Genomic DNA, 72089 nt, shown 5'->3' on the forward strand with positions numbered 1-72089 from the left:
CAAGGTTGGAAGCCAGAAGCTTGGGGATAGCTTCACTTAACTTTGAACCGGGAATGGCCTGGGGTATGGGACGGCCATAGGCAAGTCGGTGTCACCAGAATTAAAGAGGGAACAGCGTGCCAGTGCACTACATCACAACAATTGTTGGCACTGCCTGACGGTTACAGCTTGCTAAATATTTTGAAACATATTTCAAAACATATTTTTCCTTATACAAATATACACTGCCCATTTGTTTCCGCCTCCGCCGGGGATCTAACCAGGACCCTTAGGACTACGAACCCCGAGCGCTGTCCACTCAGCCGTCAGGCCCCATGATAACGTCACTCACTTTCACAGTCGTGCTGGTCCGCGTGTACGTCATCCCGCCCTCCGTACACACCTCCGCCCAATAAGTCCCAAACGTTTCCAGAGATAGAGAGACTGGGTCAACCCAGGCACCTCTGAGTATCCCATCCAGTACACCTATATATAAAGTGTATTGGTTTCAACTCTACTCACAAACATGTCATCTGAACAAATACAAACAATGAATTAGAGAAAAGTTTCCAGACAGAATAAACACTAAAGAAAAGTATAAATACAGTCACAATGATCCAGATTTATTTTTTTAATCCAATTTTTTTGGTGTTCGAAATGAGATCAGAATACATACAAGGGGCCCACAGGCAAACTGGTGTAACTTGCTTAGGAGGCAAGGAAACCCTGTTAGCCTCCAGGATAGGAAAAGTTAAAGTGACAGATCTAGTTATCGAATTTGGGCATCTTTACAACTACACGAGAGCGGTGTTTATCACTGGATATGGCCTTACCTGGAAGTCCATAGGTCATTGGTGCATCAGAGGAACGTCACTGTTGACCTCTAGGTCAAGGGATTCATGCATCACTGAGGTGATATATCCCGTGACCCCTTGATATAACATACCCCTGAAGATATGTTAGAGGCTATTAAAACTCCCCAGGTCAAAATATACAGAGCAAGAAGTGGGAGAGGAAAATATCTGTGGTAGTCTACCATCTACCAGAGCCAGAAGAAAACACATGGCACATGAGAATACAAAAATTAAATAATATAAATTCTACAAAAATTATCAGGCCAGAGATGCAACAGTGGAAATGGAACATTTCTGCAGGCTAGGTAGATTTTAAAATGAAGAAACCGACGAGTGAAATATTTTTATGAACATTAAGCCAGGTAAATATATACTGGCAGAAAAGAAATATTTGAGGGATGAGGAAAAGTATCATGCAGCGTTTATGATATATGTTTACGACCATTTACAGAATGATGAGTGTTTTATATATGTTAATATCTCGTGAAAATGGCAAAAAATGAGGAAGTTTGTTTTGTTACTGTTCCAAAATAAACGTCAGGAGTTTTGTTCAGCCCGTCCTCCTAAGGTGGACGAAGCCGGACCGGGGGAGCCGGTCGGCCGAGCGGACAGCACACTGGACTTGTGATCCTTATGCAGGCCTTGTGATCCTTGTGGTCCCGGGTTCGATCCCGGGCGCCGGCGAGAAACAACGGGCAGAGTTTCTTTCACCCTATGCCCCTGTTACCTAGCAGTAAAATAGGTACCTGGGTGTTAGTCAGCTGTCACGGGCTGCTTCCTGGGGGTGGAGGCCTGGTCGAGGACCGGGCCGCGGGGACACTAAAAAGCCAAGAAATCATCTCAAGATAACCTCAAGAAGGTTCCCAACGTCAAGAAAACGGTCAATTTAAAGTGTCCTCTCCTAACCTACCAGAGGACCCTAAACAGAAAACGAGACAGTACGTCACTTTCGCGAGCCGTTTTCATTTTCTAGTACGACAATTGTTGGCCCTTATGTAACGCATACGAACGAAAAGCGACGTTCTTTGTAGGAGGACAGGTTGTTTTGTTAGTCTCTGATATATGGACGTCGGGTTTTCAGTAACTGGTCGACTGAACGGGACAAATGTTAACTTTCACTGCAGCTGTGTACCGGGACACGACCCCAGAACACGGACCAAGTTTGGATCACGGACAACAAAGGAGGTTTACCCGCGGGTTTGGAAAAGTTGGAATATTGCGGAGGACAAGAAACTAATAAAGACTTCCCTGTTGACTGACGCGAGCGAACTCAACCACAAGTAATGTAATGACCGGTGTTTGGAAACCCACGCGTAGCTGCCCGAGTCGTTGGCGACCATTACGTTACCAGTGGTACTTACCCAGTAGTTCTGTACCCTGGGTGACACTTACCCAGTAGTTCTGTACCCTGGGTGACACTTACCCAGTAGTTCTGTACCCTCGGTGACACTTACCCAGTAGTTCTGTACCCTCGGTGACACTTGCCCAGTAGTTCTGTACCCTGGGTGACACTTACCCAGTAGTTCTGTACCCTCGGTGACACTTGCCCAGTAGTTCTGTACCCTCGGTGACACTTGCCCAGTAGTTCTGTACCCTCGGTGACACTTGCCCAGTAGTTCTGTACCCTCGGTGACACTTGCCCAGTAGTTCTGTACCCTCAGTGACACCCAGTAGTTCTGTACCCTCAGTGACACCCAGTAGTTCTGTACCCTTGGTGACACTTACCCAGTAGTTCTGTACCCCGGTAACACTCACCCAGTAGTTCTGTACCCCAGTAACACTCACCCAGTAGTTCTGTACCCCAGTAACACTCACCCAGTAGTTCTGTGCCCCAGTAACACTCACCCAGTAGTTCTGTACCCCAGTAACACTCACCCAGTAGTTCTGTGCCCCAGTAACACTCACCCAGTAGTTCTGTACCCCGGTAACGTTGCACACCAGCCGCACCCTGGCACCTTCCTGCACTGTGACCTCCGTCTTGAGTAAAGTGACCTGACCTTCGTTGGCTGTCAGCGAGGGCAGCACGTCGCCTCCTGCACCACCTCTCGCGGGCGCCTGCGACACCATCACCTTCCCCTTAGTCTCCTTCATCGTCCTGTTGGCGTCAGTGCTTCCTGAAGCCATCGTCGTCCTGTTGGCGTCAGTGCTTCCTGAAGTCTCCGTCGTCCTGTTGGCGTCAGTGCTTCCTGAAGTCTCCTTCATCGTCCTGTTGGCGTCAGTGCTTCCTGAAGTCTCCTTCATCGTCCTGTTGGCGTCAGTGCTTCCTGAAGTCTCCTTCATCGTCCTGTTGGCGTCAGTGCTTCCTGAAGTCTCCTTCATCGCCCTGTTGGCGTCAGTGCTTCCTGAAGTCTCCTTCATCGTCCTGTTGGCGTCAGTGCTTCCTGAAGTCTCCTTCATCGCCCTGTTGGCGTCAGTGCTTCCTGAAGTCTCCGTCGTCCTGTTGGCGTCAGTGCTTCCTGAAGTCTCCATCGTCCTGTTGGCGTCAGTGCTTCCTGTAGCCTCCGATGAGAAGATCTTGACTGCTTCGTTGTATTTTCGTTCTGGCACCACTGGTCCAAGAGTCTCATTCGCTACTGGTCCAAGAGTCTCATTCGCTACTGGTCCAAGAGTCTCATTCGCTACTGGTCCAAGAGTCTCATTCGCTACTGGTCCAAGAGTCTCATTCGCTACTGGTCCAAGAGTCTCATTCGCCACTGGTCCAAGAGTCTCATTCGCCACTGGTGCAAGAGTCTCATTCACCACTGGTCCAAGAGTCTCATTCACCACTGGTCCAAGAGTCTCATTCACCACTGGTCCAAGAGTCTCATTCGCTACTGGTCCAAGAGTCTCATTCACCACTGGTCCAAGAGTCTCATTCACCACTGGACCAAGAGATTCATTCGCCACTGGTCCAAGAGTTTTATTCACCACTGGTCCAAGAGTCTCTCTCACTAGCTGGCCGTGCCTCGGAGCGTGCCTGTGGCCGCTCACAGCCACGGGTCTGAGCGCACTGTTCTTCACCGCATACACTCTCATGCGCAGGTCCTCGGGGTCAGACTCCCGGTGGTGCCCGACGCCGTGTTCCAGTATGCTGCCGTAGACCTCCGTCAGTTCGGCGGTGTCCTCGGCGGGGTTCGCGCCTTCAAGTGAGTGGCTCGTGGAACACTCTTCGTAGTTTAGCAGCCAATCATCGACGTCGTCCGTGAGGGTGGGCGAGTCGTTTGGCTTGGCATCAGCATCAACGACCAGTTGAGTGATTTCCGAGGCTTCGCTATCGCTACGTTGAGGCCTATGGCCTGTAACACCTGTACTGACGACGGGTTGAAGCACATTATCGAGGAAATCGTCAGTGTTGACCGATTTCGTTTCGTCAGTGTGTACTGACGAGGGGTTCTCATTCCACACATCCGCACTGGCCGTGTCATTGGTGGATTGTAATGGTTCGGGAGCCCTCACATCGGTAATAATGAGGTAATTTTGGGTGGAAGTGGGCATGAGGGCCCCCTGGAGCCCGCGGAGGTGCAGCAGGAGAGTGAGGGCCCAGTATTTGGTGAGACATGTAAAGCGAGCCATTGGTGTCTTCTCCTCTGAACATTAGCACGCCGACTAACCTACTGACGCCTCTACACCTCTGCTCAACACTTCTGAGGCTTGCTGTCACTTATCCTCGAGGGGGGGAAGAGGGGGTGCTGTTACTTATCCTGGTGGGAGGGAGAGGGGGGTGCTGTCACTTATCCTCGGGGGGGAGGATACTGTCACTTATTCTTGGGATGGGGGGGGGGGTAAGAACATAAGAATAAAGCTAACTGCAGAAGGCCTATTGGCCCATACCAGGCAGCTCCTATTTATAAACACCCAAAACCCATAGGAGGGGGTGGGTATTGTCACTTATCTTTGGGAGGGGGGCGGAGTACTGTCACTTATCCTTGGGAGGGGGGGATGGTGTTATAGGCGTGATAATCACGGGTCACGGAAAATACACTCCTGCCTTAATTAGGACTTAATGAAACAGCCCGAGAAACCAGAAACACTTGCCCGAAACGCTATGCGTACTAATGGCTTTAGGTATTGTATGTACTAGATCCATCTATAAATCCAACATTATGTTTGTAAATCAACTATGTATGTACTTTCCTGAATAAAATTTACTTTACTTACTTACAGGAGTGTAAACTCGCCAGTCTAATCTGACATATAGGAACACGCCCCGAAACTCTGGGGGTACTGAGCAAGGATACAGGTTACTTCTGCCTTACTTCAGCCACGTAATAAAACGGCCAATAAGCCTACTAGAAAAAAAACAGTTATAGATTTGCACAAGTAAATTCATTAATTCGCTTAACACACTCATTAAACTTAATGTATGCTTATTCGTTTTGTTTCTTTGTTTTAATATACTTTAAACATAAATTAGTAATGTTCCCCAGATAAGCTCACACCATGTCCTAACAGTCACAATCTTTATCTTAACTGCTAACAGCCCTTGCGTTGTCTTTCAACGTCCGTTGTTGTTGTTGTTATAGATTCAGCTACTCGGAACAAGTTCCTAGTAGCACGGGCTATGGTGAGCCCGTAACTTACCTGGCACAGGATCGGTGCTAGTTTTCAGCGTGCACAATCCTCTAATTATAAATCTAGTGGGCATCTCGCCTCCACCACACCTGCATTACATAATCAACAGCACGTCTCTTTATCCACATGATACATATCTGACCAAAATATTACCACCAAGATTGTAAATAATTTATTAAATACAGGCATCGTCTTAAATACTCCAAACTAGTCAATAAACACTTGTAACAAAAGTAATATTATCCATTCCATTGTTAATATGGAAGGATATTGTGAGCGTCGGGCAGCAAGTGATTCCTTCCCAGCCTCCAGAACGGGTACTAGGCTAGCCTACACCCAACATGTACATGCATACCTTTCCTCACCATAATCAAAACGTTGTACTTTTATAAATATAAAAAAAGCATCTTGCTGGCAATATATACAATATTGTAATTAAAATACTTATACAGCATCATGATAATTCTATAATATACTAAACTTCAACATGAACGTGTCAATACATGGGTAATAAACACAATATTTCAAGTCTGAAAACCGTGAAGCTGTAGGGGGGGGGGGGAATTTATATAATACTACATAGTTATGATCTAGTGATATCACTGGGTCATAAGAGAGAGATTGGTGTCTGTTATCCTCGGAAGGGGGGGGGGTGTCTGTTATCCTCAGAAGGGGGGGGGGTGTCTGTTATCCTCAGGAGGGGGGGGGGGATTTATGCGAGGATGGGAAGCCTCGCATCACCCAAGGTTCATGAAGACCAATATAGGCAGGGAAGAGTGCTGACTCAGGGAGCTGGCTATTTATATATGATGTGCACAATACTGCAACCTTTCCTAGGCCAAGTACACTAAATATATTTATTAAATTAGACTTAAATTTAGTATAATAAGCCTAGGATTCCTTATTTACGCCTATAATATAGTGAGGTTGTTGTAGTTTTTGTTATACCCTTTAGTATACAAATTGAACAAAACTGTTCTCATTGTTAATGTTAATTCAGTTAACTTGTGTGTCGTCTCTGGCACATGGCTTGACCTGCACTCTGGATGGGTTTTGGATCATAATCACAAAGAAATTACGGTACTCTAATTATTACAAATAGGTTGCATTTGTAACAAATTGATCTTTTCCGTTATAAATGAAACCTATTCGGTGAGGGTACAGATTGAAGGATACCGGTTACAGTGTTGTCAAGGTAGATGACGAACTGTGAGGGCGGGCTGGGGCCGGACTGGGGCCGGACTGGGGGCAGGCTGGGGCCGGACTGGGGCCGGACTGGGGGGCGGGCTGGGGCCGGACTGGGGGGCGGGCTGGGGCTGCACAAAGGGATGGGCAGGATTGGCGACGGAGACCCGGGAAGCCAACACACACACGCCGCCTTTGAGGTCTTTCACTCCCTCTGCTTGTCACCCACCACTTCCAGTCCCGTCGTCTGGTTATTGGCATTGGCCAATAACATGATAATTATACTAAATCATTGCCAAGTCTATTCTGATGGCAGTGTCGGTCTAATAACACTGTGTTCATTTATTATACTGCCTTGCATATTTCCGCCCCAGCCTGTGATATGCGCTGAGATTCCGAACACTCTGAAAGGGGTAAATAAGCTAAATAACATAATGTTAATAATGTCGTAATGATTAGCCAATCACTATAACAGATGTTTTAAGAATTAAGTGCTGGCACAACAGTTTTTAAGCTGATTTTCCCACAGTAAGGAAAATAAGCTTTTCGGCTTATTGTCCTACAGTACCCATATTCCTTGATTATTGGTATAAGATGTGTTCCATAGATATACCACATGACTTTCAAGTTTTCTCCGTGAGCCCTAAACCCAGTATAGTTACTTTAATTCTAGACTCAACCTTCGGGGCAGGTCTTTAATGATGATGGTATCGCTGAGGTCACCTTGAGCCATTAGTGTTTTTCAGGCAGCCTTTTAAGTGTAAATTATCTCGCACAGGTCATTTTTATATCTTAGGTAAGTTACATCTCTTAATGTAAAGTACATATTATAGACAAACTAGACTCGGCGAGGTGCACCACGACATACCTGCGTCTCCTGCATACAGTCACGCCGTAAGTAAATATGGGAGATACGGAAGATTACTGAAGTGGGTGAGCTTCGTACTCTCTGCCCAGGAGGCGAGAGCCTGAGCCCTGGCAGCGGAGGACCCCCTTCACCCTAAGGCTGGCCTTCGCCTTCATAGAGAGGCATTAATTCACAGTGTGTGTAGGCGGCAAACTCTCTTACGTTAACTCATTATTTTTTCTCCGTTCAGGGTTTACACGAGGTTTTTGAGGAGGCGTCGAACATCCCCTGTGCTCCCCTTCCCACAAGCGCCGCGTCCTGTGTTTGTAAATATAAAACACGTGTTACGCATCAGGAAAATTTGCAAGTATAATCGAGTCGTGTTTTGTTGCAAGGCTAATTATGTCTTGTTTGCAACACCAATATCTGTTGATGAAGCTGTAGTGTAAGTCTTATTGTCTTAGTCTTTTCAAGTTTTTCAGCTCCTTAAAGTCAGCCAAGGGAGAAGAAGATCCTCTGAAGCATTTAACACATTCTTGATGTTCTGAGAATTTTCATCAAGAAAATTAATGTTTAGTTAAAAAACAGCTTAAGTAAATAATCAACATGAAAATATTTTGCTAACATAAGGTTCATTGTATGAATATTTTCACAAATTATTTAACAGGTTTTACACATTAATATAATATAATATATATACTGTATATATATATATATATGCGCTAAGTACTGGATACGCTAAGGTGCATGGAGCCCTGGCTGTCTGGGTTCGAATCCTTCAGGAGTGAGGAGTTTTCAGATATATATACATAGCAGAGAGAGCCCCGTAATCTATTGAACCGTAACTCTGGTATCTTTGCCAGCCGACCAGATGGAATCACACTGCGCCCTTGGAAGGGTGGCAGACAGTTGGCGTGGGACTATACTTGCTGGTCCACCCTGGCAACCACATATATCAACCTCTTTGCCGGCCAAGCAGGAGCCGCGGCGACACACAGAAAGAGACAAGTCAACCAAGTACATAGAAATATATCACCGGTACAACTTCGTTCCAATAGGATTTGAGACCGTAGGTCCATGGAGAGAGAGCCCAGAAAGTTTCTTAAAGATCTTGGTTCCAGGCTCATTGACTCTACAAGATACCCTAAAGCGGCAAGTTTTCTCTCCAACCTCTTCAGTGTAGCTATCCAGAGGAGGAATGCCCGCTGCATCCTCAATTCCTGAACGGCGTCGGAGGAGTTCAAAGAAATCTACAGCCTCTAGGAAACAAACTTCCCCTTATTTCCTCTTAATGTTTTCTTTTTGTAAACAATCAGATATGTAAGTGTATAAAAAGGGGGGGGAGTAGGAAAAGTGAACACTCATATTTATTCTGAGTTAAATAGCAAGTTTAAGAACGCTATCACCGTAGGCCAGAATGTGGGCGGGTCGACTGTAAAATCCTGGTTGGGCTCCAGTTCGAGGCCTCCAGAACCTTACAGTGAATTCAGTAGAGTTCCGGGTTGGTCGGCTTTTGTACCATCGTACAAAGACGAGACAGCACTTACCATTGATCTATTTCAGCTAGACAACACTTACGTTAACAACCATTGATCTATTACAGCTACACACAAACTTTCCCACTATAGGTCTGTGGCACTTGTCACCCGTAAAAGTGTCGTGCAGAGCTCTCACAGACCACTGGTCTTGAAGCCCAACACCAGCACAAGTGCAGCAGCCACACTCACTCCCAGCTAAGCTCAAACCCGTGTACCACAATTACATCCGGAGCACAACACTTGTTATGACTTTCGCTGGAAGCCTTACCCCTGCGCCTTGATACGACTTTATATTTTTAACATGCTTAGGGACACGCAGCAATGTCTCCACATATGACTTTTTACAGTCTCGGTGGTGTAGTGGTAAAACACTCGCCTGGCGTTCCGCGAGCGCTATGTCATGGATTCGTATCCTGGCCGGGGAGGATTTACTGGGCGCAATTCCTTAACTGTAGCCTCTGTTTAACGCAACAGTAAAATGAGTACTTGGATGAAAAAACGATTCTTCGCGGCGGGGATCGTATTCCAGGGACCTGCCCGAAACGCTACGCGTACTAGTGGCTGTACAAGAATGTAACAACTCTTGTATATATCTCAAAAAAAAAAAAATATGAGCATTGTGTTTGGCGTGGGATGTAAGTTAGAGGTCCGCATGAACACTGTGCACACCACGATACGGACAGTTATGACCCCTTGTGTGAGGGGGTTTAATATCTAAGAACCCGTTGATGGTTTTCCTTTAATGTTGAATCATTTTAGGTGACGGAAAAATTTGGAGAGTGGAAGAGCCTCTTTGTGTTCATTGGTGTGTGTAACGTCAATGGTTGGCTGAGGTGCAAGATTATTTGGTGTGTGTGTGTGTGTATTCACCTAGTTGTGCTTGCGTGGGTTGAGCTCTGGTACCTATTTACTGCTAGGTAACAGGGGCATCAGGGTGAAAGAAACTTTGCCGGGGATCGATCCCCGGTTCTTAGGATTACGAGTACCAAGCGTTGTCCTCTTAGCCACAGGCCCCGTGTATGTGTGTTATCCACAAAGTTGCTCTTGTGGTACTCGTTGCATATGCATGAACAGAATGTTGCAGGGGTGGCAAGCGAGTTCTGGGGAATGAATAACAGGCCATCAGACCCATGCATGGTTGTCATATATTCCTTCATCCTTGTACACTTATCCTCCAGAATATGTAATGCTGTTCTGTGCAGGCCAAAACTGCCGCTTAAATACGACCAAACTGTGAAACGAACTTTAACCAAATTTTCTGGCGTCAAGCAGTGCACACCCACAAAAAAAAAATCATGCAAAAATATCGTTCTGTTAAAGTGTGTCTGTTTCACGGGCGCAGTTGCAGGTAATGAACTCCAGTCAGAATTTCCCCTTTCATATACATCATCATCATCCTGCTGCTTCATTTTTGCCTTTATCGCCACTTAATCTAAAAGACGCTAATGCCAGTAAGGATTTTGCCGCCCCTGGTGGGAGTTCTTTCTGCAGGATGTCCCTCTGGCTTCCTGTCCTCGTCGAGACCACTAATTAATAAGACCGCTCGTCAGGTAAATTCGGGTAAAATTCTACCACCTCTGACAAAGCACTGTTTCATTAACCCATCGGAATTCTTACGAACTTGACGCAGATTCTGTCTATTTCTTGTCAAACACTCATTCATACAAACAATGGTTTATCTAGACACAGCAGCTCTGGTAACATCAATTCAACGGTCTGACCAGCCTTATGGTCTTGGATTGGATTAGCGCGTCCACGGAACCCATCCCCAGATTTTCAGCATCAGCTGTTGATACATATAATGGCTCCAAAGAGCATCCATTTATAGGCTCACCATAGCCCGTGCTACTTGGAACTTTTCGTTCCGAGTAGCTGAATCTGCACCAACAACAGCTCTGGTAAGGTCTGATTTTTCGCGAATTGTAGCGAGTATATTATTGGGATAATCTACTCGCTACACACTGTTAGTCTATCATTTGAGAAAGACAGAAGCAGATCAAAGGCTAGAAACACATCTAACGATGACACACACAAATGAAGATAACCGAAACAAAACTCAAAGAACCAAGAGGGAAGGAGGCGAGCTAAAAATAAAAAAATGAGTAAAGAGGGCAAATGGGGGACCATTCAAGCCCAAAGGGAGATCTTTGACAAGCCGCCGGCTTCCTCTTCTCGTCGAGAGCACCAGAGTGTTAGTGCCCTTCGGGTAAATTCAGATAAATTCAGGTCAAGGATGGCGAATATATTTGTGACAACAATAAAAAACGTTTTAGGAACCGGAGAACAAGAGAAAACGTGGCAGACAGTGAAACTATGGTAAGCTTAAGAAAAATTTTCGTAATGCATACTTGGTCCATTTTGATGCCATGCTCCTGGCTCGCATTTAAAACTAATACTAACAATAATAATATTAATATTAATTGAACCCCTGGACACTGGTTCTATCCCGTCGTCACGTTCCAAAGATCATCTCTTGGCAATATCATGTTATTGTGATTTCTTTGTGTATATTTTCTATATATTTTCCTGGCGGCCACAATCTCTAGTGGCAACGACAGGGCAGGAAGCCAACGGCTTGTTAAAGATCCGTACACTATTCCTGAGGATTTTTTTCCAGCTGAATTATTGTCTTGACATTCACAGTTTCGGCAGGTAAGCGATTTCACAGGTTTATTATCCTATAGATGAAAAAGCATCTGCTGTTTTCTGTCCTATGGCTTATTGAGCTTAACGATGTTGCCCCTTGTCGGAGATATATTGAACCTTTTATTTTTAAGAAATGGTCTCGATTAATATAGTGCTCGTTCTGCCTTGGCAGCACTATATTATTCATTCATCTACTCATATCTCACCTACGGTGGTTGTCTGTGTTGATCTACCTACCTTGAACAAATCCACAAGGGCCGTGACGAGGATTCGAACCTGCGTCCGAGAGCATCCCAGACGCAGCCTTAATCGACTGAGGTTACCGTGGGGCGGTATAGGTATTTGATGCATCACGCAATTGTGATTTCTGTGTGTAATCTACCTACCTTGTGCTAGGTCGAAGGCCAACATGTGATGGAATCCATATGAAATGGACTGTTACCATCATTACTAATTTTGTTGTAATTTGTGTTTTGCTTCAGACAAGAGCATGTTACAATTGTGTCTTTAAAGAGTTGAGCGTAATTAAGTACGATAAAAAATCACTTGCAATTAATTTATTAAATTTGGAAATTGGTAATATCTGATTGGGAATATGGCAAATAATTCAGTATGAAGGGTAGAGGCCCAATTGTTTATTTATTTATTCATACACAAAAATTTTTAATGGGTTATTAAAGTACATATGTTGGTTGGTGAATATTACACTATTGCAAAGCCACTAACACGCATAGCAAGAAAGCCATCACCTACTGTCAGGACAACTGCACTTCCAGCTGCACCCGTGGGGCGGTGTAGGAACCATCAGTGTATGTAGTCTGAGAGAGAATGTTCTGTGGACAGAGCATCAATATGGCTTAAGGCTTTAAGCTTTGCCCCAAGACTAAGCTTGGGCTGATCTTAAATTTGCTTCTTGGGTGGAAAGGGAGGGATTAAAATTGGAAAGGGTGTAATCTCCACGGTGCAGGAAGGCGCCGCTATTAACTCTCTTAGTACAAATTGTAATTCTGATAAATTCTGAGTTTAGTTCCAGTCTTAGTAATCCATTCTAAACAATGTTCACCCTCAATAAAGAAATTCTGGGGGGCTTCTGCGCAAAGGTTAGAATGAGATAGCTTAAGCATTTTTATGCCAATCAGACAATTAAATTCAATTAACATGATCAGTGACGCTCGGAATATTAAGTTCCTCTCTCATATTATCTTATGGTAGGGGAGGCATCCAAGGATAATCCTCTAGGCTTCGTTCTGCAATTTTTCGAGCCCTGCAAGTTTTCTCTTAAGCACTAAACAATGTCAGAAGTGAAGCATAACCCACTAAAGTTGTGATTCATGCAAGGTACACCATTTTAGCCAATCTGACAGTGACACCATAATTTGGCTTTTACCCTTACGACTAGTCAGTGAGACGAGAGGAAAAAACATAAGAGTGGTTAGGTTTACAGCTAAATATTATCCTTCTAATGAAGAGCATTATTCATACCACGAGTTTAAACATGATTAGCTTTTTATTGTTTCCTCTAACGGCGGCTAATTTATTGCATCTCTTACTCGTCCTGTGAGTCCTAGCCAGAAAAAGGGGTACAGAGGGCATAAAATCAGGCCTCGGTGGATGTTTAATATTAGCTTCTACACTGATAATATAAAATATTATTCAATATTAAAATATTATCCAAAATTAAAGTATTATCCAATATTAAAATATTATCAATATTAAAATATTATCCAATATTAAAATATCCGATAAAATATGATAATTAAAATCCAGCTTTTAAGAAAATCATCTGGACAAATGTGAGGAGGGGGTCCTTTGACAAGCCGCCGGTGTCCTACCCCTATCGAGGCCACTAGAGTGTTAGTGCCCCCTCAGGTAAATTCAGGTAAACAGGAAAAATATAGAAGGTCGAAGAACTGACACAGAATTCGAGGGAATCCGGCTGACGAACGCCAGGCGGGAGTTCACGGTGGAAGTCGAGGGTCGGCGCGGGCAGCTCCAGGTGACACACAAACATGGAAGAAATAGGGATAACTGTCGCCACTGAAAAGGTTCGGCTTTTTCTGGTATTCTCGATTGAAACTGGGTGGTGGTGTGTGGCGGTGATGGCGTGGCGGCCCCGTGTGCTCTCGGCACAGGGCTCTGGGAGGTATTTTTGGTGTGTAGAAGTGAGAAACGGAGGTGAAATACTGGTGCTGGAAACTCAGTCATCCTCATTCAGGAGTTTGGGAATGGTTTGTTTCTCAAAGATGTGTCTGTGGTGACTGAGATAGATGTAATTTCGATTGTTCGTCTACACCATCTACGTAACAAACGTGTTTACGAGGGAATTTTGTGTCTCGTGCATTTATTAAATTAAGATCAAGATAGGCAAGATAAGATTGTCTGGTTAGGTTTAGTGACCACTTGAACTGGGTACAAATACACAAAACACTATCAACGGATTTTATAACTTGGCTAACCTTGCCTAACTTAACCTTGCCCATCCTAAACTTGTTATACATATACCTGTATAATAATAGAGTAAGGGATCTCGGTATTAGTTAGGTTTGTTTTCGACTCACAATCGGGAGGTGTGACAGGACAGAAATTGTTAGGCCAGTTTCCTGTCACCTAGCAGTGAACAGAGGCATTAGGTAAACAACAACAATCATTCTAGAGTTAAATCAACTCGCATACCAGGAACAGTTGAGGTCCACTGGGCTAACTACTACCAACCAGACATGACATGACATTGAGACTTAAAATATTGACAAATTTGGAGGATGTCGATCCAGACAATTTCTTCAAAAGGTCAGATGTAACACAAACAAGGAGCAAAAGTTTCAAACTCAATAAGCCACAATGTAAGACTGAAAACAGTTGCTTTTCACCCCACATAAATCCATGGAGCCACCTACTCGGTAAAGTCGTAAATGTTATAACTGTTAAATTTTAAAATCTAACTGGAAAAGATCATCAAAGCAAATGGGAGACTTTTGACAAGCTGCTGATTCCTGTCCTCGTCGAGGCCACTAGAGTGCTAGTTTCCTCGATAGATGCCACTAGCACTCCCTCTAGTTTACCTCGGGTAAACTTGGTAAATAAATACCTGGGAGTACTGCTGTGCGGTTACATCCTCAAGAAGGTCTTCTTCGTGATACGTGCTGAGTGGTGATGTTGATGCTGTACTCACAGTGGTGCATCAGTGTTCATAATTTGGCAGAGATTGGAAGTTATCGATGTCTTCTGAATGTGTACTGTAGGATAATGAAAAAATAAACATATGAGTGGAAATGGACTCAGGATGGCAAAGATGGAGTTGTGTTAATGGTGGTATCAAAGTGTTGCTGTTTTTCGAAAAGTCAGAGGTTAGGCAAGAGACTGTGAGTCAAAGTACGTTTGGGAGTTGTCACAATTCAGATAGGTTAGGATAGATTATGGTAGAGTAAGGTAGAGTACATTTAGTAACCATGGGATGGGGAGCGGATGCCTCAATATAAGCCTAACATATACATGCACAGGGTACCAGTTCCCTAACATAACGAATAATAATTATTATAACCTTTTGGTACCCAGATCATCCCAAGCACCGGGTCAACCTGAACTCCCAAAACCTGAAGGTCGCAACTTTTTGGAGTCGCTCTGACTCCACCGGGTGACCTATGTAGTATAAACTAAATTAACCATTCTGCCTGAAAATGGGAAAAGGGTGGTTTTGATAGTATTGCCTCACAGATGAGTTGTCTATCTGCTTTAGGAGTGATTTTAAAAACTACTGATGGATGAAGCATTTATCCCTAGGATTACCACCTTAGTTACTATGTAATCAATCTTATGTTTTAAAATTTATCTCTTATAAATTGTAGTTATATTTTTTTAGTTCTATATTTCTTGATTTGGTTGATGAGGAATCATTCCATCTCGGATTTCTCAGATTTTCATGAAATTTGGTAGGATGTTAGAGTACATCAAGCAAAATACATTAGCACAATTTTAACCCTTGATATTCATACAGCAAGGTTGACAATGTGAACCAAAAAATTAATTTTTGCTTACATTTAAAAAAAAAAGGACAACTAATTGAAGTCAACTAATTGAAAAATTATAACATAAAAATCTAATTGAAGTAGAACCTCCATGCTGAGCTTGTTTTGAAGCAACAGGATCATTTTCATTAAAAATAGTTTTACATTATTGAATTTTTTTATTTCAAGATAACATAGTGTGACCTTGATATATTAAGAAATTGACTTTTACTGACTGGGAACTGCACACCACAGCACTGACTGGGGGGAACTTTGAGTTCCTCCCCGGTCAGTGCCGTGGGGTATGGTACAGTCTTTTATGTACAGTACTCTATACCGTAAATTCTAATGCATATCTATAGTCTAGTATTTTTAACAAATAAGACTACTTTAGTTCCTCATTTAAACCTCAATTTGTTTAAATTGATGGCTATGGAAAGTAAGTGGCAAGTGTGATATTAAAATATTTAAAGAATTTCCCTCTAGTAATTCTGCATTTGGCTAATTCTAGCCATCCTACCCTCATACTGTCTTGCATAATTCAAATAAACAAAGGTTTACTATAGTACTGTATAATGGAGAAAAAAACTATTTTAGCTTTTAGGCCTAACTACCACCTCCAATTTTACATATTTGAATAATTTTTAACTTAATGATAAATGTCTATACAAATCCTAATTACAGAATTTTTTAGCAAATAATTTCTTAACATTTCAAATGCCTAACAGTTTTAAAAACATACCATTTTTTCAAGTTTAGTACATGTCTAGCATATAAGCAATACATTCGCTTTAAAAAAAGAGAAAAGCGAGATGAAAATTGCAAAATACCTGCATTGTAATCTTTCATTGCTCTTTAAAGGTGGAGGAAACGGTTGATGTGAAAGGCCCCGTAGTCGGTGGATTTACGGTTGTGAATGAGGAATCCACCCGAGATGATTACAACACATACAAGCGTCTTTTACAGAACTTAGAGTACCTCCGTGTTCAGGAAGACTACATTAAAGATGAACTACATAATCTGAAGAAGGAATACAGACATGCTCAAGAAGAGGTGGGTTGTGCTCTGATTTGTTTTGTTCTAAATTTTTGTTTAACTTGATTCTCTATTTTTGCTGATCACATTAGACTCTTCTTGGGGAGGCCACCAGTGGTTCCCAGAAACTATATTGCCAAGACTATACTAAAAGTCACACCAGTCATGTAAGTTCTGTTTGGCCTACTTGAAACCAAGAGTCAGAACCTGGCCCCCCCCCCCCTCCAAACACACACAGGTGCAGGGAGCACAGAGACAACACTCGGCCACCCCACCAGGTAAGTATCCAGACATTCAGCAAAGCCTTACAGACAACTAGAGGGTTTACAAAAAATGAAGCCTCGAAACCACTAAACAACTCTGCAAACGATTTACACACACGAGATCCACACAAACCAAGGTTCCAGACGGACCTAAATGTTTTCGTCTCTTCATTTTCTGGTGTGTGTGGTTTAATCTTCATATCTTAAGCCACGTTATTGTGACTCAACGTCTGCAAAAACTGTTTACTCTTGAAGCTAACTGTGCACAATACCAGATATTCTGATGGTATTATTGTTTCAGTTGGTGGGAGCTTTTCTATCTTCCTTCTAAGGTCTTTGCCCTTGTGTGATTTGGAAGCAGGCCCTTCCTGTTCTTTAGTCAAGGATGCAAGATCTCTGACCCTTTGGACTTATAAGTAAGAAGTGCAAAGGGCTTCTTACTTATAGTAGGGGATGGATACTTTTGCACTGCCCTCTTACTCAAGTTTTAATGAATGCGCATTTATGCCTCTTTTTTTTTTTAATCTTCATTATGGTGGCACAGAGCTGCTGCTGGGATGTTATTCATGATGCCAGTTTGCTGTGGTCTGGTAAACCATCTTCAATGTGTGGAGGAGACTATGTTGTACAATGAGTGAAATTAATGTTGTATTTTTTTAATCAGTTATTTAATGCTTAATATAGTTATGAAATGCATAATTTGGTTAAATGTTTGAGTGTGGTACTATAATATTTCTAAATATTATTTTCAGAATATCTCTGAACTAACAAGTATTTTCTTTTTCAGGTTAAGAGAATTCAGAGTGTACCATTAGTGATTGGACAATTTCTAGAGGCAGTTGATCAAAACACCGGTATTGTTGGTTCAACCACAGGTTCCAATTATTATGTACGAATCTTATCAACAATTGATAGAGAATTACTAAAGCCATCAGCATCTGTAGCATTGCACAAGCACAGTAATGCTCTTGTTGATGTTTTACCCCCAGAAGCAGACTCCTCTATATCCATGCTACAAGCAGATGAGAAACCAGATGTTGCTTACTCAGACATTGGAGGTTTGGATATGCAGAAGCAGGAGATCAAAGAAGCTGTAGAGCTCCCCCTCACTCATTTTGATTTGTATAAACAAATTGGTATTGACCCTCCCAGGGGTGTATTGATGTTTGGGCCTCCTGGATGTGGTAAGACCATGCTTGCCAAAGCTGTTGCACACCACACTACAGCATCATTCATTCGTGTGGTAGGGTCAGAATTTGTTCAGAAATATTTGGGTGAAGGACCACGAATGGTGAGGGATGTATTCAGATTGGCTCGAGAAAATGCTCCAGCAATTATCTTCATTGATGAAATTGATGCTATTGCTACAAAGAGATTTGATGCACAAACGGGCGCTGATCGTGAAGTACAGCGAATCTTGCTCGAGTTACTCAACCAGATGGATGGTTTTGATCAGACTACCAATGTCAAGGTAAGATCTTCTAAATTTCAGTTAATTACTTTCATACTACCCCATCCATGATTTATTCAGAACTACATAATAAAATTCTTATTTAATACTTTTGTTATACTGTCAGATGGAAGGATAGACGATAGATGAATGAATAGATCAATGTGTGTAGTGTGATAACAATAAAAATAGTATGTTTTATCATTCAAAGAATATGAATGCTGCAATTGACAGCCCAGTGAGTCATTACTCTTGAAAAAAACTAAGAAAACCATTAAAACTATATTAAAACAATATATAAAATGTGCACGGGAAACACAGCCCTCTTTTTCCCTCTGGGAATGAACCAACTGAGAGTCTGCATTGTCAATGCTTAAGATTTTATGACATTAGGATTTCATCGCTTCACTACATCCAAAGTTCTTGACTTGTGGCTTTTTTAAGTAATATGAAAATATAAAATGTTGTATTCAATCACTTGGGGCTGCAGTGGTGCAGCCTTAGTGATGATAATTATCCTCCTCAGTAGTACTGTTCCTGTGTGTCTGATAATACAAAGTGGCTTTCTTTCTGTAACTGATTGGTGATTAGCATTATTTTCTCTACCTCCATGTTACCCCTTGGTAAATCCTGCATTATTATTCTTTTATGTTTACTTTGTACTTATTTTTTTAATGATTCTGAGGTTGCCTTTTTTCCACCTATTCATGTTTCTCAAAAACTAATTACTGTACTTGCATAACCAAACCAACAGATGTTACTTTAACACTAAAAGGCAGATGAAATGTTACCTATCTAAAAGGATAGCACCTTGGGTGATCAAAAATATATTGTATACCTTATAAAGAATCTTGTCAACACCATAGATAACTATTTCTCTCATTTTGTGATTTTTAATGGTGAAAAAGTGTTTACCTTTTATTATATAGGAAAAATTTTGAGAATTGCAAATATTGTCAGACAAATTGGAAAACAATTAAGATGAATAAACCATATTTGCTTTTCAGGTGATTATGGCAACCAACCGTGCAGATACGTTGGATCCTGCTCTGTTACGTCCTGGTCGGCTAGATCGAAAGATTGAATTTCCATTACCAGATCGACGACAAAAGCGTTTAATTTTCACAACCATTACTGGAAGAATGAATTTAAGTGATGACCTTGATCTAGAAGACTATGTGGCTCGTCCTGATCGTATATCAGGAGCTGATATCAACGCCATTTGTCAAGAGGCTGGTATGCATGCTGTCCGAGAGAACAGATATATTGTCTTGGCAAAAGACTTCGAGAAGGCCTACAAGAACAATGTGAAGAAAGATGAGTCTGATCACGAGTTTTACAAGTAAAATTTATACTGGTAGGCTGTTATATAATAAAAAGTGACAAAACTAGTGGTTCAAATGCAGTGTAATGGTTTCATTAAACTTGTCCCAGTTAAGGAATGGAATGCAAATATTATTTAATTTTTGAAGTCATAACTAGGTGTCGTCACTTAATACTTTATTGGTCAGTGGATAGATTAAACATGTATGGTGATGAAACTCATTATACTGCCATTTTTTAATAAAGCTAAATGTAACTTCTCCTAATCTCTGTCTCGCTGTCATCAGATGTGTACCGTATGTAGAATTACTGGTTTGCAGTTTATAATAAAGTATATAATTTATCAAGGCTGTTTTCTTTTATCCATTTAAATATTTCCATATAGATTAATAATTGTTTAATGTTACCTCTTAAAAAAGAGGTAAGTTAAGTTAACTTAAATTTCAAATTTTTTGGGGGGTCCAGCACTGCATATTGGTACTTTCAATCAAGTAGTTAATATAAGTACTGTACTATCATTTTAGGAGGATGGACTGTAAGAAAGATACTTAGTAGTTTGTGTATGAAAGAAGTAAAACCAAGACGGTAGAATCCTTAAAAGATGAGACCAACAAAGTTATAATTGATGATATAAAGGCAGCCAACACTGAATGCATACTTACATCAATATTCACTAGAAAGATTAGACAACATCCTAATAGCCATGCAAATGTTTGAAACAGGTGAAGAGAATGAATTAAGAGCTACAGTATTCCCATAAAGCGAATCAATCGGGGAAGAGCATGACAAGTTAAGAATCTAAAGCCCCAGGTGTGAATGGAATTCAATCAAAATCATACAAGAACTAACCGATGAACTGTATCTACCACTGAGACTTCTATTCGGAACATCCCTGGACCATGGGAAAGTTTCCTAGGTTGGAAATGTCACCTTCAAAAGGTGACATTTCACCTTCTTCATTTTGTTTATTAAGCTTTGTTATACACAGCAATATCCTGCTATTCTATTCTATATGAAAGATTACACAATGTAGATAAAAAACTAGCTATAAGTTCATCTAATATCCCCATCTCACAGGATGCTTAGTCATAAATGGAATCATGAGAGAACATGAAATGTAAGACTGATCTATTAGCCCCCATTAGCAAAATCTGAGTACAGTTCAAGAATATCTTCCAATATTCCTGAGTGTATGAAGTACTTACAGAGCTGAAAGTACCTCATACCATGTTGTCTGCAGTCACTTATAACAGGGCAATCACAGTTACAGGGTATAGTGTTGGAGGGTATGTCCCAGCTCTTGTTCACATAGTTACAATTGGAATGTTCACCACTGGGGGATTCATTACCTGCAGCCACATAGGTATCAATATCCCAGCCTAATTCTGGCAATTACAATGTCACAGTCTAGTGGATATTTTATGCTGCCTGCCCATATAATTCTCAGTTCTAAACATGTCATAGCTTTTTATACAAGTGCTTTCTGGCCTTTGAGTGTCAGTAACTGCTATTCTGTCATCCCTAATTTCCTGAAATATTGCGGCTTTTACAGCATAGATTAGAATGCCCATATCCAACCCAATTTGAGACTTAACACATGCAGCTTTAGCTGATTTGTCTGTGTCATCATGCTGGGCAACACCTATATGAGATGGTACCCATACAAATGAGACTGAGACTATTGCTTTGTACATTAATAATGTTGTTTATGAAGAATGTTACTACATTCCTAGTATCTATTTTACATGTTGGGTTTTTGAGGGCCTGAAGAGCTGATTTTGAATCCCAGAAAATTACTCCTCAACTGTTCTTCAGTGTATTAGTGGTACGTTGTAGTGCAGCAAATTCTGTGAGGAGCTAAGCCAGTTATTCAGTCTCACACTTGTGGTCTATGTACATATGTTTTCCTTGTACATATTCTACAGGCTGCTGCAGTGCGACCTATTGACATATGAACAGGCCCATCAAAGAGTTTTGATCCACCATCCATTGAAAGTTGGACAACAAGTGCAGGAGCTGCAGTAAAAACAAATGGCTAACCACACTAGAAATAATCAAACGACCTTTCAGGAAAAAAAAGAGGTTATTCAACTATTAATTTTTCTGGTGTATCCCTACCTGGACTACTGTTTCTAAGCATGGAAACCCACTTTAGGTAAAAAAAAAAAAAAAAAGTTTGTTTTAGAGGAAAGTACCTGTTTCAGAGACAATACAACACCAAGAAAAATCATCCCAAGGAACGGTCGAGGGCCACAGGACTAACAATACTGCAAACCAGACATGACCGATGATTTCACCAAGACCTTTAAAATATGGAACAAGTGCTGAGGATATTAATCTAGACTACTTCTGTAAAAGATTAAACACAACACATATATGGGGCAACAGCTTAATGCTCAGCAAGCTGAAATGTTGAGCAGAAAACAGGAGATGTTCTTTCATCCAGAGATGCTCTTTCATCAGGCCGTAAAGGTCAAGACATTACTTTAGATCAAAATCAAGTTGAAAAAATCCCTAGAAACAATAGGGAAGACCTTTGGCATGTTGCCGGCTTCCTGTCCCCATTGAGGCCAATAGAGATAGATGGTGGCCCTCAGGTAAATATAATTTAAGAATAGTAATATGTGGTCTTTGTCTTATGCAGCAGTAGTTTTTTTTTATTAACAAGCTTAGGTATACACAGCAATGTGCAGCCACCCTATTCTGTATCAAAGATTAGTGTAGATCAAAACTAGCTATAAGTTCATCTAATATCCCTGTCTCAGAAGATGGTTAGTCATACATGGAATCAGGCATTAGTTTAGTTAATTTATCATGCACCCCATACCCATCCTGTAGGGCGGTAGTGGAAAGGGTTACAGAAGCACATAATGGGCTCGGGGGAGTGAACCCCACATTTAATTTAATTAGAACATGAAATGCGAGGCTGATCTATTAGCCTGCACTACCAAAATCTGGGTAAATCACTTTTTTTTATTTAGCAAAATTAGGTATATACAGTACAGCAATGTGCTGCTACCCTATTCTATATGAGATATTAAACAGTGTAGATCAAGAACTAGCTATAGGTTCAACTATTATTCCCATCTCACAGGATGGTTAGTCATACAAGGAATTAGGGGAAGATAATACCTACCTTAATACAAAAAAACAGTTCTGACTAAACAGTTGGCTATAAGTTCATCCAATATTTCCATCTCATAGGATAGATTACAAGAATATCTTTCAATATCTAACAACAAGCATGTAAAACTTCAATGCTGTGTACAGTACTCTCATAAACCCAATGTTCCTTCTTGTAAATAAATAAATAAATAAATAAATAAATAAATATTCGTGAGTGTTGTTGTGTTTACTAGTTGTGTTTTTGTGTTTACTAGTTGTGTTTACTAGTTGTGTTTTTGCGGGGGTTGAGCTTTGCTCTTTCGGCCCGCCTCTCAACTGTCAATCAACTGTTTACTAACTACTTTTTTTTTTTTTTCTTTTTTTTTCCCCACACCACACACACACCCCCCAGGAAGCAGCCCGTGACAGCTGACTAACTCCCAGGTACCTATTTTCTGCTAGGTAACAGGGGCACGACGATCGTGGGATCGGATGCGCCCATATTCGTGAGTGTATGAAGTAGAGGTCAGAGTACCTGGTATAGTAGCAGCACATTGCTGTGTATACCTAAAAAAAAAAAAAAAATAGGAGTCGATCTCGAACCCATTGATGATGTGACGACTTATACTGAATTTTGTAACTAGCTCATCAAGATTTTAACTTGCTTAGCTAAATGAATTGTGGAATTCAGTCCCTGAGCCCATTATGTGCCTCTGTAAAGCACATGTTTTTTTACGAAAGTAAAAAAACTATCTAAAAAAAAAAAGTGTAGCTGATATATATTTACATAATTGTTTACAATGAACTGCCTGAATTATAATTGTATATTTTTCTAAGGTCTTTACCAATTGCTAAAACTTTTATAGATTTGCAGAGTAAATTATTTCTATTCTATAGCGAGCATCTTTAGTGAGGGACCATCAAAATAAACACTCGTCACTGGGCTGGCGGGCCCTGCGGTGCTTCTCTTTGCTCATCGTTGTGAGGTAGTAAATTGGCCTTGTTGTGTCTAATAGTCGAAAAAACCTAACATGGCGTTGGTAATAGCTAAATTTGTACTTCAAATATAAAACAAGGTGGACTATATATACTGAATTGCTAAACCAGGTACCGATCACTGATCGACTTGGTCCAGGGCTGGGGGCCTATACACCACCTTGATTAGTACCTTTTCGTTACCCTCTGCCACCTGTCTTTTGCTTAGTGATGCATTTCACGTCCTCATTCACAAATATCTTCACTCTACTTGATTTCCCATTGATAGAGGATTCCAATTAGGCATTTCGAAGTGGTCCCCCCCCCCCACCCTCTCCATAGGCATATACTGTACTGACCTAATAGCTCACTTGTTATTCAGGTTTTCACAATATTTTTGTTTTCAGATTAAACAATAATGGCATCTTCAAGTACGGGTGAAGGCAGCAGCACCAGCATGTGCCAGTCCCAGATTGCTCAACGCACATGGGAAATGGCCAACAATATGGAGTCTGTTAATGCTGCTGATGAAATATACCAGTATGATCGCAAACAACAACAGGACATTCTCCAAGCTAAACCCTGGGAAAAAGAGTATGTAGATTTTTCATGGTAGTATTGTTGATATAAAAAAGGTTAACATATACTGTATTTGGTAAGATTTGGCTGCGAGAAATCAGCCATATGTGCCACAACTAATGTCTAGGGGAAGTGTGTTAAAAAGTCTTGGGCCTTTGATTTTGATTCGAGTACTCTCTCAGCGTGATTGTTGCACCTCTGCTTTACAGCAGGGCTGTTTTGCACATCTTGCCATACCTTTTTGGTCTCGTGTATTTATATGTGTAGATTTGGAACCAGTCCTAATATTTTTCAGTTGTAAATAATTATGTAACCCTCCCACCTGCACTCGGGGAATACAGATTTAAATGTTTTAGGAGGTCCCAAGAATTTGGATGTTTTATTGAGTCGAATGTAGTAGTAAAAGATCTTTACATGCTCTCCAGGTCAGCAGTTCTGCAGCTTTGAATGGGGCTGTTAGTGTGCAACAGTATTCCACTCTTTTGGGCACTATTGTCTTAAAAAAAGTATCATCATTGGCATGGCATCTTTTATCCAACCTGTCATTTTTCTTGTAGTTGTGATAGCAACTTTGTTGTGTTCTCTAAAAGTAAGAACTTTCGACATGATTATTCTTAAATCTTTTATACGGCTTTCTCTTTCACTAGTGTGGTTTGACTGTGTTTTATATGGGGGTTTCTGCTTTGATATTTTTGTTTTTCCATAGTGTGGTAACTGGAATTTATCCCTATTAAACATCATGTTATTTTCTGTGGCCCATTGAGCGACTAGATTAACATTGGATTGGAGGTTTCCTGTGTCCTCTGTAGTGTCTACTCTCATGAAAATTGTTGTGTTGTCAGGCAAAAGATGATACAGTACTATAGTTTGTATCCTTGTCTGTCTTATATGAGGATGAAAAAAGTACTGGAGTACGTACGGTACCTTGAGGAACTGAGCTTTTCACGGTGGAATGATTCAGATTTTACTTTGTTGACTATTACACTCTGGGTTCTGTTTGTTAGGAAGTTAAAGATCCATCTCCATACCTTGCCAGTAATTCCTTTTGTGTGTATTTTGTGTTCAATAACACCATGGTCACATTTGTCAGAGCCTTTGCAAAATCTGTGTATAATTCATCAGCATTCTGTTTGTCTTCCATGGCATCTAAGGCCTTGTCATAGTGGTCTAGCAATTGCAAGAGGCAGAAGCACTCTGTTCTGATCCTATGTTCCTCAATGTGTTTTGTGATCTTACTTCTTAGCACTTTTTTGAAAGATTTTTATGATGTGTGATGTTAGAACTTATTGGTCTGTAATTTTTTGCATCAGCTTTGCTACCTCCTTTGTGAAGGGGTGATCTCTGCTGTTTTAAGTATGTCGGGGATAATGACAGTATCAAGAATCCATCTCCAAAAGATGTTTAGGGCGTGTGGTAGTAGATTTTTGCAATTCTTGATGAATGTAGAATTCCAGGCATCTGGGCTAGGTGCAGAGTGCATGGGCATGCTGTTTATAACTACTTCAAAATAGGTAACATCTGATATACGGTTTGGTGGTGGTGTTACATTCATAAAGAATTTGTTTGGATCATTAATCTGCAATGTCTTCAAGGAACAGTATGGTTCCATTTTCACTGAAAATGGAACCATACTGTAGCCTCAATCTTTCACTCATTTCTTTGCTGTCATCTGTGAAGGTTCCATCACTTATGCAAGGGCCTAATGCAGGATGTAATTTTTGTTCTAGATATTAGCATAGAAGATAAAGTATTTCGAATTCCTCTCTATTTCACTTATGGCCTTTTGCCCTCTCTCTGCCTTTCTTGGATTTTATATGATTCTTGCAACCTTAGCTCGATTGTTGTTCTTGGGATAGAATTGGGTGTTTGAGATATTCTGCAATTTGTTTTCATTGCCTAAAGAGTAAACACCATTCTCGTTCCAGTTTGCACCTTTTTCTCTTTCTCCTTAGTGGTATTTGACTTGCACATATTTCTAGTGCTACTGTGCCTATTTTCTCCAGACATTGGTTTAAGTTAGCATTATCTAGCTGTCTTTCCAAGCCTATTTCTGTGAGGGCTTGGTTTATTTATTCCCAGTTAATGTTTGTTATTGAAATTGAATTTGGTGAATTTCTCCTCCTCATGGATTTAAAACTAGAAACACAGGTCTATTGCCCATGCATGTCTGCACTTCAGTTAGGTTGTGATCTGAGTAACAAGTATTTGTAATCATTATGTCCCTAATCTGTTATCATTGTAAAAATAATATCTAAGGTGCTTTCTTTCCTAGTTGGTTCTGCTACCATGATATACATGTACATTTTAGTCTACAGTTTAAACCTATTGCCTTGTGTATGATCCTCTGTCCTGTGTGACAGTGAATGCCAGCATCATCCTCACTCTACTAAGACCTAATTGAATTACTCAGATTAGGCAAAATTTTAATTAATTTTGTCAATAAAGATGTTACAAATAATGACTTGTAAATGAACACTTAATGACTGCATGCTGGGCTTGATAAAGTATTCTTCAGTGTCTCCTTAGCACCACTATGAGCCCAATGTAGACAGTTTGTAAAGTTTCCCGCGGCTTCACTGTATTATTGACGCTGTAAGTGCGGGAGATCCTAACTAAGAATCGGTAGAATCTTGCCTCAGGAAGCAACCGAGTGTATTGATCAGAAAAATGATGTTCACATTTTCTCGAAGTTGGAATGTTATCATTTAATCTTAATATAGTTCATTTGCCTTTCATATTTGTCATCAGAAAACAGTTACGTATTTACTTAATATATTTCAAAAATTAATTATTTTTCAGCCCACATTTCTTCAAGCAGATCAAGATTTCTGCTTTGGCTTTGTTGAAGATGGTGATGCATGCTCGATCAGGAGGCACTCTTGAGGTTTGTCATTACTGTATTGTAGTTTATATGTTATTAAAAACTCTTCTGATGCATATACAGTATAGCCAGACACACACAAAATACTAAAGAATGAATAATATTCCTTACAAGTTTCTTATTGAAATGTGTGTGTGGGAATACTGTAGCTGTTTTGTTGTATATTTAAATTTTTGTATTTTATTTCTGTTCTTGTTTTTCCATTGGGCTTCTGGTTTCCTGATGGTAATATTCCTGGAAACTTGACATTTATGCATGGTTGTGTTGCCAAAATGAATAAGAATTATTTTGCAAATATTCACATGTATATACTTCCAAGAAACTTATTTTGTCAATATCCTCAGTTGAAGTCACATACCTAGGATGTATTTATTTATATAAAAATTCCAGTAATTTTAGGTATTATGGTACTGTATTTTTCTTTGAGGCAATACTATGTGTGTGTTTCTTTGCATTGCCTTGTAACACACAGAAAATGCATTAACACGACTTTAGAAGATATCTTAAATGGGTTGGGAAGGAATTGGAGGGTTGAGACTCTGCAAACTTTGAACTTTAAAAATACCCTAGCTGAAGAAAAGTCGACCCTCCAAGTTGTAATGTCAAGCTTAATGATGCTGATAATTAGGGCTATTCAGTTACTCTAGAATGTGAGTGTTGTACTGTACTAGGCTGTAGACGATTAGGGGCAAGGAAGTGGGATCATCCTCTTCCATTAAACAGGGACACTGGGAAAGGTTTAAAGGGAGGGAAGTTGAAAGGAGATAAAGGATGGGGGAACAGAGGAGGTGGTCTCTAGGGGAAGCTGACCCCACCCAAGATTTATAGACTCCTTTGAAAGTATTTCAAAATGGTTACACTATTAACCCCATTAAGGAGAACACCTGTCTCGATCAATATCATCAACAGCAAGAGGTAAGATTATTCTATTCAGTAATCTGTGGTATGATCAGTCAGTCCTTCCAACTGACATCAAATTAATTGTATCATTAATATTAGGCTATATTAATAACTAAACAATAGTTCATTTATAATAATAAATCAAAGTTTTTATTACTCGTATGGTCGCTTCAGTAAGATTTTGAAACAGGATGCTATTAACCAAAAATTAATTAATAAATATATTTCCTCCAATAAGTTTTTTGTAAATGGCTGTAGATAATGTTACTTAACACCTTAACTTTTGTTTTCCAATTGCAGGTGATGGGTCTGATGTTAGGCAAGGTAGATGGCCCAACTATGATTGTAATGGATTCCTTTGCCCTGCCTGTGGAAGGCACTGAGACAAGAGTCAATGCTCAGGCACAAGCTTATGAGTATATGACAGCTTATGTGGAAGCTGCTAAGCAGGTTTGTTGTCTTTCATTTATCATACTACATTATTAATTTTATATTAAGATTGGAGCCAAAGCAGTTTATTGCTTCTTCAGCATTAGGCTGTGAGGGTTGGTTAAGGTAAGGATATGTTCGAAGATGGCTTACTGAGATTATATATAAGGTATACAGGTATATATATTAAATGCATCACTGTAATGTGAATTATAAATATATTGGCATGAAATATGATATTCTTGTGTTTGTGCCATGTTCCACTTGTTTCTTCAGGTTGGTCGTCAGGAAAATGTGATTGGTTGGTACCACAGCCATCCAGGCTATGGCTGCTGGTTATCCGGCATTGATGTATCCACCCAAATGCTGAATCAGAATTATCAAGAGCCATTTGTAGCTATTGTTATTGATCCAATTCGAACCATCAGCTCTGGTAAAGTCAATATTGGAGCTTTCAGGACTTACCCTAAGGTGAGATATTTTTGTGTGTTTGTACCCTTACGAAAATTCTCAGTTGCTGTTTCCGTATGTACACTCAGATTACATGCTTCTTACAACAATAATTGCTTTAGCTATAGGTTAAACATTTCCAAATGATTGCTTTTATTCTGTTGTATGAATGTTTTATTTAAAGTTTTTCCAATTAAAACAAATAAATTAATCTAAAGTTTTAGACTTAGTGTACATTAGTTTTGAAAAGTTTTTAGTAGACTCAGTGTTTTCTTTAATCTGAAAATATGCAGTATACAGTTGTTAATATGATATGCAATTTATAATTACTGTATAAATATAGTGTACTTCACATTCAAGAATTGCATCTGAAGTACTGATTAAGAATATGGATACAATGTAACAGCATAACTGTTCATAGTTATGTATTCTAAATAGATTAGATTGTATAGACGTATCTGCACACCTGTTCAGTAGTTTGCTGTGAGAGTGAATTCTTGGCCTGGCTTTGACATAACACTTCATTGCTAGGGAAGAGATTAAATATGTTGTCACAAGTACTTTCGTATGTAGAATTTTATCTTATGGTTGCCCTTATAATGAATGAATTCTGGGTTCTCCTTAATTGTATCTTGAAGAAAAGAGTAGAGAGTTTTATAGAATCATGCATGTTGCCATTTGGTGAAGTTGTACATAATGGCGCATGACAGTGTGAGCCGGCAACACCTTGACCTCAGGTTAGGTCGCAAGCATGGCTGAACTGATTGAGATGCGGGTTCCTTTACCTCTTCCCTCCAGTTCAGTTGTTGCTCCAGGTGCTATTCAGATTAGAGACATTCAGACAGGGTTGAGATGAGCTGGGCTGGCCACAAAGGAGCCAGAAACTATCTTGGTGGCCAAGTTCAGACTTGGTTTGCAGCTCTTTTGACCTGGTGTTTGAATCCTGTAATTTTTCTGCAGCTCCTCTTCTAGCAGATCAGTAATGAGGCATTCCTTGCTGGTTTGACATTCTCCTCCAAGTCTTTGCGTCTGGAGTTTTTGATGTGGGTCTATCACCATTTATATGGTTTGGAGGTAGCTGCATTGTTGGTATCCCACCTATGTGTTTGGTTGTTGGCGTCTGTATATTCATTGTTAAAAGTCTTGAAGATTTTGTGAATTCCCTTCAATTCTAAATGTTGTTGTCATTTGTGGTCTATTTTATGTGAGACGAATGAATCCCTGGGGACTAGTTCGCAGAACAGGTAAGGTTCCTTATTTGTTTTTTCAATTATTTCCTGCTTTTCTTCTATAGATCTTTGTCATGAAGATTCTCGACTAAGGATGTATATACCAGAGTGAGTTCACCGTAGAAGTAATGCTTTGAGTGTTGATGGAAAGCTTCTTTCTGAGAAAGTTACTTGGTCATTCCCATTCTCTCCTTTTGTCAGAATTATCCTGTGCTTCTGAAATTCTAGTTTGGATGAAAGTAATGTCAGAGTTTCTCGAGCTGGTGTATAGTTTTGGCATCTTGTGGTGAGTTAGAATAGTAGTCAGGTGACCAACTAGCAGTATATCTTAGTGGTCTATTTGAAGTAAAGTATTGCTTGGAGAATGCGTATTGTTTGTTGAAGAATGAGTCTTCTAGCAGGCATTCTATGCTCCATTGAGCAACATTATTCAATGTCTCCCTAGCCTCATTACAGGCTTGGCATTGACAAATTGAAAAGACCCCCATTGCATAGTAGATGAGAAGGTTCAGCAATCTTGGTTGGTACTTTGCCATATCCCTGATAAAGCATGCCTATTGCCTAGGGAAGTGACCAAGTGGCTTGCTCAGAAAGATACATTTCATTCACATTCATTCAGTAAGCCATTCTGTTAAGGATACATCCTGTCATCCCACTGTCATTCTGTTAAGGATACATCCTGTCATCCCATTTCTAAAACATGACAGCTAAGGTTGACATGAGCCTGGAAGACTATATGTAGACTCGGATGAACTAGCGGACTTGCCACGTGGCATGGTGGAGGTGTGGTCTCTTGATTATTTCAAGCGTAGGTTGGACATGTATATGAATGGGATTGGGAGGTTATAAATAGGAGCTGCCTCGTATAGGGCCAATAGGTCTTCTGCAGTTTCTTTTATTCTTATGTTATGTTCATTCAAAGCTTTATTTATGTTTGACTTTTTCTTCTGAGATTACACATAGGACCGAGCAGACTAGGTGCACAATATATATAGTCTTCCTAAAAAGCTGATCAAAATTATATGATCATAAAAATTGATTACTATATGAGCAAAATTACTTATGCATTTCCTCAGGGTTACAAGCCACCAGATGAGGGACCTTCTGAGTACCAAACTATTCCCTTAAATAAGATTGAGGACTTTGGTGTCCATTGTAAGCAGTATTACTCTCTAGACATTTCGTACTTCAAGTCATCCCTCGACAAGAAACTTCTAGATTCACTGTGGAATAAGTACTGGGTTAATACTCTCAGCTCATCATCACTTATTACAGTAAGTATATGTTCTGCCTCTGTTCACTGTACAGTATTTAAATTATTCTAACTTCTTTCTTGTTTTGTAGAATAAATTCTTAAAAGAATTGTAAATTGGGTTCTTTTTATGCAGTATATATTAAGTACGTGCTCAGTTATCTTACACTAGTATTTTGAATGCTCTAGTAACTGGCATTTATTTTATCTCCAAATACAAATACGTATTGTATTTGGCATCTATATATTTCCATGTGATTGTATGTTCTTACCACATCTTTCCTGCTTTTGGTCAACTTGCCACATGCTATCTTGAGGTTATCTTGAGATGATTTCGGGGCCTTTTAGTGTCCCCGCGGCCCGGTCCTCGACCAGGCCTCCACCCCCAGGAAGCAGCCCATGACAGCTGACTAACACCCAGGTACCTATTTTACTGCTAGGTAACAGGGGCATAGGGTGAAAGAAACTCTGCCCAATGTTTCTCGCCGGCGCCTGGGATCGAACCCAGGACCACAAGTCCAGCGTGCTGTCCGCTCGGCCGACCGGCTCCCACTGTCAGTGCTACTGACACTGTTCAGTTCACAAGAGCTTGTGGTGTGATTATATCCATTCCCAGGTGGTCTTTTTCTGTTTCTTGTAGTTGTCTAGTTTTATGGTGTAGTTTCCTGCTGGTCTTCTTTCTCCCTGTGTGTGTGTGTGGCTAGAGGGTTAGGGGAAGGGGGGGCCTATTTAACCTTACCCATCACCTGTCACTTCTGATTTCTGCAGACTAAACCCCAGTAAGGGGAAAAGAATTGGTTTATTTTCTGTTCCTTTTCCAGTTCAGTGCCTCATTTTTTTCTACAAGGTGATAGTGATTGGGAGGCATATGAAATGGTATCTAAAAACAAACAAAATAGTAAAGGGGGGGCGGAAGTAAAGTACAATGGGAGAGGGAACATGTTCATGAAAATTGTATATACCTGTACTAACATGGATGGAGCGAGATAAAAAACATTAGAGCCAAACGAAGATGCCAGTTATTGTTGCACTAAGAGAGATAAAACTTGAAGATAATGTTATAAATGAGGTCATATTGCCAAGGGGGTACTCAATTTGGAGACATGCCAGAAAAAATTGAAAAGGTGGAGGATTTGCCATGCTGGTGAAAGATCACTTATAGGTAAGAGAATTTATATTTACCTCTGCACGAGAAGTTGACATAATAACTCTGCAGGTTTGGAAATAAAGGTGCTGGAAAGTATTAGAAAAATCTCTTGAAAACAGAGTGGTAGACAGTTGGAATAACAATTAAGTGAGGTAGTGGTGGAGGCCAAAACTGTCATATGATCAAAGAGTACTGGGAAGACAGGACACTAAGTGCGTAGCTCTTGTAACTACATTTAGATAATTACACATCGGTTGCTAACGCATACACACAAGCTTGTGAACACAAACCGACTCGCAAGCACGTATGCATGCCAGCAAAGTTCAACAACACCTACCTAAGCAGGTGCCCACTAGGATACACCCACATGGTCATGCACACACCAGGTCACCTCCACAATCGTTCCACTAATTGATGAGTTGATGTGAAAGTTAAGGATTGCCATGCTCAGGCATAATCCAGTGACATGACACTCGATTAAATTTTAGACGAAAATTGTATTGCAGCTTAACTAGTTGGTTCACATTGCAATTTATGGTATTTGCAGAGGGAGGACAACTTTTTCTAGCTTTCTTTGGCATAATCTATTTTAATTACTGAGGTTGAATAATAAATAGTGTTTTCTATTTTGTGTTTAAGATTGCCCAAACTACATATCATGTTTTGCATTAATTTCTCATCCACAACTTGCATGGACATATGCACTGCTGGAATAAGTTAATTAGTAATAATTATAATATTACTAGTATTACTACTATGTACCTCTGGGGGGGTGGGGAACAAGATTCTGTTTCTGGTTTCCGGTAGGCCAAACAAAACTCCGTTACTGATGTGAGCTAGTACAGTACAGTAGTTGGGAACGATCTCAACGAGATAATTTCAGGGAGCCACTGGGGCTCATCCAGAAGAGCCGTTTCATGGCATTCATCACTGTTTTTTCTTTGTGCCTTCTACAAAATTAAGAGTAGAAAATGTGAATATTGTTAGTTGCAACAGCCCATTTCTATATATACAACTAAATAGTTGCTATAGGTACTATCATTTTAGGAGGATGGGTTGAAATATTAACTTTGTACAAAAACACAATGCTAGATTCATATGGGGCATAACTGACTTAAAACAAATTCCTATTTTAAGAAAGGTTAAGTGCATAAATTGTTAAAGTATTGGCAGTATCAGCTGATACTTTATTGATGCCAATACTGCAAAAATAAACTGATGCTATTGATACTGATACATTGGTAAATCTTTTCTTTACCACTATTTGAGAGTTGTGCATGTACACTTTTATACATCAGTGTCAATGGTGAATAATATTGTTATTAACAATTAGAAATGTTAAAATTGCCCAAAGGCTGTTTTGGTCTTTGAATGACTACTTCTATTGTTCTATTATTGTGTTCTATCAACAGAATGCAGAATATATGACTCGTCAGATCTTTGATTTAAGTGACAAATTGGAAAATTCTGAAACTGCCCTTGGGCGTGCTGGACTGTTTGGATTAGACCCTCAGGAAAAGAAAACCGAAGACAAATTGAGTCGAGTGACACGAGACTCTTGCAAAACTACCATGGAAGCTCTACATGGTCTTATGGCTCAAGTTGTGAAAGATCGACTATTTAACCAAATACCACAGACACAATCTCAGGCTCAAGAATCTGCTCAGTCATCTGCACAGGCTTAGGAAATATCTGTTCTAATTCTTTCATTAGGACTGCTGGATTATGATAATACTATAACAATGTAATTAGACATATGTGTGGCATTTTCATATATATATATGTGTAATAAAAATGTTCAACCTTTCTTAATTGTATTTATTAATTAAACTTCACTTGTCACTTTATTATTTTTATTTGTAATATGTCAATTTTGTTTTAAGGAATAAACTTTACCAGAAAATGTGTTCTAATACCTTTTGTTGAGTGAAAAAAAGTGTTATGAGCTACAAATAATATTAAATACAATATCTGGTGCTCATTAAAAATCTATTGTTATAGTACTATTAGTGCTCTGCTAGCACTGTAAATTTTTGGCTCATTTAAGTTTCTGAATGTGTAAGGTCCTGAGTGGATCATTCATGGCAGGTTAACACCACAAATCCAAAAGCTACTTGCTTTTAATGTGTATGGATTTCTTCCTTATAGAAGTGTCCAACTCAGCTTTGTAGCTTACATTAACCACAACCTTACCGAATAGCTGATTTTTGACACAACTCCCATGGAATGCAGCTCTACACGTTTGAATGTGTTATGCAGACTAATAACTAAGGCCCAGTATACTGACTCAAGCTGATGAGGTTGTCGTCTGCTATTCAGTTATCTAGTCCAAAGTTTGCACTTTCCTTGAGGGTGCACTTGGTGTGTGTAGTGATTGTTGTTATCCAGGACTGTTTGTGCTTTTCCCATTGAGTGGTTCCAGTTAGGGTTCAGGGTTTGTTCAGCCAAGATGCTTCCCTACGCTTGGCAAAGTACTTAGGCCAACTAGTAGAGCTGCGATAAAATTTTAATCTAAAATTTAATCAACTGCCATATCACTGGATAATGCTTAGGATAACACTTCCTAACTTTTTAAGTTAAAATTCATCATGTGGTGTGTTGGTGTGAGTGGACTGGTAATTAATTACCTAAATGTAGTTACAGGATGAGAGCTATGCTTACAATGTTCAGTCATCCCTGTATACTTTGTCATACAGCACTTCGAAACTACTGACAGTTTTAGCCTCTACTCCCTTGTCACTTAGCTTCTTCCAACCATCTGGCACCGAGTTTCCAAAAGAACTTTTTATATTTTCTAGTACTGTATCTTTGTTTCGTTAACTTGAATCTATGACTCCTTATTCTTGAAGTTGCTGGTTTCAAGAATTCCTTGGTCAATTTTGTTGATTCCTATTGCTATTTTGTATGTAGTAATCATATTGCCTCACTTCTGTCTTCTGGCTTTGGTATATTTAACACCTCTTGCCTCTCCTCGTAGCTCATGTTTTCGATTCCGGAAATTACTTCGTAGCATGTCTTTCCACCTTTTCCAGTTTACTGATGTGCTGCTTAAGATCTGGTCACTATACAAATCTTGCATATTCCTATTTTAGTGCCAGAAAAGTTACGAACAGTTTTTTAATATTTCATCACTCGTGTATTTAAAAGCAATTCTGAAACTGGAAAGAGTAGCATATTACAATGCATGAGTACTGTAATATGAATAACATTGTAAGAGTACAATGCTCTTAAAATGCCTTAGCATATAGATGTGTCTTAAGGGGGTTACTATTCAGATGTGTGGGCTGGTGTAATTACCTAAGTATAGTTACAAGACGAGAGCCACACTCGTGGTGTCCCAGCACTGTCATATAATGCTTTGAAACTAATGACAGTTTTAGCCTCCACTACTATCTTACTTGACTTGTTCCAACCATCTAACACTGCAAAATTTGTGTGCAGGTGGGTGGGTTGGTGTGTGTGTATGCATCCCATACCCATCCCATCCACAGGATGGGTATAGGGTGCATGATAAATGATACAATATAACAAAAAGGAAATACAAATCTAGATCCATAAATTCATCAGGACAAGTGGAGGATCTATCACAAGCTGCTGGCTTTATGTCCTTGTCGAGGCCACTATAGGTGGTGGCTCAGGTAAATACTTGTATATATTGAAGATTATTGACTAGATGTGGTTGCTCGAGCATCGATTAACTCGTTTGTTCTGTGTACAGGGCAAGGGTGTGATGTTTGGCCAATCTTATCGCCTTTCATTCTTTTGATATCACGGGCAGGAAAAGGCCAGGGCAAATGGTAGGGGCCTGATAGCCTGGTGGATAGCACGCAGGACTCATAATTCTGTGGCGCGAGTTCGATTCCCGCACCAGGCAGAAACAAATGGGCAAAGTTTATTTCACCCCTGAATGCCCGTTACCTAGCAGTAAATAGGTACCTGAGAGTTAGTCAACTGACACGGGCTGCTTCCTGGGGTGTGTGTGTGTGTGTGGTGTGAAAAAAAAATAGTTAGTAAACAGTTGAGAGGCGGGCCGAAAGAGCAAAGCTCAACCCCCACAAAACACAACTAGGTGAACACAAAAATATAGAAGACAGGCCTTACAGATAAATAAAAAAAGAAAACGAAATGAGAGGGGGAACTCGTGAGGAATTTAATTTGCAATGTGAAGCAAAGAATCGAGAAGCATAAGGCATAAAGTACTGAAACTGACTGAGATGTAAGCGATCACTGATACTCAAAGGGTAGAAATCACTACTGTTAAGAGTTATGATAAGTTTAGAAGCGAGAACTTATGGTGACCTGAGAACCCTGGTGATGCTCTATTACTCTCATCTATCCTTATCTCAACTGGTATTTGTGCTTGGGGTTCTACTACCCAAAATCATTTACGTCCTCTAATTACTCAACACAAAGCTGCTATTAGAACAATATCTAACTCTGGACCCAGACAGCACTTGGTACCCTTGCTCAAATCTGTGAATATGTTAAATATTAAGTCACTGCACATCCTCTCATGTGTACTCTATATATATAAAACTCCTAAACTGTATTGTCAATCCTGACCTTAAATGCTTCCTAGAAAGTTGTAACAGAACCCATGGGCACCACACCAGAAACAAATACCTATTTAATATTCCAAGAGTGCGCCATAACCAAACTAGAAATGCTCTACAAATCAAGGGACCCATAATGTGGAATGACCTTCCCAATCATGTCAAAGGCATGATTTGACCTCTCTTAACCAGTTTAAGAGAAAAACTAAATACTACCTAATAAACTCCATGTAACCTACCTTACCCCTAAATGTCAACCCATGTCTTGTTATTTTCAAACAATACTGTTTGTTGACCAAGTTGTATAATTGCTGATTTCTGCCATGTTTCCCCTCCCCCTCTTTTTTTTCCGTTTTCAACAATTTATATTTTAATCTCAATTAGTATTAAGCTTTAGTCTAAGTGTTCATCGTCATAGCCCGTGTTACTTGGAACTTCTGTTCCAAGTAGCTAAATCTATAACAACAATTGAAATCGTTGCTCCTTGTTTGTGTTACATCTAACCTTTTGAAGAAATTTTCCGGATCAACATCCTCCAAATTGCTCAGTATTTTAAAAGTTTCAATGAGATCCGCCGGTATACCCCGGTTCTCGGTATATAGTGTGGAGTGCTCACAACTCTCGTAATGGCAGCAGTCTCAGAACTAGCTAGAAATTTATCTTCCCACGCTTATAATTTCTGCAAGGGCTCCTGTACACAATACTGACCTTAACAAATGAGGCCGCCTCCAGAGATTAATCGTCGGCAGTGGTGACAATTATGCAATTTAATTTTGTTTGTCATATTTCCTGCTATGTGATACACGACGTTGGAAAGTTCAACTACAGTTGCTACTTTAAATTTAATACAAAAAAATTATTTTATTGATTTTTATTTTCAGAAGTTTAGATTTAAAATTGTAATTATTTGGTTAAAAGCCTAATGTAAAATATAGAACTCACTTGGGTCATGTTACAGCTTTTCTGATCCACTCGGGGGACCTGGAAACGTGAAGTAATGAAGAGGATTTTGTTGCGTGGATGCCAGGTATATTTACGTGTCAGTGTGTTTGTCTTAGGCTGTGATTTACTGGAGCTGCGAAACACTGGTCTGTGTCTGCTGTGTCAGCCAACATGTTCATCCTCACAGTCATCTGTCCACATCCATACCATTGATGCCTGGCGTCATGTCCATACCTTTGCCGCCTGGGATCATATCTTCGCCTTTGTTGACTAGGCCTCATATCTATGCCTCTGTTGCCTGGCCTTATATCCGCACCTTTGTTGCCTGGCCTGATATCTTCATTTTTGTTGCCTGGCCTCATATCTTCGATTTTTGTTGCTTGGCCTCGTGTCTCTGCCTTTGTTACCTGGCCTCATATCCATCCCTTTGTTGTCTGGCGTCATCTGTACGCCTCTGTTACCTGGACTCACACACACCAATGTTGCCTTGACTCGTATCCACGTCTTTGCTGCCTGGCGTCAAATGCATGGTATTGCTCCATTAGCGAAGTCTTTGAACATTATAAATATCAAGTCTGTTCGTACTCTGAACTGCTGTGCCAATCCTGACCTGAAGAGCTTCTTAGAAGGCATGAATAGAACTCATGGTCACCACACGAAAAACAAATATCTCTGATATTCCTTGAATGAGACAACCAAAGTAGAAATGCCATGCAAATCAAGGGTACCAGGTTGTGGAATCACCTCCCAAATGTAATTAAAAGCTGTACGTCTCCCAACCAGTTTAAAAGAGAGACTAAGAAATAGTTACGTATTATCATGTAACTAATTTCACTCACATTTCCTCTAGTAATAAGATATTTTTGTGTTACTATTACCTTAAATTTTATTTAAAATGTATGTTCTTTCTTTATTAGTAGTCATCTAATTATTGTATCTACGTTTGTAAAATTGTCTACTGATCAAGTCCTAGTTGATCTTTTTTTTTTTTTAGTGTTAACCCCATTAAACCATTAAATTGTACTAATTTACTCTATCTTCTATGTTCTAGTAGCTTTAGTAAATTACACCATAGTATTTTCTTTCTGTTAATAATGTTCAAAAACTACTGTACTATTGCTAGAACTACAGACTCCATCATGTAATATGTCACACGTGACCCTACAATTGTCCCTTAATTCCTCTTAGGTTCTGCGTACACATATTCTTATGATTACAAATTGTTATTTATTTATTTGTTGCCTGGCCTCATATCCTCACCTTTCCGTGTTTATTCTCCGTCTAGTCATCGACTCTTGAAGTAAAAGAGAGACTCACCGTGTTAACGGTGTTTCTGATGAATGGATTTGATTGTCGAGTACAAGATACTCCCTGTATGATGTACGAACAACTTGTAGTTGATTTTTTTTTAATATACAAGAGTTCATACATTCTTGTAAAACCACTAGCACACATAGCGTTTTGGGCAGGTCCTTTATCCTAATTTTCCCTGAAATACGACCTGCTAAATAGTTTTAACAGGTACCCATTCACTGCTGGGTGAACAGAGGCTACATATTATCTTGACTGATTGATATCAATCTTGATTGATTGGCATATTATCGATTGATGCCTGGTCAATCCTCCCCGGCCAGGATACGAACCCAGGCCAAAGCTCTCGCAAAGCGCCTGACGAGTATCTTACCACTGCGTCACGGGGACTGCCCGATAATAAAACATTTCTAAGCGGATGAATAGTTTATTATCAAACAATGTTATCAGCTCATCAGCCCTGCTGTGTTAGAACACGGTATGCGCCACTTGTCTCCTCCTGTCCATACTCCTATGTATTATATTACTCTAATTTCGCAATGTCTCGACCGGCCTCACACGCGAGCCGCCGCCGTCTCCTCATATACACGTTCACCTATTTTTCTTTAAGTTTACTACATTTTTAGCCTCTGTAATGCTAATTACAGAGGCTGCCCGAAACGCTTTGCGTAATAGTGGCTTTAGGCATTATATGTACTAGCTCTATCTATAAAGCCAACAAACTTTGTAAAATCTTTTTATGTATGTACCTTTGCCTAAATAAAAATTATTATTATTATTATAATTGGTAACTTAAGAGTTCGACCTGGGTTGATAATTTCGAGAGGTGTTTACTGTAAGTGTCTCTTATCAACTAGCAGACCTGAGCATTATGTGCCCCTAGTCCTACGTTGCAAGACAATGAAAATTTAGTTCTCCGAGTTGAGATAGTTCACCCTCCTGTTGAGATAGTACTTAGTGTAACGACGTGGGCCATCATACATATATTAACGTAATGGACAACATAGAAAGTAGCAAAACTATTGAATTTCGACAAACCGGAACAGGTTTTGTATTTGTTGCTATTAAATCTTACCTGGCCTAATCATCCCTAGGCCTAATATAAGCTATCTGAGGCCTAAAATAGTGCATACATGTGCCCTAGGAATATTTAAGTTTTTTTTTTAGCAGTATTTTTCCGATCTCTATAACATGAATACTCAACCCGTCCTCTTACAAATAACGTTGCTTTTCGCTCGTATGCGCGCTACGGTAAAAAATTGCCGTACTAGAAAATGAAATCGGCTCGCGAAAGTGACGTACTGCCCCATTTTCTGTTTTGGGTCCTCTGGCTTAGTCTGTTAGGCTAGGAAAGGACAGTTCAAATTACCAATTTTCAAGACGTTTTGAAACCTTAGGAGAACTTGCTTCCTCTACTAACCTAACAGAGGACCCTAAACTTGCTGTTTTGGGCCATTTCATTTGGGAAATAAATTTCCATTTTGGATTACGGCAATTTTTTGGCCGTAGCGCATACGAGCGAAAAGCGACGTTATTTGTAAGAGGACAGGTTGATACACCAAATTATGTATGTACGATAGTCCACATAGTTAAAAAAAATACTTTTTAAACAGGAGGATAGGTTGAATATTTTGATCAGAACTGATCAGCTTAACCCGTGTTTATTAATTTATTTATTTATTTATTTATTTATTTATTTATTTATTTATTTATTTATTTATTTATTTATTTATACACAAGAAGGTATTTTGGGTTTATGAGAGTACATAGCATTGATGTTTTTACTTTGATCAGACCACACACTAGAAGGTGAAGGGACGACGATGTTTCGGTCGGCTTGAGAATGGTCCAGGACGGACCGAAACGTCGTCGTCCCTTCACCTTCTAGTGTGTGGTCTGGTCAACATACTTTAGCCACGTTATTGTAACTCATCGCCTGCACATTGATGTTTTTACATTCTTGTAAAGTCACTAACACGCATAGTGTTCGTATGCATGTGCAGGTCTTACTGGTGCAGAGTATTCGTTTGCCGGATACTCGATTGACGGATAACACAACGAAACACGATTTTTGTTCCTGGCCAGTGAACGTTATTTCCTAATTACTTAGGCATAAAAATGATCGAAATTGGCTATTATTCCCCTCTTAAACTTTGATTTTATGACCAGTACAGTAATATTTTGTGACCAGGACAGTAATATTTTGTGACCAGGACAGTAATATTTTGTGACCAGGACAGTAATATTTTGTGACCAGTACAGTAATATTTTGTGACCAGGACAGTAATATTTTGTGACCAGGACAGTAATATTTTGTGACCAGGACAGTAATATTTTGTGACCAGGACAGTAATATTTTGTGACCAGAGCAGTAATATTGTAAAACTCGGAACGCCCCGGTCTTGTTTCCGTGACAGTCAGCAAGCAGCAGCTAGTTATACGACGGGCATAACACGACAGAGTTTAGTAAATGAGTATTTCTTGGATCTCTCTTGGTGCTGAGAGCTATTATTTACTGTGTGAGTGTGTGTAAGGCGCAACCCGTTCTCGCAAATTTAATAAGTCAATATTGACTTATTAGTTGCGTGCATAGGTGACATACTAAACATAATAGTTTCCCTTGAAAAGCTTCATAGAAAACACCGACCTTACCTAACCTACTTAGTATGTTAAAATAAGCATCTTACAGCTTCGTAATTACAATTGTTACTTAACCTATTATAGGTTAGGTAATAATTGTAATTACGAAGCAATAAGATACTTATCTTAACATACTAAGTAGGTTAGGTAAGGTCGGTGTTTTCTATGAAGCTTTTCAAGGGAAACTATTATGTTAAGTATGTCACCTAAGCACATATTTAATAAGTCAATATTGACTTATTAAATTTGCGAGAACGGGTTGGTAAGGCGTTACGGTATTATTGTTGATGCATTCCTTTTCTTTCCGTGTTGATGTGTGTGTTAGGGTGGCCAGACGTTCTGCTTTAGCAAGGACAGTCCTGTTTTTGAGCACTCTGTTCTTCGTCCTGCGCCACCTCAAGTAGGGTGTTAATTTCTTTTTCACTTTGGGGCCTGTCTAAAAAGAATGATACACATTGCCTTACGTTTTCCTTTTTCATCAGTAGGACCACTCGTCCAACCCTCTTTCCTCATTACAGTGCAATTCCGGGAAGAGAGAGCCCCCAAAAGGTGGCATGGGCATGAATAGCCCATAAGTGGTGGCCCTTTTGAGCCATTTCCAGTATCAATAGATGATACTGGAGATCTGTGGAGGTGCGACTGCACCCTGCGTGACGGGAGATGTCTCCCGTCAATTCCGGGAAAATACTGCGTTTGTTATAATACCTGACAGTTTTGTTTCCGTGTGTACTCATCTAGTTGTGCTTGTGTGGGTGTGCGTTGGTGTGTGTGTGTGTCGGGACGTGGGTATGTGTTAGTGAGTGTTAATGTGCGTGTGTGGGTGCTGGCACATGTTTGTATGTATGGGTGTGTGTGTTTGTGTTTGTGTGGATGTGTGTGGATAAGTCCCCACACTTTACAAGCACAGAATCACCACCCAGGAGGTGGTGCTGGTGGACGGTGGAGACAATACCGACGGTGGTGTGGGGTGGAGGGAGGGGTCGTATTCGATAACCATCGCTACATACATTTAAATAAATTGTGCCTAAATTGTATGTTATAAAGACAAAGGAATTATTTCCCGGGCGGAACATCTGCGTAGTGCAGGGTTCTAAGAAACATAGCAAGAACAGATTAATTAAGAGCCTCCTGGAATCGCTACATACATCTGTTACTCCAAGTAACAGATACTTGGATTATCTGTTCGATATTTCAAGAGTGCGATCAAAGTAAAAATCCTCTGCAGATCTGGGGCCAGATTCACGAAGCACTTACGCAAGCACTTACGAACGTGTACATCTTTCCTCAATCTTTGACGGCTTTGGTTACATTTATTAAACAGTTTACAAGCATGAAAACTTCCCAATCAACTTGTTGTTATTGTTATAAACAGCCTCCTAGGTGCTTCGGAGCTCATTAACTGTTTAAGAATTGGAAACAAAGCCGCCAAAGATTGAGAAAAGATGTACATGTTCATAAGTGCTTTCGTGAATCTGGTCCCAGATGTGCTGCTGCTGCTATTTACCGCGTAAAAAAATGTAATAAATTTTGTTATTCTTTCTCTTTGTTCTGTAAAATTACTATGTTGCTTTGTTACAACTTTTTGCTGTTCCATTCGCCATGTAATAATTACAATTTTATTTATATTTATCTACTTTATTTCATTATTGTTTTTTTATCCTTTTGTTTTAAGTCTTTTAAGTTTTTTCCCACATTATGCCCAAAACGCTCTGCGTATTAGTGGCTTCAGGCGATGTACCTGTCTACCTACGAATCCAACACTTGCTTGTATCCTTCTGTATATGTATGTACTTTTGCTTAAATATAATGTTTATGTTCATATTTGTTTACATCGGTGTTCCGGTGCGCTTCACGAGCCTGATCCTGGAACACTAACGATCTCACCTAGTTGTACTCGCCTAGTTTTGCTTGCGGGGGTTGAGCTCTGGCTCTTTGGTCCCGCCTCTCAACCGTCAATCAACAGGTGTACAGGTTCTATATCAGTGATCTGGCAGAAGAGGCAGTGGAACATCTAACGACTGACGGGTTTAAGAATATTGTTTTGGTTATTCCTGATATTGGGAATAATTTACACCAAAATTATTGTTTTTAAGTATCCGACATACTTGGATCCTGAATTTCTTCATCTCAACAATGAAAGTGTTGTGGGGGCTAAGAGGAACATTGTACGTGGTGAAAAACAAAGCCAGAATGGGGTAAGGCTTGTTAAAGGGTGAGACTCCAGAAAGGCTTTTGTACAAGGACTTGGATACAGGTAAGTGGTAAAATATATTGCCACTTTCTCGTGGCTTTTTGTTGTACCTTGTCCAACTTGTATAGTCTGCCTTTATCCAAAACAAGAAATGACAGGGGCAGCATAATCAATAAGAGATCTCATAGTATCCATGTGATTACCATTGGAATGTGAAATGTAAAAGATGATTAGTAATTGTGTACTGTATGGGGTTGTGAGCCTCTTGAGGGAACTTATCTAGACGAGGGTAGAAATAGCCTACGCTACTTTATCATTTTGAGATGTACTTCCTATTCTCAATCAGCTTACTAGGATTTGAATAATTTTGGTTCAAGTAAGATAATGTGGATAATCATTACTTTTCACTATTCATAGCTCATGAGAGATGAATAAGTATTTGTTAAGAGTTCACATAGTAACCGTTTGGCAAGTTATTCTAAATCACATGACGAAAAATATACATTTTGATTAAATGTGTTCGAATAAGTAACCAGTAAATTCTAGTTGAGGCTAGCACCGGGCGGCGTTTTTTTTTATTATTATTATTTTCTACCAGAGACGTGGCCACACATTTACAATGCTAACCTAGCATATATACATTTTCTTCTGTCCTCCATGGACAGGGTGAAAGATTTGTCAAACATACAGTTCAGAGATTTATTGAACAATCACAGAAGTGATCGTAGTGCTTTTAAAATGTTAGGCTAAGCTACATACGTAAATACATAGATTTATGAATGCATTAATGTGAATTTATAATGGTGAAATGTAATTCTGATCAGCTTTATACTTTATATACATACACATACATACATATATACACATACATACATATATACACATACATTTGTCTCTTTTACTCTGACAGGGTGAGATAGCTGACAAGAGAAACTAGTGTGCAATTAAGAACTTAACCGGTGCCAGACAGTGAAATATTTCACGAGTGTTGCCAGGGCTCCACTTTATTTAATTTACTAACCTTATGTCATTTGTATGCTGGTTATTCAGTATTAATATATTCTTTTATTTTGGTGTTTCATGTCATCTATTCTCCATTTACTTACCACTAGCCTAGGGCAATGAGGTGAGTATACACATTTACACTTGTCTGAGCCATAACCACTATGCAGAGAAATTATTTATTTTATAGTGTGGGGAGAGGTATAACAGTAAGAATATTAGGGGTACAAGCCGATCCCCATAGATATTTGGCGGCTTTCCCTTCTGTTTGTTAAATGTCACCGTTCAAGCTGGTATATCTCTGGCGATGTTGTTTTAAATTCAGTTACTCGGAACAGAATTTCCAGGTAGCACGAGCTCTAGTCAGTCCGTAAATCTGTGGCGAGAAAAACCCGTCATAAGGACTCGTGCATTCATCCCACTCTTACAGGCTATTCATGCCTGTGCCACCTCTTGATTGATGAAGATTAAGCCACCCAAAAGGTGGCACGGGCATGAATAGCCTGTAAGTGGAGGCCCTTTTGAGCCATTACCAGTATCAATAGATGATACTGGAGATCTGTGGAGGTGCGACTGCACCCTGCGTGACGGTAGATGTCTCCCGTGCCCTCTCTTGGGTGGCTTAATCTTTATCAATCATCCACTCCTCATAAGGGATACAGTTACAGCCCCGCTCCTGTGCCTGGTAAGTCCACTACGGGCTCACCATAGCCCGTGCTACTTGGAACCTTTTGTTCCTAGAGCTGAATCTATAACAACATCCTCATAGGGAGTAAGACTTCGTGAGTGACCCCCTCTGTGCTTGCAACTGGGATCCTCTTTGGTGACAGTGGCATCCAGACGTGGGGATGCACGTCTCACTACCTGATATAATGGCTACCGCCTGGCATAGTGACTACTACCTAATATAGTGACTATTGCCTGATATAGTGACTGGTACCTGGTATAGTGACTACAGCCTGGTACTGTGACTACTGCCTGGTGTTGTAACTACCACCAGGTATAGTGACTACTGCCTGGTATTGTGACTACCACCTTATATAGTGAGTACCACCTTGTATAGTGACTACCACCTTGTATAGTGACTACCACCTTGTATAGTGACTACAGCCTGGTATTGTGACTACCACCTTATATAGTGACAAACACCTGGTACTGTAACTACCACCAGGTATAGAGACATCTACCTGCTATAGTGACAAAAACCTGGTATAGTGACTACCTAGTCACTATACCAGGTGGGCTAGTAATACTAGTGTGGTGGGCTAGTACAGTGAAGTGATTGCGTTAGAGTTCAAAACCTAACTCAAATAACGCTATAACCTGTTCAGGTCACTGAAGGATTGACGCCTATTTATCATTTGTAATGAATTAGAGGATAGTGACCTGTTATGTACACTTTGAGAGCCTCTGTTTTATTGTACAATGTGTGTGTTGAGACCGCGAGGAGCTGGGAGGAAGGGCATGCCTCAGGTCACACCTGCACGCCCAGGAATATTGATGTGTTGTGTATGTGGGATCCTGATACGTGCAGTGAAAGTTGTGAGTGATGGGACAGGCTGGGTGGTGGGTCAGGCTGTGTGGTGAGTCAGGCTATGTGGTGGGCCAGGCTGTGTGGTGGGCCAGGCTGGGTGGTGGGCCAGGCTGTGTGGTGGGCCAGGCTGTGTGGTGAGCCAGGCTGTGTGCTGGGCCAGGCTGTGTGCTGGGCCAGGCTGTGTGCTGGGCCAGGTAGAGTGGTGAGCCTCGTTGGATGGTGAAGCTAATCGGGACATCGAGACCAAAACGATGCGAATTTTCCCTCACTTCACATTGTCCTCCTTATTTTACTTTACTGAAATGTAAACAGTTTACTATAGGCATAGTTTCTTCTCACTGCCGCTGGTAGGACTGCGCAAGATATCACCAAGTTGTCTATATACCGATATACAGAAAGAATTATAGTGTAACGTACGGTTATGTTACATTGTTGAGTAGATTAGATACACAGTGTTTAGTGGTTTTTCATATTTTTTTAGTAGTCTTGGATACAGCAGTGTCGTAGACGTTGAGACGGAGCTTGGAGCAGAGAGCTGAGCGAGGCCGGTGTCGCGGAGCTCTATGTGGGAGAGCATTGTTGGAAGAACTGTTACCTGTAATTAGGGAAGAGATTATAGCTTCTGCAATTAGTACTAATTAGTTACGCCATTAAGCTAATGAGAAGTTGGAGTATATTGTTTGTACTCGCTTCAATAGGAATAAGTCCGAATATGTCTGCCCGAAACGCTTTGCGTAATAGTGGCTTTAGGCAGTGTATGTACTAGCTCTATCTATAAATTCATCAATATTTGTATCACCCCTTGTATGTATGTACTTTACCTAAATAAACGTTTGAATTTGAATTTGAATTTTGAAAGTCTGCGTAACTCCTGCAATAGACGCGACATGTCCATATCATGACCTCCGCTGCTGGCGCCATGCTATGGTCACCCCTCACATGCCCGTTTTCTGTTTTTATTTAATCTGATATTACAATAATTTGTGTTAAATGTAGTGGGAGACTTGGGACGGAAGCGACGGGCCTTAGAGCCACTTTCTCCTGTGCTAGGGTGAAGGCCACGGGGCCCAGGTTATTCACCCCAACATAACACACCTTGTAACAATTTTTTTTTCACCAACTCCTTAATATTGTTCAAGTTACTGAACAAATGTTTGTTAGGAATAATTTATATTGTCACGCCACTCTAAGACACGTAGTGTACCACACATCCATCCCGTCTTCTCGAATGGTATTTATTGATTTATATACAAGAAGGTACTTTGAGTTGTCAAGAGTACATAACATAGGGTGCTTGAGCATGACATTCTTCATAAAACTACTAACACCCATAGCATTTTGGACGTATAAATCCCCCTAAGGCCAAAAACTCATACATTAAAAATTACATGCGTCTCGCAAAATTGACGTGATATCCAGTTTTTTATTTGTGTGTCCTTGGGTAGGCTAGGTTCGGGTAATTTAGTACATCAGTTTAGTGACGTTGTGGACGCTGGAGAGGACGGGCTGACACCTGGGTGAACAGTGTTGACCCCGGGACGAGAAGACTCACCCCTAGCAACCCCGAGCATTTGGTTAGTGCTCAAAGGAACTTATCATCTGCGCAAAGGTTGACTTAACCTTGAGTAAAGATGTCCTGAGCTACACCAGGTGTTGGTAAAGATGTCCTGAGCTACACCAGGTGTTGGTAAAGATGTCCTGAGCTACACCAGGTGTTGGTAAAGATGTCCTGAGCTACACCAGGTGTTGGTAAAGATGTCCTGAGCTACACCAGGTGTTGGTAAAGATGTCCTGAGCTACACCAGGTGTTGGTAAAGATGTCCTGAGCTACACCAGGTGATGAGTAAAGCTGTCCTGAGCTACACCAGGTGTTGGGTAAAGATGTCCTGAGCTACACCAGGCGTTGAGTATGTAACGTACGCTTATGTTACGTTGTTGGGTAGATTAGATACACAGTGTTTAGTGAGTTTCATATTTATTTAGTAGTCCTGGATAGAGCAGTGTCGTAGACGTTGAGACGAAGCCTGGAGCAGAGCAGAGAGCTGAGTGTGGCCGGAGTCGCGGAGCTCTATGTGGGAGAGCGTGGCGGCTCAATTGAGGTCCTAGTCTGCTGCCTGTTCTGTGTCAAAGCTGTAGCGTCTTGGAGACGATTAGAACTGCCTACACAGAGTGCTACATTCTTGACTGGAAATTGTACTATTTTCTATTCCTCATATCGCTTGCTTATATGGTGATTACACCTCAGCTCCTTTCAACAAGATAAGAAAAGTATTACCTGTAATTGGGGAAAGGATTGTAGCTTCTGTAATTAGTGCTAATTAGTTATGCTATTAAGATAATGAGATAATGGAGCGAGTATAAGGATTACTCGCTACAAGTAAAGAGGTCATGAGTTACTCCAAGTGTTGAGTAAAGAAATCCTGAGCTACACCAGATGTTGAGTAAAGAAGTCATGAGTTACACCAGGTGATGAGTAAAGAAGTCATGAGTTACACTAGGTGTTGAGTAAAGAAGTCATGAGTTACACCAGGTGTTGGGTAAAGAAGCCCTGAGCTACACCAGGTGTTGGGTAAAGATGTCCTGAGCTACACCAGGTGATGAGTAAAGATGTCCTGAGCTACACCAGGCGTTGAGTAAAGATATCTTTGCAACATACAAAACCTTTTCCGGTTTGTCCAAATTCAATAGTACAGGTTTCCTATTCCTCATCCTTACTATAAGTACTACCAAAACAGGAAGATGGGTTGGATTCGAACAAAGGTCGTCAGCAGAGCGCTGTTATAGAAAAGTTCGAATATCAGTTGTCACCCTAGGTAAACTGTTTTTTCCGCCTAAACAGCAGGTTTAGCAGCTGGCTTAATGTCCATTTTGCCATTGTTGATGAGGACGGGCAACAATATCCATTGTTGTCAAAACGTTTGTGACGCGGTGAAGTTTTCCTCGAGTTGCGCCACGTGAAGCGAGCTGTAAATATCTGGTTCTAGCTGCATAAAAAGTGGTTGAGGTATCTGGCAGGGTTGCTAGCTTCACCCACCACTACTACCTTTCTACTGCGACCCCAGCTCATCTCTGGCCACCTTCGTCACCCTCTTTCTGATTACATTTGTCACACAGACCTCCAAACACAGGCCCCCAGACACAGGCGGCTCCAGACACAGGCGGCTCCAGACACAGGCAGCTCCAGACACAGGCTTCCAGACACAGGCAGCTCCTGTCACAGGCGGCTCCAGACATAGGCGGCTCCTGACACAGGCGGCTCCAGACACAGGCGGCTCCAGACACAGGCGGCTCCTGACACAGGCGGCTCCAGACACAGGCAGCTCCTGACACAGGCGGCTCCAGACACAGGCGGCTCCAGACACTGGCAGCTCCAGACACAGGCGGCTCCAGATATAGGCGGCTCCAGACACAGGCGGCTCCAGATACAGGCGGCTCCAGACACAGGCGGCTCCAGACACAGGCGGCTCCAGACACAGGCGGCTCCAGACACAGGCGGCTCCAGACACAGGCAGCTCCAGACACAGGCGGCTCCAGACACAGGCGGCTCCAGACACAAGTGGCTCCAGACACAAGTGGCTCCAGACACAGGCGGCTCCAGACACAGGCGGCTCCAGACACAGGCGGCTCCAGACACAGGCAGCTCCAGACACAGGCAGCTCCAGACACAGGCGGCTCCAGACACAGGCGGCTCCAGACACAGGCGGCTCCAGACACAGGCAGCTCCAGACACAGGGTTCCAGATACAGGCGTCTCCAGACCCTCCGCTAAGGAGCTTGTTGGCACGCGGTAGCTCCAGACGCAAACAATGCACCTTCATACACTCCTCAGGTTCACCTTCCATTTGGGATATAAACCACTTATTCGTAAGAAGAAGAGTTCCACGACCAAAGCATCATATCTCAGCTCTTTCATCATGTGTTGGTGGTGAAACGTTCCTCTGAACAAGGAGGGAAACCCGTCTTGACTCTGTACTAATAATATGCACTTTAGACACCAACCTAGCCAGCTCCACCATGGTAAAGTTGCTTGACGACCTCTTTGGTGTTCTCCTTGACGAGACAGAATAGAGCACTTGCCTGGTTGTTTCTGTGTTGAATGGAAAACGAGAATTTTTTTTCTTGATGTTCGACTAAATGTTTATTATTTTAAAGCGACAACTTGCCTACTGACCAATCTGTAAGTGTAATTAAGACTCAGGCAAAGTTCCCAGTTAAAGTAAATGTTTATATACACTAAAAAGCAGGATACTACTGTTCATCTCTTTGTGTGTCCCTTATCTTAACACCCGGGAACTTGGCTGCTAATAATAAGTCTGGTCTTGGGCTTCAGGGCTTTGAACCTCTGGAGGACTATTAAGGCCACTGCCTCTGGAGGGTAATTAAGGTCAATGATCCTCTGGATGGTTATTATGGTCTATGAACCTCTGCAGGGTTAGAGACTTATGAATCTCTGCAGGGTTATTAAGACTTATGAAGCTCTGGAAGGTTATTAAGAAAATCACAAGAGCTTGCTGAATAACCAGCAAGAATACATTAGTCCTGATTATTGCCCAGGACTATAATTGATTCGGTATAATACTGAGTACTCTCCAACGTTCATGTTTTGTATACTGAACAGTTACTGTGTAACTAGCGGATGTTTAATTGTTTATATAATAATATTGCAGCTCCAGCCTTCAGTTACGTGAGCATTCGAAACACTCGATATATTTTATTGGTTTTCAGCAGTGTAATGGCCAGTGTTGAGTACCATTTCATGTAATGTTGATTTACAACCGTACTGCGACAACAACAACAACCATATAATGTGCTTGTCGGGTCCAGTAGCCTATGCCGCCTCTGTAACCGTGTAATAGTTGGGATGGAGTAACGCGCTGTTTTAGGCACGTGCGCCGACTACTGTTACCGGAGTGGTGGGGAAGAAAACAAATTGTCTCTCCTTGAACTGTTGTAGGTGAGCCCTGGACGCTGGTACCTCCCCCGGACATGGTAATGGCGCCAAAACTTCACCCTGGAGGAAGGTCCCGCCACTTATCTCCCAACACCCAGTCATGAGCACTCAGTTTCCTCTGAATAGGATATTTTTCTCATATCTTCTAAACCATACTTGACGGTATGGTTTCTTGCGTATTAAATATCGATATATGTGTCACTTAGAACTAACTTATTGGTGTGGTTATGTAATGCAGCAGTGGAAACCACAGAAGCCTCATCATCTGAACATGAGTAAAGTTGACAGAATAAATATTCCTCATGATTAGATCTTAAGTTACAACCCCCCTGTTACGAATGTAAAGGAATAAATTAATAATAATTTCAGCTCTGGCCGACCAAGGGGTATCATTATCCCTCCGCACAGCCAAGTAGTACCTGTATGTATTTAGTGATTATGGCTAACCGGTAGTATCTATGGCGAACTTTTGTTAAGGAAAAGTAGACGCTTTTATATTTGCCACAATTGATTATTATAGATGTAAACATTTAGGGGTTTTCTAGAAACTGGCTGGACATTTTGTATCAAGGGGCGAGCGTCACCAAACGTTGTCAGACTTGAATCGAAGATGGCGGCGGATGTACGTGTAGCGGGAGGTCTCTGGTGAATGTCTTCTTACAGCCCAGATATTTCAGCTAAGACATTAGTTGTACAAAATTTATACCTTGTAAATCACATTAAGTAATATTTAGTCAGAGAGAGTCCAGTTTTCCTGTCATAAAATGTGTGCAAAGTGATGTAATATTATATGTGGATATTTAATTGATTCTATACTTGCATGAGGGGGCAAGAGTATTTGAGGTAATGTGGACATGTCTCCAGTAATATGATGTGAGGTGATCTAGAGTTCTGGATGATAAGATGAATTATATTGGTTAAGTCCAAGGGTTTTTACCACTGAAATATTACTCCAGCATAACTAAGGTCACCCAAGGAAAGTGTAAGAGTCCACTGATATACGTATAATCTTGTATGCGCTTCTTTTGTAAGTACATTTTAATCAAAATTCACTACCAAGGTTTGTGTACGTCGGAGATTTTCTCCTCTGGAAATACCAGCAGGCGCATATATTAAATCTCCAGGAGAATAACTAGCGTAAAGTCGGCCAGAGCGTAAAACCCCTCCTCCTCTACCGCAAAAAAAAAACCTTGCTCTTCCACCACCCACCCATTACATTCACCAACCCCCACACACTCCACCACCCACCCATTACATTCTCTAACCACCTCTTATCTTATTTAGAAAACAAACATCTGTAATACCTTGTCTTCTTTTTCTAGGATGAGAATAAACATACTTGTTCCGGAAGTGTTCAAACGTCCAGTCCGTCCTCCAAACAAAGACCCAAAAGTGATTCCGTGCACCCGCCAAACCCCCTGTTTATGAATGAAAAACGGTTTACACACGACTCACAACTGATGACGTCCGAACACTTCCGGAACAGGTGCTTCACTGACGAATTTTGTTCGAACCACAACGCTGTAAATGCTTCACCCACGTACTACAAACACAAATAATGGCCAACAGAACCTAAACACCTAACCTATGTCTATATATACACAACATGCTATTATAATATGTTTATATTTGAGAAAATTCCCGTTTTGAATGAACAGCATGTAAAAGATTATGAATGCGTCTGTGGGGTCGACCGCTGGATGTAATGGACTTGAGTCGAGGACGGGTTGGATTAACAGCCATTTGTCAATTCTGTTCTTCATGGGCAGAGATAGACAGCATGTAGTTAATGAGCACTCAACCACAGGTGAGTGAGGTGCTTTTACAGTGCTAACCAACATGGGTTATAAATTCGAGTGAAATGTTTTCCCAGTTCTTGAACACACAACTATTAACGTACATTAAACTATGTAACTAGTCAAATTTTGCCAAATGAAATTTGGCAAAATTATGGGCTCCTGTAATCATTTCCAGTACAACCCACGGAATGAGTATGGGGGGTCTACATCCACCAAATGAATGGGTATGTTATACCACCCATGGGATGGGTATGTTATACCACCCATGGGATGGGTATGTTATACCACCCACGGGATGGGTATTGAAGACCATTTCCAGCCACGGAATGGGGGTACATAATAAATGAACCAAGCTAAAAATTGCCGCGCTTGTCCCTGTCGGTCACCTCATCGCCAGCTAGTAGTACTCCAGCTGCCCCTCTGCCTGGTGCGGCATCCAGCTAGAGGTTGTGCGCGTGCTGAGGGTACGGGTGTTGGTTGATGGGGTTCTGGGAGTTCTTTTACTCCCCAAGCCCGGCCCGAGGCCAGACTTGACTTGTGAGAGCTTGGTCCACTAGGCTGTTGCTTGGAGCGGCCCGCAGGCCCACATATCCACCACAGCCCTGTTGGTCCGGCACTCCGTTACTGGCAGGATGTGGCTGGACGACTGCCAACGTTTTGTTTTAATCTGGCTGGCAGGTGAACCCGTCCTCCTAATACAACGTCGAATTTTGACGTATACTCTAAGACCAAAAATTGTCGTACGAGAAAATGGTAGCGGCTCACGAAATTGACATACTGTCCCGTTTTGGGTCCTCTGGTAGATTATTTCACGCAATTGAGATTTCTGTGTGTAGTGTAGTGTTAGGAGAGGGCACTTTAGTACTAGAGTTTCTTGACGTTGGGAAACATTAGAGGACTGGTCGTGCAGGTAGTGGTAAAACGTGTTTGTTGGCCTCACCAATACTCTCCAGGCCGCAGACTGGCAGTAAAAATATTGGTCGGTACGAGACACGGGTATGCCCCCCCCCCCCAACTATAAGGACATCATTAAATTTTTATAAGAAATATATAAAATAAAATAAGAAATAAATGTGGTAAAAGGTGCAATTAAAATTTGTGCGAAATGTATTTTTTTATAGTAATTACAGTGTACATATATTGTACATATTACTTGCAGTATACAGTAGACACTAAATGTAAATACATACTGCTGTAATTTTTTTATTTATTTTTTAAATTTTAAATAAATGGTGGATATTTTTTTTAATAGTTTGCCTGTACTGAACATTTTACACATTAACAACTAGTTCAAAAGTATATGTCATGCAATCTACTATATAAAGAACAATCATTTCAATTCACTAGATAGTTATATGAATCTGTCAGTAATTGCTTCTGCATCCAATTCACTTCCTTTTCAGTGGATTAGCAACATGTATGATTACGAGTTCTCCTCGGACAGTGAATATCTTACCTTTGTCTTTGGCATCTTTAGCTTTGAAAATGTCCTCTCATCTTGAACTTCAGTAACTGATAGTGTGCAGATGACTTTATAAAGTTCATAAAGGCTACCAAGGATTCCAACAAACTTCATGCCTTGTTATGAAGTCTGTTGGAATGCCAGAACTTTCAGTACACACGATGAACAAGTGCTACGAATTTTACACTTGTTGCAAAGGGAATCTATATTCTCATCATTGTAAGCACTAGCTTAATGATGGAGCCCACGGAATGATGAGTCCTTCAACTCATCCCCGTCTATATATCAACAGCAAAAAATTGTAATCATTCTTACGGGCTCACCATAGCCCGTGCTACGTGGACACTTCATTCTGAGTAGCTAAATCTAAAACAACACCATGTAATCATTCGACACAGCACCGCTCCTGTGCCTGGTAAGTCCACTACGGGCTCACCATAGCCCGTGCTACTTAGAACTTGTTCCGAGTAGCTGAATCTGTAACAACAATGTAATCATTAGGACAGTTATAGCCCCGATCCTGTGCCTGGTAAGTCCATTACGGGCTCACCATAGCCCGTGCTACTTGGAACTTTTTGTTCCCATTAGCTGAATCTTAAACAACAATGTAATCATTAGCGTGTCACATCTGTGTAACAGAAGCAGAGGCGCCACTCTTGCATTATCTACTGGAATGCGAAGCGACTGAAGCCCTGCGCATCAAACTCAACATTAATCCAACGACAGCAGCTGCATTTGATGCAAATTCCACGGCGACTACAATGATTAGAAAAGCAGTTGAGGAATGGGACTCACTAGTGAACATTCTACATCTACATCCGCCACCAAGATAATGTTATTAAAACAAGACTAAAATCAGTGCAATAAAACAGAAGAGTAAAGAAACAGGGAAAAGGAGGAATCCCCACCTCCATTTAAAACTTTAACCCAAATATCACGGTAACAAGGTTATCGCGAATAACCGAATTCAATTACGGGCTCACCATAGCCCGTGCTGCTTGGAACTTTTGGTTCCAAGTAGCTGAATCTAAAACAACAACAACAATTGTAATCATTCGAACTCTGCCTTTGATAATGTTAACGAGAATCAATGAAACGCATGTCTTAGCGTCAGGCCAAATAAATCTGTAAATGAGCTTTGGAGACTTAATTCAACTTCCTTCGTAAGTGAAAATAGATTTGATTCGCGTTAGTATCATTGATGTCGCGCTTTCTGCCATATTCAGTGATGTGTGTGTGTGTGTATGTACATTATATATATATATATATATATATATATATATATATATATATATATATAATTATTCATTTATTTTTCAGTTATAATTATGTTTTATGTTCATATATTTTGTTTTATGTTTTATGGGGGGGGGGGGGGAGGGGTCCTTGCATTCCCATCCTATTCTGCTCTCATGTTACAGACAGCATGGTACACCAAAAAGTCAAGCAAGCAAGCAGGCCGACAGACAATTATGCCAAGACGCAGGCAGACGAGCAAACAAGCAGAAAGTTCAATTAAGGAACGAAGGTCAGACGTAAAAACCCCCACTGAGTGGCGTCTTACCCACCCACACAGGGAAACTTCTGCCAGGTATACATATTGTTTAGTAATAAAGTTGTCGTCTCGTTCCCCTCTTAACCAATAGAAAAGTAAAAACCAGTAAGATAGCCTCGCCCGTTTTACTTAACCAGTAAAAAGATTACTGTTAAAAAATAATACAAAAATACACGGGATTTCTGTAGAAGAATTTTAGCAAATTTTTATGTATTTTCAAGGCTAGACTCTGTATAGTGGCCTCGTGTGGGCCAAATTGGGCTTCTGCCGCGTGGGTGTTGTATGCTTAGGCAACGTTGTGACTGTTGCTGTCTCCGTTTTCTGTGAAGCAGCAGCCAGAGGCAGGGGGCCGGAGGGGGTAGTTCACAGGGAAGAGAGTTACACAACTGATGAGGCTACCAGACCTTGTCTTAAGCAGGGTAGTAATTTACAAAGAATTTTGGTTTGAGATTGAGCGTGATCAATATGGACAAATCCATTCATCGTAGCATCAAGATTATGTTAGTGGGGTTCGTTGAACCAAACGCCGCTAGAAACGATTTCCTGCCATTCTGAAAGAAAGCCTAGTAATGATTTAAAACATTATACGATTTACATATATAAACCAGTCCTTACTGTTACAACATGGCCCCCTTCAAATAATATATTTTTATGCATTTAATTAAAGAAACCAAGTTTGTAAGTAACGGCCAAATGTTGGAAATCCCAGAGCGAGCTTCAAGGAAATTGTTTTTCGTTAGTCTCATCTGAGCGTTGAACTTTGATTTTTATTATCCTAGTCTTCAGAAGTACAGAAGCATCGTTAGTTTCATAAATCTTTGTCACTTTAATTGTCTATTTAATGGGAGTTAATGGTGTTAGTCAACCTTATGGAATTAGGCTGCATCTCTTAATGATACTGCAATCCATCCTCCTGTTTACATAGTACATTTTGTAACTATATGGACCATCGTACATACATAGACGTAATGGACACTTAGAATTTGGTACCATTCACTTAAAATTTAGTTAAAATCCAAACTTAAATATTCCTAGGCTTAGTATAGCACATAAATATATTTTAGACCTCAGATAACGTGTATTAGGTCTAGGAAGGTTGGGTTGTAATATGGTTAAGTTTTTTCGCAACATCATTACAAAAACCTCTCTGGTTTGCCCAGATACAATACCGCCGATTTCTACTCTTAATTGCCTTTAACGTCAATATATGTACGATGATCCTCACCGTTACAATAAGTGCTATTTAAACGGGAGGATGGGACTGGATACAGTGTCAGTGATGTTCAAGAAATGTGTAAGTGCTTCATTCAAAATTATGTACAGAAATCTTAGTATCCCAAGTTTGCTTACAGTAAGTCATGTATGCACATGACTACAGCTGCCGTGGATCTGGATTAGGGTTTGTAACACTGTGACTCACCTCAGATGTAAATATTGTCTTGTATGGAGACTCCTGTGGGTCGAATGATCTTCTCACTTCTTCGAATATCACTTCTTGAACTACTCGGGACATAGAAGACAATGTCTATAAGAAAGAGAATGTCTGATTTGTCTGTCCAAGGTTGGAAGCTAGGGGATAGCCTCGCCCAACTTTGCAGGGAAATGATCTAGGGGTACGGGACGGTCACAGGCTGGTGCGGGTCGGTCCTATTGGCACTATTAAGAGAGGTGTTGGGCACAAAAGTAAACTCCTCTACATAACCAGTGGCTGACCGAATCCCTAGATTTCTTGGTATATAAACAAATGGAAATGCCATGTTTGAGGTTATAGGCCAGACAGGGAAGAGGGGAGGGAAAGGGGGGATAGAAGGTGTGTGGGACACACACACACACACACTATATATATATATATATATATATATATATATATATATATATATATATATATATATATATATATATATATATATATATGTCGTACCTAGTAGCCAGAACGCACTTCTCAGCCTACTATTCAAGGCCCGATTTGCCTAATAAGCCAAGTTTTCATGAATTAATTGTTTTTCATCAACCTAACCTACCTAACCTAACCTAACCTAACTTTTTTGGCTACCTAACCTAACCTATAAAGATAGGTTAGGTTAGGTTAGGTAGGGTTGGTTAGGTTTGGTCATATATCTACGTTAATTTTAACTCCAATAAAAAAAAATTGACCTCATACATAACGAAATGGGTAGCTTTATCATTTCATAAGAAAAAAATTTGAGAAAATATATTAATTCAGGAAAATTTGGCTTATTAGGCAAATCGGGCCTTGCATAGTAGGCCAAAAAGTGCGTTCTGGCTACTAGGTACGACATATATATATATATATATATATATATATATATATATATATATATATATATATATATATATATATATATATATATATATATATGAGGACCCTCCTCACACCTCTTCAGGTGTGTGCAGGGTCGTCAGGTGTGAGGAGAGGTGTCACAATCTTCCAGTTATTTATGTGCTACTCTCGTCACTATTTGTTCCGTCGTCCCGTGTGTTGCATGACTGTCCTTGTTCTTCCATTGTGTTGCATGACTGTCCTTGTTCTTCCATTGTGTTGCATGACTGTTCTTCTTCTTGTCTTGTGTTAAATAAGACTGATCTTCGTCTCCTTACTTTGTGTTACATGTGACGTTTTTGTTCTTGATTTGTGTTGCATACGACTGTTCTTGCTCTTCTTGTTTTGTGTTGTGTGTGACAATTCATGATCATCTTGTGTTGAATGAGATTTTTCTTGTTATTCCTGATTTGAGCTACATGACTGTTCTTGTTCTTTCTGACTTGTGTTCTATGAGGCTGTTCTTGTTATCCTGGATTTGTGCTTTGAGACAGTTATTGTTATCTCCTTATGTGACTGTGGGCAGGTGTGATAGAGTAGGGGAGTAAGGCAAGGGGTAAAGTTGTTGTTGTTTAAGATTTGCTACGTGGAACAAAAAGTCCAAAGGGGTAAGGGGTAAGGATTGGGGAATCAGAAGGGGTGGAAAAGGGGTAGAGAGGGTGTGGGAGGGGGTTGAGAGGGAGTGGGAGGGGGGTTGAGAGGGTGTGGGAGGTGGGTAGAGAGGGTGTGGGAGTGGTGGTATGGGTGGGAGGACGCCGCCATCGTCCTCCCACTACGCAGCAACCTCCTGGATGTCAAGTATATATATTGGTCATTCTGGTCCTGAACTTCAATAACATAGTCTGTACCACTTGCCTCTTACACCATGTTATTATGAACGAGGGGGGGATGACTGAGGAGAAGGGGTTGTGAGGGGTGATATTGAGGGGAAATGGTGAGGGGAAAAGGGTTATCTTGAGATTCTTGAGGTTATCTTGAGATGATTTCGGGGCTTTTTAGTGTCCCCGCGGCCCGGTCCTCGACCAGGCCTCCACCCCCAGGAAGCAACCCGTGACAGCTGACTAACACTAACTAACAGGGTGATGTAATGGGGTTGGAATGCTGTGAAAATGGGTGGATAATGTCTTGGGGTGGGGACGGGGAGGATTGGGGGTGAGCGAGACGAGGTGGCGTCATTATGTAGGGGGGGTGGCGGGGGAGAGACATGTCCTCTAAATACCCGTTTCTGGGAACTTGGGAAGTCTTTTGTGTGTAAATTGTGTTGATAAGGAACACTGTCCCTGGTACAGAGGAACCAGCGTCATTATATATATATATATATATATATATATATATATATATATATATATATATATATATATATATATATATATATATATATTATATATAATGTCGTACCTAGTAGCCAGAACGCACTTCTCGGCCTACTGTGCAAGGCCCGATTTACACACACACACACACACACACACACACTGTGACGGTAAAGTGTTGGAGTGTTACTTAGCTTTGTTAATACAGACTCAAAACCTTACACTTGTCAGCATTCAATTGCATATGTCCTACTTGGAGTGTTGGAGTGTTGATGTTCGGCAGTCCTCCAATGGCAGGTGGCAATGCCTTGTCACACTTACAGAAAAAAAAAAGACTGCTTGCCTGTTTGTCTGTGGTAAGGTAATGGGAAGACACGCAAAACACAAAATATAAACAATGAAATTTTAATTACTTTAGAAAACAAGATATGAACAAAGACAATCCCTTGGCTTACGTAAAATTCAAAACAAGTCAACAAACAAAACAACATGAATAATTAATAGATGTGAAAAACTTACTCTAAAACAAAATAATGTACAAGACAATAATAATAATAATCAGGTGCTGAGAATATTGGCTAGAGCTGCCACCTCCCTTAGTACACGACAGCCAGGGCTTAGTCTACCAGAGAGAGATGTCAACTTCTAAGAGCACAGAGATATTCTGAGGAGGACGGCGTGAGCTGGCCCAGACGTCGACTCAGGTAGAGGGCGTGAGTGCAGGTGCAGGTGCTGTCGGCGATACACCAGCCAATCAGGAGCAGGCAGACGGAGAATGGGTAGTTTGCTCGTTGACGACGGGTGGAGAGCCGGCGTGTCAGGTGGTGCAAGGCACGCTTTGCTTCCTGGGCAAAACGTTTGGTGATACTGGTGGACGTATCTTTAATATAGCATCTTGTACTTGTAGAATGACGTAAATGATATAGGGAAGAGCAGGCTCAATCTCTCTTGAAAGAGATTATCGTCACAACACACACACACATACACACACACACACACACACACACACACACACACACACACACACACACACACACACACACACACACACACACACACACTTTGGCGGGACCAAAGAGCCAGAGCTCAACCCCCGCAAGCACAACTAGGTGAGTACACACACACACACACACACACACACACACACACACACACACACACACACACACACACACACACACACACACACATACACACATACACTGGTGAAGTCACCAGTGGAGTCCCACAGGGCTCTGTACTCGGTCCTATCTTGTTTCTGATATATGTAAATTATCTCCCGGAGGGTATAGATTCATTTCTCTCAATGTTTGCGGATGATGCCAAAATTATGAGAAGGATTAAGACAGAAGAGGACTGTTTGAGGCTTCAAGAAGACCTAGACAAACTGAAGGAATGGTCGAACAAGTGGTTATTAGAGTTCAACCCAACCAAATGTAATGTAATGAAGATAGGTGTAGGGAGCAGGAGGCCAAATACAAGGTATCATCTGGGAGAGGAAATCCTTCAGGAGTCGGAGAAAGAAAAAGACTTGGGAGTTGATATCACGCCAGACCTGTCTCCTGCAGCACATATCAAGAGGATAACATCAGCGGCATATGCCAGGCTGGCCAACATACGAACGGCATTCAGAAATTTGTGTAAAGAATCATTCAGAACTTTGTATACCACATACGTCAGGCCAATTCTGGAGTATGCAGCCCCAGCATGGTGTCCATATCTAGTCAAGGATAAGACTAAACTGGAAAAGGTTCAAAGATTTGCCACCAGACTAGTACCTAAGCTGAGAGGTATGAGCTACGAGGAGAGACTGCGGGAATTGAACCTCACTTCGCTGGAGGATAGAAGAGTTAGGGGGGACATGATCACTACTTTCAAGATTCTCAAGGGAATTGATAGGGTAGATAAAGACAGGCTATTTAACACAAGGGGCTCACGCACAAGGGGACACAGGTGGAAACTGAGCGCCCAAATGAGCCACAGAGATATTAGAAAGAACTTTTTTAGTGTCAGAGTGGTTGACAAATGGAATGCATTAGGAAGTGATGTGGTGGAGGCTGACTCCATACACAGTTTCAAGTGTAGATATGATAGAGCCCAATAGGCTCAGGAATCTGTACACCTGTTGATTGGCGGTTGAGAGGCGGGACCAAAGAGCCAGAGCTCAACCCCCGCAAACACAACTAGGTGAGTACACACACACACACACACACACACACACACACACACACACACACACACACACACACACACACACACACACACACACACACACACACACAACAAAAAAAACGCGCGTGTGTTAGGGGTCTGGTAGCTGAGTGGACAGCGCGCAGGATTCGTAAGTCTGTGGCCCGGGTTCGATTCCCGGACCAGGCAGAAACAAATGGGCAAAGTTTCTTTCACCCTGAATGCCCCTGTTACCTAGCAGTAAATAGGTACCTGGGAGTTAGACAGCTGTTACGGAGCTGCTTCTTGGGGTGTATGTGTGTGTGTGTGTGTGGAAAAAAATAAATAAAATTAGTTAGTAGTTAGTAACAGTTGATTGACAGTTGAGAGGCAGGCCGAAAGAGCAGAGCTCAACCCCCGCAAGCACAACTAGGTGAATTCACGTCAGTCTTCATAGGATTGTTCAGGCAATGAGGCGAGCGATAATCCAGGAACGGATTCCAAGGTGGGTCAGGTCAACGGATCAGATCAACGGGACAGGTCAACGGCACAGGTCAACGGCACAGGTCAATGGGACAGGTCAACGGGACAAGTGAACGGCACAGGTCAACGGGACAGGTCAACAGGACAGTGACCTTGACAGTCCAGGTTTCAGGGAAGGACTCCAGGGGGTGGCGGCGTCACTGGCCTCGACCCTCCGCAGTATGACGTGATGTGCATCTTTCATGTTAAACATTATCATCTTAATTAAATTTAAAATGTGTATTCGCACAAACTTTAGATTATGATCGAGACGCTGAATTTTGCTAGACTTAAGACTTCAAATTGCGTTACGTATAAAACGCGAAATACTAATTTTTTCTTTTTTAATCAAAAAGAAGTGAAATAAGCGTATTTTCAGTATTTACTTGCCGGAAGAGATAAGTTTTCTTTGCAACATATAATTTAGGAGTAAATATATTTAAATGCACGTAAAGATGGTTATCAGACAACGTCATCACCCAACACCTCTCTCTCTCTCCAACACCATCTCTTGCTTTCCTGCTTCCTCCCACCTCATCCTCCACCACCACAACTGCACCCCCACACTACCACCACCTTAACTGCAGTCCCCTCCCCCACTAATCTCCCCTCACCTACCAACCCATCCACCACCACCATTCTTTCATCGCCACCCTCTCTCCACTGCCACCCACTTCACACCTTCTCCACCACCACCACCCCCTCCACCACTGCCACAGCCCCCCTCCATCATCACCCCATCTGCCTCCACCCTCCAAGGACCAGACTTGCTAAATGACATTAATAACATTACGAGTATAGGACATTTACACCTACTATGCACCCTTCCCGGTCACTCTCGGCGCCGGAGGGGAGGAATTTCCAAGTTAGGGGTTCCACACTGTAACTGGTTACAGGGGAGGGGTTGTGGGGGCTCCGTGGTAGGGAGGGGGAGATGCATGTGCTTGTTGAGGGCACGAGGAGGAAGAAGGAAGGCGTACTTCAAGAAACACCCAGCTGCTGCTCCTCAACTTTCCGGGGAATTTACCTGGTACTGGGAATTCCTTTAAACCCAGCCGTCGCCGTCCGCTGTTACGGTCGAGCCTCGCCGTCCGCTGTTGCGGTCGAGTCGAGCCTCGCCGTCCACTGTTGTGGTGGAGCCTCGCCGTCCACTGTTGTGGTGGAGCCTCGCCGTCCACTGTTGCGGTGGAGCCTCGCCGTCCGCTGTTGTGGTGGAGCCTCGCCGTCCTCTGTTGTGGTGGAGCCTCGCCGTCCACTGTTGCGGTGGAGCTTCGCCGTCCGCTGTTGTGGTGGAGCCTCGCCGTCCGCTGTTGTGGTGGAGCCTCGCCGTCCGCTGTTGTGGTGGAGCCTCGCCGTCCGCTGTTGTGGTGGAGCCTCGCCGTCCGCTGTTGTGGCAGAGCCTCGCCGACCCAGGTAGCCCGGTGTCAAAGGCCAAGGAAGGGCGACCGCCCGCCTTGTTGCGAAGCTCATCATCCTCCTCATATTGCCACCAAGACCCGGTAGACGTGGGGAGGGAAGCTTATATCCCGACACCCGCACATCTCTCGGTCAAATGACAACAAATGGCGCACAAATAACTACTAAAGTAGTCATTTGTTAATGGCTACTTTAGTACTAATGGCCATCTACTTTAATGGCTACAACAAATGGCTACTAAAGTAGCCAGTAGTAAACTCAAGTAAATGTAAGGTAATGAAACTAGGCGGAGGAAATAGGAGTCCAGACACTGAATACCGAATGGGAGGCGGTATTCATGAAGGACGACAGTCCTTCATGAAACAGAGATAAAGATCTAGGAGTTGATATCACGCCAAACCTGTTTCCTGAAAGCCACATCAGAAGAATGACATCCGCGGCGTATGCGAGGCTGGCTAACATCAGAAATGCCGTCAGAAACCTGTGTAAGGAATCTTTCAGAACCTTGTATATCACATATGTTAGGCCAGTTCCTGGAGTATGCGGCCCCAGCATGGAGCCCGTACATTGTCAAGCACAAGACTGAAGCTGGAAAAAGTTCAGAGGTATGCCACTAGGCTAGTCCCAGAACTAAGAGGCATGAGTTACGAGGAAAGGCTGCCTGAAATGCGCCTTACGACACTGGAAGACAGAAGAGTAAGGGGAGACATGATCACAACCTACAAAATCCTCGGGGAATCGACCGGGTAAACAAGGATAAACTATTCAATACTGGTGGTACGCGAACAAGTTACGGTATGAATTACGATGAAAGGCTGCGGGAACTGCACCTCACTTCGCTGGAAGATATGATTACCACATAGAAACTTCTTGGGGGAATTGACAGGTTAGACAAGGATGGATTATTTAACAGGGGTTGCACACGCACTAGGGGGGATACAGGGTAAAGCTGAGTACCCAAATGAGCCACATGGGACGTTAGAAATAACTTTTTCAGTGTCAGAGTAGTTAGTAAATGAACTGCACTAAGAAGTGATGTGATGGAGGCTGACTCCATACACAGTTTCAAATGTTGATATGATAGAGCTCGAGAAGCTCAGGAATCTGTATACCAGTAGATTGGCTGGTAGAGGCGAGACCAAAGAGCCGAAGCTCAACCCCCGCAAAGACAACTAGGTGAGTACACACACACACACACTGGCTGCCTGTCCCCGGACACGGTGAAATTCTATTATTATTAAAGTCACCCCATTAAGGTACCGGGAACTGCACACTGGGTAGCGGACCCGTGGTGACACACCAACACACGCAACACAAAGGAACTTAATCACCAGCGGAAATACTATGCCTCGCAGGATGCATGACTCCCATAATTAGTGAAGATAGTTACAATACAAACATATAGTTACAGGCTTAAACAGTATGCCTGATATGCGACCGGTAAGTTACTCCTTCACGTCAGTGGTATATCAGAGAGTAAAGTATACTGGGGTGAGGGTTGTTGGCTGTTGTAGTATGTTACACGTAACTTATGAATATATTTTGGGTGACACACTGTGGTTTGGCGCCTTCTTTTGATGATTACTTTTGATTTGTTACCAGCTGATCGCTTGGTAACAAACGCCAGTTTCCTCGAACGGAAATATTACTCGCTAAGGAAATGACCTGTTCTTCTTGGCGGGAAGTGAGCAGTATCACACATTCCCTTCATTTTCCTGTCGTTACTTGTCTTTTTAAGTCTCTCACTCACTCACTCACTCACGAAACGTCACCAGCGGAGTTCCACAGGCCTCTGGACCCATCCTGTTTCTGATATATGTAAACGATCTTCCAGAGGGTACAGACTCACTCCTCTCAATGTTTGCTGATGAAAAAATTGAGAAGAATTAAGATAGATGAAGATAGACAGTGACTATGTGACGACCTTGACAAACTAGAGGAATGGTCTAGAAAATGGCTACTAATGTTTAACCCAGGAAAGTGTTAAGTAATGAAATTAGGTAAAGGGAGCAGAAGGCTGAACACAATGTACTATTTGGGAGGTGAAATCCTGCAAGAGTCAAATTAGAGAGAAAGATCTGGGTGTTGATATCATACTGAACCTGTCCCCCAGAGGCCCACATCAAGAGGATATCATCAGCGGCACATGCTAAATTGGCCAACAAAAGAACTGTCTTTGGAAACTTTTGTAAGGAATCGTTCAGGACCTTGTATACCACTTATGTCAGACCAATCCTGGAATATGGAGCTCCAGTCTGGAGTCCATACCTAGTTAAACATAAAAAAATGTAGAGAAGATTTAGAGGTATGCTTCCAGACTAGTCCCAGAACTGATATGTATGAGCTACGAGGAAAGGCTACGGGAGCTAAACCTCACGTCATTGGAAGATAGAAGAGAAAGAGGAGACATGATCACCACCTAAAAAAAATATCAGGGGAGTTGACAGTGTGGACAAAAACAAACTATTTAGCATGGGGTGGAACACGAACAAGGGGACAGGTTGAAAATTAGTACCCAAATGAGCCACAGACATATTAGAAAGATTTTTTCAGTGTCAGAGTAGTTAACAAATGGAATGCATTGGAAGTGATGTGGTGGAGGCTGACTCCATACACAGTTTTAAATGTAGATTTGATAGAGCCCAATAGGCTCCAGAATCTGTACACCAGTTCATTGACTGGCTCTTTGGTTCCGCCTCTCGACTAAGCTCAACCCCCGCAAGCATAACTAGGAGTACTACTAGGTGAGTACACACTCACACCCAAACCCCTCCTTCATATGTCAGCAATGTTACAGGGTCTTGTATTTGTCTCGTGAACTCCAAGTAGTACGGGCTATGGTGTACTTGCCTGGCACAGGAGCGGGGCTGTAACTGCGAACTTGGTTTTGGCCTCAACGGGTCAGTGACCCATTTCCTGCCAGTTATCAATTCCTTGATCAAGTCAATGCCCTACCAGCTGGCCAGTGTGTCGCCTCATTGGACATGTGTGTATCGCATTGGCTGAAGCTCTCTTGTGCGTCATTGTTAATGTTTGTAGAAGTGAGAGTGGACAGTGCCACCGACCGGGGCCGACCTTGGCACCGCGTACAGAGTTTGAGACAGTGGGGGCTGTAAGGGAGGACTGGAAGTCCTTCCTTTGCGGCTCCCACTCCCGCTCTGTTACAAAGTTTATTCTCTCCAGGTGCTTCATTATTCCCATCCTGGTTACTCCAGCATTTTACACGAAATGCTTTCTCGACGTTTTATTGGAAACAAGAGTTTGTGGGTGACAAAGTACTTCTGTTGCCTTCTTCAGCAGTCTGTTGATTTTGTTAAAAGTAGTTCCTCCAGTTTTTTATTAACCTCCTCCATAGTGACTAACTACTGTCATCCAGTTTTTCCTCTGGCTTTTCATCTCTCAACACCGGTCTCCACTCTGGTTCTTTTGTAGAGACCACCTGAAATCATTTGTTCATTTCCTCACACATCTCCTTGTTGTTTTCTGTAAGAATTCCATCTTGTCTCCTCAACTTTATCACATGGTTTCATACTGATGGTTTTCTCCTTATATGGACATAGAACACCTTTAATTGGTCCTTAGCTTTCGCAACAATGTTGTTTTCAAATATCTGTTTCTGGCTTTCTTGAGTACATTTCTATTGTTCTCTTTTCCTAGGTCTATATACTGTTTCCATGCATGCTTGGATCTATTAAATCAGGGCCTTATTTGCTTTTCTCATCCACCTTCTCCTTAAGTGGGATGTACAGCTCTGTTGTATCTGCATATTTCTAAGCAATAACTTTTATCATCTCATTACTTACCTTCACTTCCTGTTTTCTCCTCCAAGAATTCACTGAGAAAGTCCCTCACCTTACTGTAGTCCCCCGTGCCTGTGATCTCTCCTCTTCCTCAACGTGCTTCTTGGTCTTACCAACTTTCTTATTTCCGCTATGTACTCCAGCAAGATAATGCAGTAGTCTCCAGCTCCTCGGGCCTATTATTATTATTACTGTTATCGGCATCATTTTGGGTTAACACCTAGGTCTAGTGTTGGTGGTGGTCCTCTTCCCTTCCTCTTCTTGGCTCTGTGGTGTGTTCAAGAAATGCTTGTCCGCTGTGTCTACCAGTTTTGCTCTCCACGTTTCATCACCCCGGTGGGGGTCTTTATTTTTCTACTCTATTGCTCTGCGATTAATATCCCAAAATAATAGAATCCTTGGTCTGGATTCTTGCCACTATGGCTGCCTTTTACATTACCTTTAGGCAAGTCTCGTTGCATTTATCCCTTCGGTCCTCAGGTTTTCTACTGTTTAGTGAGGGACTGAATATCACCGCTACCCATATTTTAATTCATGTCCACCAACAGTTATTGTTTTAGTCCTAGTACGTAGTCTTACTAATTACTGGTCGCTTTCCTCTAGTAGTAGCGAGTGGTCGTGGTGTTGGAGGATGGTCGTAGTATGGGAGAGTGGTCATTGTATGGGGAGGGTGGTCGTGGTGAGGGGCGGCTAGTTCTCACAAATTGCAGCAGGAGATAGTATAGGGCACTCTTGTTCCAGGTCTCTAAATATGCTAGACGTATACATTGCTCTGTGCTCAGAGCCTAATATAACACTGGGAACTGGTCGCAGGATCATCAGTGGTTCTCTTCTGGGGGTCCTTGGACGCCGGGTTTTCTCTAGCGTGTATATGGTCCCCAAACTGGGGGCCTTTTTGCAATATGTAAGGGGCCATAAGTTGAGGCAGTGTACAGGTTATGATACCAGAGATGGCCTTTACCGAGTGTACGGGGCCATTAATAAGGACGCTATTTGAAAAATGGTTACTGACCGTAAAGAGCTTGGGAACCACTGCTCTAATGTGTGTGTTCGAATGTTGCTCTAGTGTATATACCAACAGGTTGCTCTTGTGTGTATTCGTTCCAGTCCCAGCTGTGTCTGGGTACATATGACAACATTAACAACCCAGCGGGTTTTCTTCCTATTGGAGGGTGTTGCACATGCTGCTATGGTGGTATGTCCATTCTTAAGTGGCGCTGCCCAATAAACTCGCCCTTTGGGGCAAAATTAAATGTTCCAGTGCTGCTGTATTTGTTCCAAGGTTGCTCTAGCTTGTATATGATCCAAAGTTTCAAAGACTGGAAAAAATAGCAAATAACAGGTAGGTCTGCCAGTCACACTGGTATGCTGTGAACCATACTGGACCAAAATACAAAGGTAACATCCAGGTCGCAGTCGCACTCAACACAGCAGATTTTAAATTAATTTATTTATTGTATATATGACAAATTATAAAGAATTTCCTTAATACAGTAAGTCTTGAGTAATGAGTCAAAGGTCCTAAATTACCTCTTTTGATCTTGTTTCATACTACATGTCAGTGTCAGACTAGGGCTACATGTACGTGTATGTTCCAAGGTGGCTTTGGTGTCTACATGTTCCAAGGTTTATTAATTTTCCAAAAATCTAAAATTCCAGATAGGCAGCAAGATTCTGCTTCTGGAAACTTTCCTTACTAAGACTACTCATAGCCCAGTCGACAAAGCTTTGGCCTCACACGCTTGGGGTCCAGGATTTGAGTCCCCTAGAGCCCAGGTAAATGGAATGTGTTTTTCTACAGAAGTGTGGATGACGTTTTATGTTCCAAGGTGACTCCAGTGTGTTCGCGGTGTAGCAAGGTGGTCGTTGCCCGAGAGTATGGTCGTGGTGCAAATGTCACAGACTTATGGTAATATAAAACAATAGTTGTAAACTGCGCGGTGCCCTGCTGGGGACCGGTTCTGCCAGGGACGGCGGGTGTGTAGTAGGAGCGGCAGTCAGTCTCGCGTTAGCCGCATGCATGAGAGGGGCTACAGGGAGGCTGCTCCTGCCACCAGGTTTTCCTACAGTGGATGGGGCTTTGTGTGCGAATTCTGGTAATAGTTATTCCGCATATTGCCACTGACAAATACAGTGCAAAGAATCAAAGTAGGAAGTCGATCGCCCAGTACGTCTAGTTTGTTTATTGGCAAGTCCAGTTAGCATTATTGGCAAGTGACTGGTTGTTCGTGGAGTGTCATCGTTCCAGACCTACAGCGAAAATATGGGCGTATTTAATGAAGCTACGAAGATGGCGACAATGAGCGTGGCCTTGTTGGTGATGTTTACGATGACAGTAGGCGTCTCCTTCAAGCACGCGCCGTCCAGAGCCTTCCTCTCCACCCAGTACCATCAGTAATAGTGTAATGCAGCAGACATCAACTACTACTATCACTCCAGGCCCAGCCGCCGCTCAAGGAGTCGGCACAGCTTCGGGAGCCGGGGATGGCGCGGCACCACTCGAAGTGACGACGAAGACCCCACCCTCGAGGGTGATGAACATGGCGGCAGGCCAGCTGGTCAAGTGCCACTGTGGACCCGAGGAAGTACTCACAGCGGCAGGGTGCCGGCCATATCCAGAAGGCACTTCCATTGACGGAGAGGGACGAGAGGATTTTCATGGTCCGCACGTTGTCCCGGTAAGCTTAACTGTGTATCATTAACAATCTTCATATCAAGGTAAACATTACCATTATCCCTTGAATTTGTAATGGTATCCATCTCGGAACTTGTAATGGTATCGCTCCCTGAACTTGTAGTGATATCCATTCTCTGAACGTGTAGCAGTATTCCTCCCTGAACTTGTAGCGGGTACTGTTACAAGTTCGACGACGAAACGTCATTGTTTCTTCACTTTCTGGTGTGTGGTTTGATCATCTGGATATGTGCTCCTGGATATATGAAGAAAGATGCATAGATAATATATGATGCTCCAAATATATATATATGCCATTAGCCGTTATATATATATATATATATATATATATATATATATATATATATATATATATATATATATATATATATATATGGCTTAAAACACATTTGTATCATGTCATGTATATACCACATACAGCGTTGTATATTTGGGGTAAAGCTTTTAGGTCTGAACACGCGTGTTGGCCACTAGTGCGTAGATTTGGTCAGTGCAGGTCATATAATGAAGTGTGTGTGTGATTCTTGTCGTGACCTGCAGGATGTCATCGTACTAAAGTATCGATGTTTATTGATTGATTTACATAGGACTCGTATGAATGAGAACGTTAGTAGGATCCATGAGGAGGATTCGAACCTGGGTACTCCGAAGCACACGCCTTAGACCACTACATCACTTCAGGGTCCCTAGAGGATTCATTTGAATCCCAGGTTGCATTTCTTTTGATCATGTCAAGGTGTAGTAGTCTAAGGCGTGTGTTTGGGGGTACCCAGATTGCACGTTCGAATCCTTATCATGGCTCCTACAGATTTTCTCATTGATATATCATGTTAATGTGATTTATTTATGCAATCGTATTAATCATAACTAAAAGTGGAGAGCTAAGTCTGGGACCGGGCTCTTATTCTTTATTTTTAATGACAATTATTCTTTCTTAATTTTCTAATATATTTTGATTCCGTCACTTTTATTTACAGAAATCTGTAACTGATCTGAATGTTATCGTGCAAGATCTGAGCTGCGACGTAGAGGATGACCATCGACAAATGAACTTCACAAAGGGACAGTTTTTCCTTCGGGATCGTGGGGACATAGTGCTCACGGATGATGCTGGTTATCTGAGTGGTCTCCGCATTGAAAACTACTGCGTCAGCCATCTTCTGGATGACCAAAAGCGTCTCACGTGGATGATGAAGGGATGCATTCCCCCACCTTCTATACCGCGTTGTTGCCCTGAAGGCCAGACCTTCAGTAGTGGGGTTTGTAGTCCAGCTCGAT

At 41.5% G+C, this 72089-nt stretch overlaps 4 protein-coding genes across 5 annotated transcripts in view; 3 read left to right on the plus strand and 1 right to left on the minus strand.

The window, feature by feature from the left end:
- Positions 1-4391, minus strand: part of LOC123760594 (uncharacterized) — a 33075-nt gene extending 28684 nt beyond the window's left edge. Inside the window, exon 1 of the mRNA XM_045746293.2 lies at positions 2739-4391. Coding sequence (XP_045602249.2) covers positions 2739-4385 — 1647 coding nt within the window. The 5' untranslated portion in view covers positions 4386-4391. The remainder of the gene's footprint in view (positions 1-2738) is intronic.
- A 9097-nt stretch (positions 4392-13488) lies between these two features.
- On the plus strand, positions 13489-20019 carry LOC123760596 (26S proteasome regulatory subunit 6B). 2 transcript variants are annotated; one of them, XM_045746295.2, is made up of 4 exons: positions 13489-13645; positions 16463-16654; positions 17687-18370; positions 19357-20019. In XM_045746295.2, the coding sequence occupies exons 1-4, from the start codon at positions 13610-13612 to the stop codon at positions 19693-19695; spliced, it is 1251 nt and encodes a 416-aa protein (XP_045602251.1). In that variant the 5' UTR covers positions 13489-13609; the 3' UTR covers positions 19696-20019. The 2 variants fall into 2 exon arrangements, with proteins under 2 accessions (XP_045602251.1, XP_069184421.1); XM_069328320.1 differs by lacking the exon at positions 13489-13645 and adding an exon at positions 13685-13828.
- A 3615-nt stretch (positions 20020-23634) lies between these two features.
- Positions 23635-34426, plus strand: CSN5 (COP9 signalosome subunit 5). Its single transcript, XM_045746296.2, has 7 exons — positions 23635-23763; positions 24160-24346; positions 27131-27215; positions 28413-28562; positions 28818-29012; positions 31297-31494; positions 34032-34426. The coding sequence occupies exons 2-7, from the start codon at positions 24171-24173 to the stop codon at positions 34302-34304; spliced, it is 1077 nt and encodes a 358-aa protein (XP_045602252.1). The 5' UTR covers positions 23635-23763; positions 24160-24170; the 3' UTR covers positions 34305-34426.
- Positions 34427-70084: 35658 nt separating this feature from the next.
- LOC123760599 (uncharacterized) overlaps positions 70085-72089 on the plus strand; it is a 12816-nt gene continuing 10811 nt past the window's right edge. Inside the window, exons 1-2 of the mRNA XM_045746297.2 lie at positions 70085-70794; positions 71789-72089. The exon at positions 71789-72089 is cut by the window's right edge and continues 855 nt beyond it. Of these exons, the coding sequence (XP_045602253.2) occupies positions 70522-70794; positions 71789-72089 (574 nt within the window). The 5' untranslated portion in view covers positions 70085-70521. The remainder of the gene's footprint in view (positions 70795-71788) is intronic.

The sequence above is a fragment of the Procambarus clarkii genome, chromosome 21 (assembly GCF_040958095.1).
Source record: "Procambarus clarkii isolate CNS0578487 chromosome 21, FALCON_Pclarkii_2.0, whole genome shotgun sequence".
In the NCBI taxonomy this organism is placed as follows: Eukaryota; Metazoa; Arthropoda; class Malacostraca; order Decapoda; family Cambaridae; genus Procambarus; species Procambarus clarkii.

Excerpts from the sequence above, each read along its gene's own strand:
- LOC123760596 (XM_069328320.1), top strand. The coding sequence starts at position 13,700 with ATGGCGTGGCGGCCCCGTGTGCTCTCGGCACAGGGCTCTGGGAGGTAT. Across the intron at positions 13,829-16,462 it reads CATTCAGGAGTTTGGGAATG|GTGGAGGAAACGGTTGATGT; the intron begins GTTTGTTTCTCA and ends TGCTCTTTAAAG. Across the intron at positions 16,655-17,686 it reads ACAGACATGCTCAAGAAGAG|GTTAAGAGAATTCAGAGTGT; the intron begins GTGGGTTGTGCT and ends TTTCTTTTTCAG.
- CSN5 (XM_045746296.2), top strand. The coding sequence starts at position 24,171 with ATGGCATCTTCAAGTACGGGTGAAGGCAGCAGCACCAGCATGTGCCAG. Across the intron at positions 27,216-28,412 it reads GATCAGGAGGCACTCTTGAG|GTGATGGGTCTGATGTTAGG; the intron begins GTTTGTCATTAC and ends TTCCAATTGCAG. Across the intron at positions 28,563-28,817 it reads ATGTGGAAGCTGCTAAGCAG|GTTGGTCGTCAGGAAAATGT; the intron begins GTTTGTTGTCTT and ends TTGTTTCTTCAG.